We start from the raw sequence: 72,089 nt of genomic DNA, 5'->3' as shown, positions 1-72,089 counted from the left end.
GTAAATCAACACCAGAGTTTTTACAGTGCACCCTCTCTGTTTTCTGTCTTTGTCTCTACCCCTCTTTTTATATCTTCCTTTTTTATATTTGAAGAGCTCATTTGCAAAAGGGGTTAAGTCAATTTTTCATCAAATTTTTTTTTTTTTTTGTCTCAATGTAAAGATTCTTAGGTCAATGTAAAGATTCTTAGCTCTATATGATGATTTCAAAGAAAAGTTGAAATTCCCTCTAAAAAGTGAACGAAAATGGCAAAGAAAAATCATATTTTTTCATAAGAGGTTAGGTCAACAAAAAATATTTTTGGAAAATAATATCTAAAAAATGTGAAAACAGGTAGATTTCTTTTATACCCAATTTTAAGTTCACATGATAGGGTAGTACATCATGACAATTTAGTTTCTCATAAGAATATTGCAATAAGTGAAAATTAAAAAACGTGATTTTTCTCGGAATGGTCCAAAGTGGACCTGACCCCTTTTGCAACCAAACTCTGAATTTTTACACTTTGGATCATTCTGAGGTCGCTTTAGTCTGTATTGATTGAGCATTTTATACACGGAAGTACGATTTTTTTATGAAATGAAATAAACGGGAAACAAATCAGTTATTCATGAGAAAATATGTACATTGTATCCACAACAACAAGGAATATGAGAAAACCGCTTACTTTTATTTCTTCGTATTTTTGTCTAGTTGTAATGCGATGGGAAGCGCATAAGAGGAACTAAAATGAAATCTCTTTTCGATATGAGGAAAAACATGTCCACAAATCTGTAGTGTGATATGCAATAAACATAAATTTATTTTTTTGGGTACTGCTTCAAAGGTTTTGATATTTTACTGTCGGTGTTTATCGGTACATTGCCATTTTGATGGCCATTCTTTTCTTTCATGCGCTGAATCATATTTTTTTTCATACATGAGTGAATGGGAAATGCAGTAACACTGACCTATGAACGCTTTAAAAGTTTAAAGGTCAGACTGTCGTTTTAAAAACCAAACCTCGTTTATATTAAAAGATAAATTAAGGTATTTTATTTGTTTGATTTTTAAACAATAATGCTTAATGTTTAGGCAGTGACGATGGTGAAACTAAAGACAGGTGCATCACAGGGCACAGTAAAAACAAAATTAAACAACAAATATCAGGTTTGTACAATCTGCATTTGAATGTGAATTGCGGTTGTGCCTTAAAAATGTATTTTATGAACAGTTTATACCATACACCCGTTTTATAAACACTTATCACTATTGGTACTTCGCTAATATTGTAAATGTGTTGGATACATTGTTTGTGATTGGCTGCGGAGCCCTGTTACAATGGCAGTTGTCATAGTGGCAAAGTTATTAAAGCTGTAACTCTCTATTAAACGGGTCCGTGTTAACTCAAAGATTATTGCTAAGGCCTAGAATAATGCGTTTCATTATCTTCATTATTTAGTTTGAACAAAAATGTTCATTTTAAGCAATGAATGTCTATATTATTATTTTTGTGTTTTACTCCTGCTGTTTGGGACGGTGGTCATATTCTAGCTTCATTGTATTTGGGGTTTCTCGTTCACCCTATATAGGGTCCGTTTCATGAAACTTGTAATAATAACATTTGGCAATAACGGTTAAAAGCTAATAAAATCATCCAATCTGATTGGCTGATAGTGATTGTGCATTTGTTATTTTAACAACTTTAGTCTTTATGAAAAAGGGACCCTATTGTACTTACAAACCCAAAGCAGACTCAATTGCTTCAGTTGATCTCGGCGGATTCGCATTATATATTCCCCCACCGGCCAGCGAAAGAGACAGTGGTTGGACATAAATAACCCACGTCTAGTCTACAATGGTATATTCGAATATATCTCCTCCTCTCTTCTTCAGCCTCACAGTCCTTTCGCATTTGAACTAATGTTCTTGCTGCAGACAAGGTCCGGCACTGCAATTTGAACGCGCTTGGCCTTGACTTTCAACTGACGCGCTCTGGACAACGCCAAATCGGTCCGGTGGTTGTAAATGAAATACATTTGCGTGTGTGAACGGAGGGCTGTTTGGATTACACTTCGTTGTCGATTTACAGACACATCGTTTAAGCTTAGTCTTTCATCGAGGAAATTGTGATTTGACTTGGCAGCAAGCCGACTTCGAAAGGGAAAATTGTGGGAATCTAAATGGTTAGAGCACTCTCAATATAGGTAGACAACAGTTGTGTGGTTTATTTATGAACATGGGCCATCCAACCGTCTTTTGTCTTGCGTTATGTCTTTTGTCTGTAGTCTCTTAACTCCCTTAGCATGTCTAGAGAATCAATTTTTATGAAATATTTTTAGTCAATGCCTAGAATATTTCATGATGTATGTATATGTTATTGTTTGCGTTTCTTTGCATGTATATATTGTTACGTATTATTTTATGACAGAAATAAAACAAACAAATAAGCAGTTATATTTAGACGAGAAATATAAAACGGGGGTAGGTATAATAACAAAGTAAAATTTAACTGCAATCTTGTCCATTGCAATTTCAACAAATAAACTGATTTATCGATATTTGGCGATTTTATTTAAAACTACACAGCAAAAAATGCGGTGTTAACCGGTGTACATAGAGGACCACACCAGTTATTTTACACCGGTGTTAAATTGACAGTGTTATTTTAGCACCTATAGGTGTTATTGCAACACCTTTGGTTGTTACATGTGCACTCTTTGGTGTTATATTCAATCTCTAGGGTGTAATTTTAACACCAAAGGGTGTAGTCCTCTATTAACACCCACTGGTGTCAGTTTAACACCACAGTTTTTACAGTGTAAGACTATTTGGTAATTGACTTGGCAGTGGGTGGGGAATATGTATTGCATGGTAAAAAAAATTAGTAACAAGTTTCCCAATATTGAGTAGAACTGCAACATGTATGCTTGTTGGATTAGTTCTGGTCCAATATTAGGAAAATGCATGTTTTATTGGTAAATTTCGGCGCAGCTTTGGTAAAGTTCACGCAGGATTTGTACACACTCGTGATAATAAAAAAAAAACTTGTTAAGATTGAACATCATTTTGGTGAAATAATGAAGAGATTCGACAGATTAAATCATGATTGTGACGTTCGGCAGACTGAGAGCAGATTTATGCGTGATTCGGTGGCCTTCATTTAAATTAGGTCTTTGTTTCATTTTCGTGCTTCAATTAAAGTGCCAAAGTACTCATTAAATTCACATTATGCGAATAGTGACTTTTAAGTCGATAACGGATTAATGGTACTGAAATAAGCAATGCAAATATGCCAATTGTCGACGCTAGAAATTGTACATTCTTAAAGGCATACGTTATTGCCCTAAAATCACATTATTACATCATCTTCTTGAAATACACCCTCCTTGCACCAATCGCATGAGGTATGCCCCGTTTTATAGTTTAAAAGGGTCAAAAAAATTTGATCGCTTCGCTCGCACGCAGTATTCTATAGATTTCTTTCCTATTAAGCAACTGCCCCCTCCCTTCCCTAAACTTAAGAAAAAAAATATGGAAACCTGCCTGGTAAAACAACGAGGTTCTGGAAGTGTATTTGATTAATTTCATTAAAAAAATATTATTTAATTTCCTTTTTCCTATAGTTGCGAGGAAGGAACAGTGCAGAAATAGTAAAAATTGACAGCTATAATCGCGATTACATTACAGCTATGTTGGAATTTCTCCATGTGGTCTAGTATCAGGGCACAGTCGCACCAACGATACCGATTGCGAATCGATCAATGGTATGTCATTGGTAATAACGTAATAGCTTTGATTGTTCTAAAGTTGAGTTCGTTGGTGTGAATTTAGGTCAATTACTTAACCTTTTGATTTTCTTTTTATGGAAAAGTGAAATAAGGTAAACGGTTTTTTTTTGTGTGAGAAAGATAGAAAGAGGGAGACAGAGAGAGAGACGGAGAAGAAGAGGAGAAGGAAGTGTGAAATGAGGATACGATAAAAACGTTATATGAATGTGTGTGGGTGGGTGGGTGGGTGGGGGTGTGTGTGTGTGTGGGAAGAGAAGAGAAGAGAAGAGAAGGAAGAAGAGGCATAGAGAGAGGGAGAGAAAGAGAGGGGGGAGTGACAGATCGAAATGTTTGTGCTTTATAGTACCAATTATGTTTGAGTGCTTTGCGTGTGTATGAAGAGAGAGAAAGAGATTGATGAAGAAATGGGATTCAGATTCAGATTTATTTCCAACAGAAATTACATATATATGGATACAAATCATTTTGAAATATTTATAAGAAATATTTACGATACAAATCATTGTCATTATAATTATATCCTACAACATCAATGATAATAAACATATAAAGCTATATATAAAATATAGTACATTTTGTAGACAAATTATAATATATAATTTAAATAGAAAAAAGGGTATCTGTGGAAATGGGAGATTCACTCAAAAGCAGTGCTTGTATAATGTGAACCTCCCTATAGGGAGAGAAAAGAGGAGAGAGAGAGAGACGCAATGGTTGCTATTTGCCAACGGAGACTTACTGAATGTTTTGCCCACAAGATGTAAGCCATATTGACATCCAATTCTTTCTTTTTTTGTGTGTGCAATGTACCGAGATGTACATGCCTTTAAATGACTTGAACAAACGACGTCACAATCAAAACATGTTCCCGTTTTAAGCTCAGTGTTATTATAATGAAAAATCATTTCAATGCAATTAATCTTTATGTTGTTAGTTCGTAGCGGGGTCATTTGGGATGTGGGTGCAAACGAATTCCATACTTAGATATCTAACTTTGAAATCAATATCAATAATTATCAGCTGAGCTGTGGGAGCCGTTCAACTACTGTGCGAATCAGTCCATGAGAGATTGGCTTTTGGAGAGATCAATAATTAAAAGAAGAATGGTTATAATAGAGCTTAATTAGCTGGTATGCATGGCATTGGGAGTACATTACTTATAGTTAATAGATGGTGCATTGTGGTACGTAAAAGTTCAAACATGAGATTCACGTCCGTTGTCATTATTGTTTGCTTATCGAAATATTCAGAGATTCGTATTATCTTTTAGTATGATTATAGTTTTTAGATATTTCTTAAAAATGCTTACATGTTATGATAATTAGATTCAGATTGGTTTTTTGGGGGGTCAATGATACAGAAATGCAGTTTGTTCAAACAAAACAATTTGTAATGTCTCATACACACAAAGATAACATACTTTCAAGGAATTACACACATTTACGAAAAATATTATACAAATCAATTAACAGAGATAAGTGAAATAAAAGCTTTTAGATGAAAGAATTGATATAGGGACAAGGGAAGTAATGAATTTCTGTGGTAAAGTGATCTCAAAGGTTTACTGTGGATGTGTGTATTTATCTTAATGTTTTCTCCATTTCTTTCGTTGTTAATTATACATTCCACAGTATTAATATACACAATATAACATTAAGAATATTCAGAGCAGGAAATAAAATGTTAATATGTGAAGTTAAATGATTATATCTAGTTTTATGTTGATTTCGATATACTCTGGAAGGTTGGGAAGTGTGTGTGCGTGTGTAAGTCAGTGCAAGTGTGGGGGGTTCTGTGGGATTCTTCTTATTGCAGTGGACGAGTGTGAATTCGTTTCACTACATTTGCGTCTCATTGTTCCTTTGTCCTTTACGAATACATTCAATAAAATAATAGATTACATGCCCTCCTCCATCTGTCATTTCCCAAATTACATTCATGCGCGATAAATCACATTCATGCTTGCCAAGCCTAATTATAAGACACACTATAATCTCATCTCTCGCTCAAAATCTAAATATTGCACCAGAGAAGGTCGCCTAAGCATGCAAGCTAAATCAGGCCCAAGGCGTGAACCTTGTCCAAGTCAGCAAGCATTTGATTTGGAAAATTTAAATTAGAATAGAGACTGCCTCGCCTTGCCGTGGCGTACACCAGCTACTGCGAGTACTAATACCGTATACTAGGCATAAACTGCGGCGCTCACGCTTCGATGATTGTCTGCCATTAGCACGGGGCAACGCGGGGAGCGTGGATTTCACATCTCCTTGCCCGTACAGTGGTCTTACATTATGCAAGGATTTTTTTCACCGCTCCCTGCATAAAACGCGCTCCGCCCGCGTGAGGCCAGGAGCGGGGGTTAACGCACATAATTCATGAACTCACCCACACATAGGATATACCATAAGGAGGGACGGTGTGACAAGTCGCTTGCTCGGCGACGCACAAGCAGACTGATTTGCATTAATGGAAATTGTTACTATATTTCTTTGGACATCTTGATGTATGACATTAAAGACTAAAATATATTTATTCACTGACATTAAGGATGAAAAGGAAGAAACTGCATTTTTATTGTGATAATGATATATGAGACCTATTTGAGTAATCACCTCACGAGGTATCGAACTGTTACGACAATAGAATCGAAAATAAAAAGTGGTACTTTAACCTTTTACCGACCTTATTAATATGTTTGGCCTACTTCTGCTAAACATGTTATCTTTTTCATGACGATGACGCCGATGATGGTGATGACAATAATTTAAATATGATAATAATAATAACTATGATGATGATGATTATGGTAATGATAGTAATTGTTATTATTTAACAATTATGATTGTAGTAATAATAGGTCTAATGATGATGTTTATGATGTCAATGCAACAGTACTGTAGTAATAGAGGTATTATTGGCATTATTAGTACTAATAGTAGTATCAGCGGTAATATCAATAGTAGTAGTAGAAGTAGTAGTAGTAGTAGTAGTAGTATAATAAGAAGAAGTAGAAGAAGTAGTAGTAGTAGTAGCAGTAGTAGAAGTAGTAGTAGTAGTAGTAGTAATAGTAGGATTAGAAGTAGTAGTAGTAGTAGAAGTAGTAGTAGTAGTAGTAGTAATAGTAGGAGTAGTAGTAGTAGTAGTAGTAGTAGTAGTAGTAGTAGTAAAAGTAGTAGTAGTAGTAGAAGTAGTAGTAGTAGTAGTAGTAGTAGTAGTAAAAGTAGTAGTAGTAGTAGTAGTAGTAGTAGTAGTAGTAGTAGTAGTAGTAGTAGTAAAAGTAGTAGTAGTAGTAGAAGTAGTAGTAGTAGTAGTAGTAGTAGTAGTAAAAGTAGTAGTAGTAGTAGTAGTAGTAGTAGTAGTATATAGTAGTAGTAGTCGACGTACTACAAGTATTTGTGTAGGCCTATTAGTAATCCCCGTTCGCTGTTATAGCACGCACATTTTCATAATACATGTATTTTCCGTGGTTGTAGTAATATCGTAGTATAAGGCATGTATGGGAACAAGCCAGCTTACTTAGAAAGAAGATCACATGTAGCAGTGTGTAGGCTACCTCTTTATTCTATCATCACCTGGGAAACACGATGCTACTTTGTACAGGCGAGAACTACAAGAATATTTTTAAAACTAGGTCACGAGTATGAAATCCAACCTGCCAAGTCGTTCAGAAATATGTTTTTGAAGGGTGGATAGAGGGGTATAAAGGAACACTTGTAAGACGTGAGGATTGCAATGCTGAGCCGGTATAGTGGCATAATGATAGTAGATTTAGTAGTAATGAAGTAGTAAATGTATTAGTAGTAGTAGTAGGAGGAGGAGGAGGAGGAGTAGTATGAACAGCAGCATTAGTATTGGTAGTACTGATAGTAGTAGGAATTTAGGAAACAGAAGTAGTGGTAATAGTAGTTGTCGAAGTAGTTATATAGGAATTAGTAATAGTAGTATAGTAGTAGTAGTAGTAGTAAGAGGAGTAGTAGTAGTAGTAGTAGTAGTAGTAGTAGTAGTAGTATAGTAGTAGTAGCAGTATTAGTAGTAGTAGTAGTAGTAGTAGTAGTGGTAGTAGTTTTATAGAAGTAGTAGTATAGTGGTAGAAGTTGTAGTACTAGTACTACTACAACTACTAGTACTATTACTACTACTAGTAGTAGTAGTAGTAGTAAAAATCTTTTTATGTCCCACAATCCCCTTCCTTAGTCTCATGTCTGTCTCCCTCTATCCTCGCGCAGACCCACCTACTCACGCAAACACACACACATTTTCTATGTCTCTCGATCTCTCTCATTTATGTTTGTAAGGTCATCAATATATATAGTTTCCTCTTGCCATTTAAAACGGTTTAAAATCGTACAAATTGCGTGTCTCGATGAAACACTGGAATTTCGTGGAAGAAAACCCAGAAGCAGGACCGTGAGCGAGAGAGAGAGAGAAAGGGAGAGAGAGAGAGAGAAGTTGTTTTAATCAAGGCTAAGGTCATGTGACTCATCTTTATGATTCACGTGATCTTTTCTGCCTTTACAGGCATGATGTATTGCATACACACAACACGTAAAAGGCACAGTAATTTGTTGCATGGATAATGAAACTTATTAATCATACTAGAAGAATTTTCATGCAAAATGTTATTTTTACAGGGGCGGGTGTTTTGGATATATGGAGAATTTTCAAACAAGAGAATAAAAAGAAATGCTTTATTTAAAGAGAGGGAGAAGAGTCTCATGCACCCCCCCCCCCCACCTTTACTCATACTCACAAAATATAAGCCACAACAATATGTTCGTAGACCGGTGTGGAACCCCCACCCCACCCCCGTTTGAAGACCTGTTAAAAAAATCATGACCATGTACACCACTGAGTCTATGGAGGTTACCGGGCTGTAGTGCGCCAACTATTTGGAAGGGCACAACGTAGTATATAAAGCAAAATTCTTTTTAAGAAAATCTGTTGCGAGTGAGCGAAGTGGGCGAGCAAACACTTTGTCATGCTTTGGAATGAAAATGTAATTTTGTCATTCATGTTCACATAATATTCAGAAGACAAAACATTAATTCTTTCATTAAATGTACAGCCTGTCTATGTCTGCAATTTTATGTCATTTTCCTATGTAAAAGCCAGTGGAGGACACATTTCATTGTGGATTTCATAGACTAATAAACTGAAAATTAAACAATGGAAACATCGTACCACTTTCCTTTCCTCCGTTTCTAGTTTTTTCTTGTACCTGGAGCTTTTTTGGAAGTGCCCCCCCCCCTCAGTATTTACACTACTGGGAATTGTAGGATTTGAAATGAAATCGGTCAAGTTGCGGGGGTATGTCTAAATCGCCTATGGAAAGTGTCACAAAAGATATTAATTATATGGCAGAGAACTGTAGAAGGGGGTTTGCCATCGACACCGCTAAAGCACATATCCATGTCTTTTGAAACCACATCAAACATGTTAATGATATGTCTAACGGAAGAGACAGGGTGGTATTGAACTATATGAGCTGTATGTTCTTAGAATTGCTACAGTATCAACTTCATTAACCACTAATAGCTATTTCATCGAAAAAGGGTTACCATTCTCGTCTCCTTGCTGAGCTGTCGTTAACCTCTTTGAAACATTAATAGTTTTATTTCATAGCGGCGCAGTCACACTTGAGAAAACAACTCCACAACAATCAAATATATTACGTTGTTTCCAATGGAATATCATCGGTTGATTTGGAGTCAGTTTCGTTGGTGACACTATAGCACTATTACACTGTCACAGTCAAACCGGTGAACCCGGTTCCAAAACCGATCAAATATATAACGATATTTTCAATGACATATCATCGGTCGGTTTGGAGTCGGTTTCGTTGGTATGACTAAAGCACTATATGACACAGTCAATCCGGAGTACCCGGTTCCAAACCCATCAGATATATTACGTTATTTCCAATTGAATATCATCGGTCGGTTTGGAGTCGGTTTCGTTGGTGTCATTGTATTATGACTAATTTCCTGAGTCATTTTCGCATTAACTATTAGTCACATACAAGACTGATGGATTGTTGTTCAGAACAATGGAGGTTTCTTCCGAACCATAATTTACTGAATTTCATGGGCATGACAAGTCTGGTTAATCTGCATTTCATTGGTGTTTTGGAATTACCTGAAAAACCATGTTACAGGAAATGAACCCTAAGAACTTTCAAATAGCCCTTTCTTCAAAAACAATTTAAAGGGTTTGTTTGTTATTTGTTTGTTTTAATGATAATCAATGTTTCATACTAAGTAAAACTCATTTCAATGATTTCCTTACTTGGTTTCACAGAGTTCGGTTATATTAATGTAGATATTAAACATTAAATGCTGGAAAATGGATTGAATCTATGAACTGATTCATCCAAAGATGGATTCAAAACAGGCAAACTGTTTACGGTCAGGTCAAATGGGGCCAGGTTCTGTCTTAGAAGTCAATAAAACGAATAATTTTCAACTTTAAGCATGTCTGCATGTGAAAACCCAACTCAAAATACATCGGTATTCTATCACTTGTAAAATTCAATTCATAACGAAAGGAAAGGGCACCATATCAAAGCTTAAAGTGATTTGCTAACATGGATTTGACTTTGAAAAATCTGAGCTAGAAGGTCACACTTGTCACCTGTGTCTTACAAAAATTAAGCCCAGAAAAAATTGCGTCCGAAAATCATTATTTAGTGCTTCAAAAAGTGAAATATAAAATGACCGGAAACACCATCTTAATTTCATCCCATACACTTATGTGTTCTATTTAAGCGTCTTCAAGACACCTAATTACAAAATTGGGGTTTGCCTTGTATTTTTAGCTTTTCATTCTCAATAATGGTTGTTTTCAGGGTTTTTTTTAGTTCTAATACATGCACTTGTACACATGTTTCATCTTGGTTTGAAATTTTTTTAAATCGGCTGCTCACTAAGTTAAATGATACCTTTAATCAATGCCTTTCTTCTCTCCTTCGTCCTTTTGCAACTACAAGCCAGAATCTGTATGCACCCCTTATTATCACCTTATTGGTAGTGCACTAAGAAGCAATATCATTTAATAATGAAGCCATCGTTACCCAGAGCTTGTCAACAGCCTCAAAAGGCATGATAACATGTTATAGACCGATAGGAGTAAATGACCCGTAAGGTTATAACGTGAGTCACTCTGTATCATGTAGCGTGCGTAGTGCGTAGGCGGTGGCTTAATATCTAAAGAAGATGAGTAAGAGAGGGGTTAGTCGTAAAGGTGAATGGAATATAATCAGGGATCGAATGTTTCTACCAGCGCTGTTTGTATTTTTTACTTTAATTCTGCTTTGTAAAGGTTGCAAATTTATGGGTCATGTAGGTGGTGTTTAGATGAGGAAGGGGGTAATTGTCGGATATGGTGATGATGGTGATGACGATGATGATGATGGTGTGGTATTGGTTATGGAGATTGTGATGATGATGATGATAATGGTGCTGGTGGCGATGATGGTGGTGGTGGTGAGGATGATGATGATGATGATGATGGTGGTGATGATGGTGATGATGGTGTTGGTGGTGATTGTGATGAAGGTGGTGGTGGTGGTGATGCTGATGATGGTGATGGTTGTGGTGGTGTTGATGATGATGATGATGCTGGTGGTGATGATGATGATGATTATGATAATGATGGTGCTGGTAGAGATAACGACGATTATAATGTTGGTGATGATACGAAAAGGGTCAAGACAGGGAGGATTGTGATGATGTTGATGGTGGTGGTGGTGGTCGTGGTGATGGTACTGATGTTGGTTTTAATGACAATTAGTACTACGGGGATTGTCTTTGAGGATTATTTTAGGTTCCATGACATTTGCTCCGGTGACAATTTCTCCGCTCTAAATTCCACACAGTAATCGAATGATCAACTTTAACCCTGGGTGTAATACTATACCATATCCTAAATCCGCATACATTCGTAATTCCGAAGCTTCGTTTTTCCGAAGGTTCGGTTATTCCGAAGGTTCGTATTTCCGAAGGCTCGTAATTCCGAAGGTTCGTAATTCCGAAGGTTCGTTAGTCCGAAAACGAAATGGGGTTCGTAATTCCGAAGGTTCGTTAATCCGAAAACGAAATGAGGTTCGTAATTCCGAAGGTTCGTTAGTCCGAAAACGTAATGATTAACGAACCTTATTTCGTTTTCGGACTAACGAACCTTCGGAACAACGAACCTTATTTCGTTTTCGGATTAACGAGCCTTCGGAACAACGAACCTTATTTCGTTTTCGGAATTACGAACCTTCGGAATAAAGAACCTTCGGAATTACGAAGTGTAACCTCCTAAACCTAACCCTAACTAAATATAAAACCCTATTGCAAACCTAACACTAACCTTATCTTAGATGAAATAAAGCCCGGAGCAATTTTCGCAGGAGCTAATGTCATGTCACCTTCTTTTTCAAGGGCGGAGGCTTGTTTGAGCAAGGGGATGTGCACATCCTGGGGAGATGGAACTAAAGTTTGTGAAATCAGCCGTTGAAAGCAGGAGAAGGGGTACAAATTTCGTTTTGCTTGCCAGTGTCGGAACTCCTCTGCCTCAGCGAGAGGGTGCACGTGCACCCAGTGAACCCCTAACCTGCGCCCTTATTTTAAGATTACGGTGACACGAGATTCGAATATATCTCCCATTGATTAGGATTTTAGTCAGTTCTTTGGCCCGTTTTCAGAAAGAGTTGGAATCAAACGCAATTACAGAAATCTGACGCAACTTGACTTCGAGCCAATGAAATCGGTGTATTGGGGACTTGCGCTTGATATTTGACATGCATGTTTGAGTTTATGCAACTCTCTCTGCAAAGTGCCACTGATATGTCAAACAATATCACCATAAAAACAAGTTATTCCTTGGCAATACAGACATGCAAACTGTTGACTTTTTTCCATGTAGGAGAATCAGTTAAAACATACACGTGTACATTGGGCGGCTTAAATATGTTTCTTAATAAAAAGTGTGTCATGTAAGCTGCAACTAAATGATTTTTCATAGTCATTTATCCTATCAGCAAAATGACAACGAAAGTTTGTGGGCTGTCAATCGATTATAGATCAAGAAAGTTTCACTTTCATTCCTTTTATTGATTTGAGTGAAATAAATAATCTACATAGGTCGGCGAACTTCTGTCTCTTAAAGGAAAGAGTTGATTGGCAAGTTGTTTCTGAATCATCTACACTGTAAAAAAAAAACCTGATTTTACAGAAAAAAAGAAGATTTTGCAGAAAATAATCATTCTGTAAATTCATAAAACATGAATTTTTCTGCAATTTAACAGAACAGGTCTGTTTAAAAAGGGGAAAAGGGTGTTTTATTAAAGGAAATTTGTAAGGTTCCATACACCAAATACCAATTTCCTGTTATTTTACATGATATAATGTAAGATTATGCAATCTGGTAAGATTACAGGTGTTCTCGAGACTCTGCTGCAGGAACTTCTTTTATTTTAAGGATAAATTTTCTAACAGTGTAGGAGAATGTGTTATATGCAGTGGACTCGGAAAAACATACATTTGACTACATGTGACAAACGATCGGCCTAATCGTACAACCTGCTATCTGTAACGATATTGATATGATGGCATTAAAAAATGTATCAATGATATTCTTGCTAAAATATCCTGTAATGATAGTTAAGTGGAATATCGATTCCATATCTCTTTAATCTAGCTGATAGCCTGGTTTGTGGCAAGCAAATTGCAAAGTGGTTCATTGTGAATTATATTATCTGGATGACAAACATATCATCATAGATACGAACCGGATATAAGACAACAGAAAATTATTGGGGTAAAACATATCATTATATCGGATACAAGAAGAGTATATACATGATATATGGTATCTTTAAGAGTAAAGGAAATGAAAACCAAGTGAAATTGAACCCCTTTTCCACTGGACCTATGGGCGTTTCACAAAGTTTTAGTGAAGATAAGCATGGTTTTGATAACAATCGGGGTATGAAGATTTCAAATATGAAGGTAAACTTTCAGCTACCCATATCAAACAGTTTAATTCCATTTTATCATTATTATAAATAATTTCATTGTCTCATTTACATTTTCAGTAAATTGCAATAAAATTCTCCCAAGTACATGTATATCGTTCATATATATATGGACATAATAGTAATCAAATGATGGATTTCAAACAAAGCTTAAGTGATGATAAACGACAATAAACCCCCCCCCCCCTTTGGCTTGCCATAATCCTAGTGGACCATAATGTCGTACATGTATGTAACCATCTGAACGACATTCGGAAACCACCGGGCAACTCATATGGAACCTCTTGTAAATCACATTAAGCGACACATTGCTTGGAGGATTTCTCATAAATCGCATGAGAGTATGTAAGGCGACCGATGTTTTACGAGAGCCTAATGGCTATGTCGGTGGAAAAGATGGAGATATAAAGTAAAAGACAGAGATTATTATTATTCAAGAGGGGAGGGAGAATTGAGTGGAACAGAGAAACGAAAAAAAGGGAAAGAAGGAAAGAAGACACCATAGGCGGATTCAGGTTTTGTTTAATGATGAAGTTTGTCAGTATAGTCATCCTTAAAAAGCAAACAAACAAAAAGTTGCTACAAGGGAATCTATTTGCTTTATTACTATTATCATTATTATTATTATTTGTTTGGCGTCACCTGTGCTTGGGAGGCGAAAAGCGAACTGAATCACTATGACCCGCAGGTCTCTCCTCCCGATATAACTGATTGGGTGGAGTGCAGGTGGACCACTACACCGGGGTTTCCCCCTACTTTTATACGAATATTGCAGTGGGTTCTTATCGTGCAAAGGTGGTGACTCTCCTCCACACGGGGTCTCCATTTAACGTCCTATCCGAGGGACGGAGTGTTTTCCATTGTAACATAGCCTGCATCTATGAAACATGGGAGAGACGTTTACACACAACCCCACACAACGCACTGGCTTCAGTCATCCGCCCGGAGTGGACTCGAACCCACAATCTTTGGTTCGACGATGTCGACGGGCAGACGCGTTACCGACTGAGCCAACAACGCTCTCTTATTTATTTATTCAGCTTTCTTTAAAAAAAACCCTGTCTTTTAAAACCCTTGAGATGTGATATCGAGCTAAGTAGAAAGGGAGAAAGATGAGAATAGAAAAAGATGAGAAGAAAATAAAAGGAAAAGAGAAACTAAGAGCTCGATTAATTTTGATAGCAAGAATTTGAATTTAATCAGGAATGTGATCGAAATAAAATGAAAATATAAACACTCAAATTTAGAGGCAAGGGAGTGGCAAAATGGCGCGGAGATAAATAAAAGATTGACGTCTCAAAAAAACTACAATGTTGAATTTAAAAAAAATTCAAGCAATAATAAAAAATCCCAGACACCTCATTCAAGCCGTGTGTGTTTCGAGTGCCTTTATTTGTCCTATTGTCTAGCTCCTTGCGGTGCATTTCATTTGCATACACACATAATCTCTCACATAAAACACACACACACATATCAATACGTTTAATCAGACGACAATGGGGTGTGTGTCTCTTCTATGTGTATCCACGTGGTAATAACGCGCCAACAGACGACACTCTCCTCACGAGAATAAAATCGGTGTGGAAGCGGTCAGGTGTTACTATGTTTATTTAATAATATTTAATAATAATAGTCAGTTCTTATAAAGAACATACCACATTATGTAGCTTTTTGGCTGGAGTGTACTCTGAATATGAAATACAAGTTTTCAACAAATGATGTCATTGGTGAATACCAATAATAGCATATTTTAGCATCTACTTCGCAGACGTTAAATGCAACTAATAATCTATTGAAAATGTCCGTCATATCACAATGGACAGATTAGTGGTCATTGTCAAAAGTTAGTGGACTGGGTTTGGTGAACGGCTTTTGACACAAATTCTCTGCGTTACTTAAAGCGTCTTGGAAGTGATTGCTAAAATTATCATTTTTGGTGAATGTTGTTGTTATTTCTTTATTATCTAAAAGATACTGTATACATTGTGACTATATACGGTCATGAAAACAGTCAATCTAATTTGATTTGATTGCATCTGCTCGTTTACCTCACGTGGTTCGTTTAATACGATTCGCTTTGTTAATTAGCATTCCCATAGCGAATGATAATCTTTATGACAATCCGTGACAAGCGCCCGCCAGGAGGTCAGTGGTTATTAAAGGGTATGGTATATCACATACAGTCATGCAGGAATAAACGTAGTTTCACACAGTGTGTTCATGGTGTGTTATCAGTGTGTTCACAGTGTGTTCATAGCGTGTTCATAGTGTTTTCACAGTGTGTTCATAGTGGGTTCATAGTGTATTCTAAGTGTGGTCATTTTGATTTCACAGTGTGTTCATAGTGTTTTCACAGTGTGTTTAAAGTGTCTTCACATAGTGTGTTCACAATGTGTCCTCAATGTAATCACTCTTTGTTCACATTGTGTTCTTAGAGTGGCCAGTGTGTTCAAAGTGTGTTGTTATTGTGTCACCCAATGTGTTCTCAGTGCCACACGATGTGTTCTTATAGTATTATTAGTGTCGAACGGTGTGATCTCAGTGTGTTATCAACGTGTTCACATAGGCGACTATGTACAGATGTGAAGATGGACACTGGTAAAATGCTTAAGATTATCTTACACCGTGGACACCTCTGCAGTGTGAGTGTTCACACTGAGTGGACTTCATGAAAAATCGATTCCACACTCTGAAAACCATAAAATTAAATACGGTATCGCATTGTGTTCCACAATGTGGGGCACACTGCGCAACACTGTTGATACCCCAGATCACTTTTGTCATAGACCTATGCTTTTGCAGAGGTTTCTTGTGAATGGCGCGTTGCATTTGTGTCGAATATTTATTTCAGATGGATTGTAAAAAAAAATAGGGATTTGAAATTGAAAAATATCACTCGGAGGAAGATATGTATGTTTGAAATTACCCCCCCCCCCCGGAAAATGTTATTTGGTATGCTTTAAACAACTCGGTCTTTTCTCCAGGGAAGTCTTGCAATTAAAATGTTTACACTCTTAAATGAAAATTGTTATAATTTTGATGTTTATTTTTGTGGGTTTACTTATTTATAATATTTTCATAGCGTACATTATAGGGAAATTTCGTTAACGCAGGTGTTGCACGAAACTTATTTATGATATTTAAAAAAAAATCGATTGCAAATACCAACCGATTGCAAATGGCGGTCTCCTGCATTCATTTGTTAATGTTCCTTTTTATTATTATTAAAATGTGAAGTATATGCCCACACCATTTTTTTTATAATTATGTATTATGTTGATATTGTATACATTATGGATTATTTTGTATATCGCAAACAATGTAAATATTTGAACGCAGAAATTAAAATAAAACAAACAAACCGTTCGTTTTTCATTTAAACTATACATGTATACAATCAATTTACATTATATTTTCTGTAGTACAAGCTGATCATTAGTTTTGTTGCTTTTCACCCAAATTTATGATGTTTGATGATGATCTCTTAATTCATAACATTAACACTAGCCCGGTATCTCTATCGGAAAACACCAGGAAAGTGTTGAAACAACACCAATTAATAATCAAACCGATGTTGTTTTAACACTGATCGGTGTTGCGTAAATGCCTATCTGGTGTTAGCCTAACGCCGGTCTGGTGTTCTTTCAACACTTCTCTGGTGTTTTTCCGATATACATGTAGATACCGGACTGGTGTTAAATCAACACTGGTGTTTTGCAGTGTGGTTAATAATGATGAATTGTCGTATTAATGATCAACCTCTTTTTTTCTCTATTTCTTTCTCTCTCTCTCTCTCTTCCACCCTTTCTCTCCTTTCTCTTGTCTATCTCCTTCTCAATCTTACTATCTCGATCTATCAATCATTCCAGGCCACTATGGACTTGGCAGGGATCCCGGTGGACAAAGGTATGTGCTAATATTTCTTTTAAAAAATATTCCAAAATACTTTACAATTTGCAGATGAACTATATCTTCAGAGTTTGTTTTTTTCATTTGCGTGAATTTCTTTCTATTTTTAAATGATATGATTTCAGGCCATTGATCAAGGGTATAAACGGCTTCAATATGCCTTGGTTATACCTCCGAAAGGCCAGGGGTTATGTTCATAAATCATAGAAAACTCATTGGCCCGTATTCTGAAGTCAGGTTTAAGTTAAACTCAGGTTTAAAGTTGTGGTTTAAGTATGGACAGCCAAAAGTATCAAATTTTTTTATCAAGTTGTACGTTTCTTATGTTTGCTGTGCTCTTTCCTGATTCATCGATGGTGAAGCCAATAATCTTTTTATACTTCCTAGACAACTATGAATGATTTGAGAGCCAAATGAGCTGAAATATGATATCTGTACTGTTAGTGATTTATGTAACAATTGGCTCGCCATACTTAAACCACAACTTTAAACCTGAGTTTAAGTTAAACCCGACTTCAGAATACGGGCCAATGAATCATTCGATCTTGTTTGTGATTGATGTCATTGGACGGATACATGAGGTACGCTTGTTAATATTTTATGGATGCAAGCCAAGGTTTCGATTATAACACTGAAAGTAATGGGCAGGCCTATCTATATGTCAGAGAATTCCAATTAAATTGCAGGGAACCACTTATGAATGTCATGAAGATTGTTCTCTATTCGATAGCAATCAATATTCTGTAACTGCAGTCATGTTGTGGTGGATCGGTTTACTCAAAACAAATTAGCATAGAATAAGATTATATCCATGTATATACAAGATTAATCATTAACTAACCTGATGTGTGCATCATAAGCTGTTTGTAAGTTATGAGCGACTTGACGAACGACTGATGGCCCTATCTCAGTCGTTAAAGGTCAAGTCCACCCAGAAAACTATTGATTTGAATCAAAAGAGAAATATTCAAAAAAGAATAATGCTAAAAAATTTCATCAAAATCGGAGGTCAAATAAGAAAGTTATGACATTTTTAAAGTTTTGCTTATTTTTCACAAAACAATTATATGCACAACTTAGTGATATGCAAATGAGAGATTCGAAGATGTCCATCACTCACTAATTATTTTGTTTTTTTTATTGTTTGAGCAATATTTCAATTTTTACAGATTTGACAAGAATGACCAACTTGGCTGAACCACAAAATGTTAAAACAATGGTAATACCACATTTTCAAGGAGGAATAAAACTTCCTTTCACATCACAAGGAGGAGAAAACTGAAATAGTTCATATATCACGTAATGAAACCCAAAAGAAATAGTGAGTTGATGACGTTATCAGCCCCCTCATTTTCATACCGAGCAGGATGTGCATATAACTGTTTGGTGAAATTAAGTGAAACTTTAAAATAACTTTCTTATTTTACATGCAATTTGGATGAAATTTTCAGTGTTATGCTTGTTGGAGTTTTCTCTTTTTATTCAAGTCCACCTTTTATTGGGGTGGACTTGTCCTTTAATTCTGAATTTATTTTTCTTCCCCCCCCCCCCCCCCATTTTTTCGTTTCGCTTTTTGTGTATAGTACTTGAATTCTTCACCGACCCAGAGCAGAGGCGGAAGTGGAACAAGAAATCGCCGACATTCGAGATCTTGGAAGAGAGGGACGACTTCAAAATTGTCTACACGTAAGTGGCCCCATTCCCCATTCTCTTCTCCACAGCCCCCCCCCCCCCACACACACACACGCACCCATACACCCTCACACACCCACATCTCTCTATACTCGTTACCGTCGATTCTCCCGTTGCCTTTATCATCATCATCATCAAAAATCGAAATATCAAAAAAATATCAACCAAATTAGCATACAGGACTGTCAGACCTTGCCAGTCATTCTACCTGGTTCATCTAGAGAACGTTTCAATTCAATATAGTAGTTTCCTTCGGCAAGAAATTGATCCACAATGTGCTGCACTCAACCCAGGTGAGGTGAATGGGTACCTGGCAGGATTTATGTTTTCCCTTGAAACGCGGCGCGCGTAACAGCTTCTCTGCTAAAGCCAGGGTAACCATGCTGTCTTACTGTAGGGACTACTGCTTATATAAGCAATTAGTAATCACTATTCTTGATATTCAAATGAAAAATATGTATATCATTCAATTGTGTAAAATCTTAAAATTGAGCAATTAACAAGCAACCGTCATGATACTTATACAACACCCTACGATACAAGATAAAAAGAAAACAACATGACAATATTGGAATTGGTCAGTCATAAGAAAATACACTCTTAAAAAAGGTTTACCCAATATTGGGTAAAATGGGAACATGCATTGGGTAGAAATTTGTATGCAATATTGCGTTGAAATAGCCCAATATCATGGGGTAAAACATATACCCAGCAAATAAGTATGTTCGCATTCTACCCAATATTGGGTAAAATTTTACTATGTAGGCCTATGGGGTTGTCATGATGACGGCCTTTGATAAGAATACACGGTCTAGAATTAAATACATTATAAGTGAAATATTTCAGGTTAAAAATATATATGAATAGGTAATGGGTAAGTGATTTTTATACTATAAAAACAAAGCAGAACAACACAAAAAGCATGATAAGTGAATAATGTGGAGCGTTGTGGCCCAGTGGATTAGTCTCCAGACTTTGCAACAGAGGGTCGTGGGTTCGAATCCCAGCCATGGCGTAATTTCCCTCGGCAAGAAATTGATCCACATTGTGCTGCACTCGACACAGGTGAGGTGAATGGGTGCCCGGTAGGATTTATTCCTTGAACGCTTTAGCGCCTATTAATATGGCGGCTCAGCTACAGCCGGGGTCATAATAATGATACCAACTATCAAAGCGTAGTTGAGTATATGCACATATAACTGCGCTATATAAATTGTCATATTATTATTACATTATGAATATTTTTTGTCAGTGATTTTCACCAACAGATGTTCTAAGCTACTTGAAACCGTAGCTTCTCATTGGCTGAGAGCAAATGTGTCGGGGGAAAAACAATGGCAAAACTGTTCATGAAATCTTCCCCTGGCATCAACCATCAGCACAGCGGCGATTTTCATCTGATTCTGACCCTTGCATCCAAAAGACAATGCATATTAGTATATGTGTGTTGGAAATCTATACGTATTAAAATGGCGGGACTGACGCCTTTATTTTCTTTTATCGAAGTTCAAGGTTCACATTCCATGGAGTAGATTTCAGGCGGGTTTTTGAAAGGGAAATCGGTTAGTACTGGAAATATTGATGGAATACGATACAGGCCTGTGGATGCGATTTCCCCTTTCTTTTGTACAACGAATGTTTGGAAAACAAACAGGTTAAAACCAGCTATTGTGAGCAAGTTCGGCAGCTGGAGAGTAGTCTTGTGGTTCAGACTACTCGACAATATTTCACATGCGCATAAATACAGAAGGAAATATCATCGCGAGGAAGTCCCTGTTCAGCTGCAGAGTAGTCTTGTGATTCAGGCTCCTAGACAAATTCCACATGTTATACCGTGCATAAATACAGAATAAACTAATTTATTGTGAACAATTGCAAGCTTGGGAGTAGTCTATTAGCTCAGCCTCCCTTTTACATGTTAGTTTATCGTACCTTTATTTACTCGCTCTGGATTTCACAGGTGTAAAACATCTGAAAAGTGACTACAAGTTTTAGTATGTTCACTCAAAATTCACTCCAAATTGAGAGATCCTGGAGGTTACTTCCAATCAAGGTGGATAGAAGGCGAGCGAAAAGTTTACTACATCATTCTAAAACAATCGAGTTAATAATTCACTCTTTGGAAGGAGTGATTTTTTTCACTAGATGAAGGAAGAGTGACGTTCACTGCTTGTTGAGGGAGTCTCACTCCTTTTAAAGTGAAACTTTGGTGTAAAATTAAAGTATGGTCACTCTTAATTCACTCCAAATTGAGTGATCTTTCGCGTTACTTACAAGGGAAATGAAAAGCGAGTGAAACTTTACTCTTTTTTTAGGAAGTAGTTACAATGGAGAAAACAAGACTTACGGGTAAAATAACGCCACATTTTGTGTGTGGGGGGGGGGGACTTCTATGTTGTGTAAACTTCACACCATTTCATTCTATATTTTACCCAACAAATATTTATGTTTCCCTTTTTACTTATTCGATAATTTCTTACAAAACAGCTTCATATACATACGTGTAATATAGAACATTCTTGTTGTATTAGGAAAAGTTAATGTGTCCCCACATATTGCTTATGATATGCACACATCAGATTATTTGATTGCATAAAATGCTAAGAGCGTCAAACTTCCTGTATGTTGTTTTCAAAACATTCGCCACTTTACTTCAAGTGTTGTTCTGTCAAGATATTAACCATACATTTTTCAAGGACAAAATAGGAGTAGTATATTTTTAATTGACGGTTATGCAGCGAACTATTTGTAAAGCACTTGAACTAATTCCATCTGCGTTCGAATGCGGCGGTTACACTGGCGGAACCGACTCCACACCGATCCAAGTTTTCACGTTATTTGGGATATCATCGGCCGGTTTGGAGTCGGTTTCGTTGGTGTAAATGTTGCATTACGACGTGGTCACGGTCAAACCGGTGAACCCGGTTCCAAACCGATCAAAGCTATTACGTTATTTCGAATGACACACTAGTGATCGATATGGAGTCTGCATGCTTTGCAGGTGTGACTGTAATATAACGCTACTTCCATTTGCAAACAGCTCCGTTGGCCAGAGTCCAATTTGCTAATATTTTCATGTGAGCCTGAATTAAAGAACTTACAAGTGGAATACACGCTTGTCATTTTAAAGGTGATAAAGGCTTGGTTAAAACCTAGATACGAAGGTTCAATGAAGTGATTGGTATCGGACTAGTAAGACTCATAAAGTAATGAATGGGATGTGAGGGAGTATCTAAGCTACTCCATATTTACATTCATTACTGATTTTAACACAAAATAATATCTTCCAATCAACTTTTGAGATTGAAAAAACAACAAACAAAATATCGTTTAACACAAAAAAAAATCACTAAAAGTTCATTTAAAATATAGGCTGTGTGCATTTCATGGTCTTCACTCTTCAAACATTGTATAGTATTTTCAAGGTGGCAAGTGCCCTTGAAAACCATCGTATGGTACAAGAACATTGCATATATATTCACTGTGCATTTATGCAAAGGCAATTGCAAAACATACGTAACAAATATTGTCATATATGGTATAAGTATATTTCATATTCTTCAACCTTTACAGAGTGTTCAAGATGCCAAAAGCTTGTTGATGGTGGTCATATCGTAATAAGCATACAACATGTGTGATCTCAACATAAATGCCTAAATATATAAAAATCATAAAGTGGATCATTTTGTTCATAGACCTTAAGATAGGAAAAAGCATATGTAATCATGTAGTATAAGTGTATATCATGTTCTTGCACCATTGTAGAGTATTCAAAGTGTCAACCGCTTGTTATGGTGTTATCATATCGTAATAAGCATGTGTTTTCTTCACATAATGCATAAATATATCATATAAGTATATAATATATCTATTAATTCACAGGCTTTGGAATTACATATGCGTATGTCATGAATATCATATGTGGTATAAGTGTACAACATGTTCTTAACCCATTGCAGAGTATTCAAGATGCCCACAGCCTGTGATGACCGGGATGTTGTCCAATGCACTGTAGTAAGATCAGATGAAGACCCAATCCGTCATACCATCCTTTACAAGAGCTGCAATCACCCAAGCAAACCACCAAATAACAAAGGCCACATAAGGTTTGTCATATAAGACATTGGATATATTCAATATGATGTTCCGCTAACTGTAGTTGGTACATGGGAATGGTTACGGTGATGTTCCTAAGAATGCCGTTTACATAAGGGCAATGCTGAAAGAACTGGTTTAATTCCACTTGGATGACCCCTTTTTTCAGAATGCAAGATCTTGTTTTGCCAAATATGATATGGTATCCATTTCACCAAAACCAAATGGGAATAAGGTTACCCGAAATAAGAGTATTTTTTATTTAGTTTCTTGCTTTTGTATAATAAGTGCTTAGCTTCGTTTTTAACACGACTGTCTAGAAACATGAACCATCTAAAATCAGTTTTTTAGAGACATTTGAGCGAAGTCCAGAAAACTGAATGTGATTTATCGAAAGAAGCTCAGATCAATCTTGAGTTAAGTTCCTTTATGTGAGAAAAATTCTTGCATCGGTCAATCCTCCTTCGGCAACAGAATATGAACTTCTACATTTAGATGCTGATATGTCTTCCTTTTTTTAATTGTTCTTTCCCCAGAGCTGATGTTGGTGTAATGGGTATTGTGATTAGGCCTAAGGAAGGTGATGACGTAGCAACCCACGTGACCTGGGTAGGTCAGGTCAACCTCAAAGGATGGATGCCCAAGATGATGGTGAATAAGGTCACAGTCGGTTATCCGGTATCGCTATACGATGACATCAACACGGTAAATAATGTCATGAATATCAAATAGACTATCGATTTAAAATATGTGTATAATAAAGGGATTGGTTATATGACCTCTAATAAATTTAAGACTCGTTAGGTTAAGAACAGCCGGTTATTTGATATCGCTATACGATGACAATAGGTTAAATAGTTTCGAGAATATCGAAAAGGCGATCGATTCATAAACTTCGTATAGAAAAACAATGTATATAAAAGGGGCTGATAACATTCCCTCATATATTTAATGACCCCTTTAAAAATAGTCGGTTATCCACTGTCGCTACACGAAAACATCTAGACGGTAAATAGTTTCGAAAAAATCGAAGAGACGATAGATTTATAAAATGCGTAGAAACAAGTCATCAATGGGTATTTAAAATGAATATTTATATTTAAAATGAATATTTAAAAACAAATGATAAAATTTTTAAACGAATTTTCCACTTTAATAAAGCATTTTTTTTTGTAAGTTCAATTTATCCTACTACAAATGTTTTCGTCTTCGTTATCCTCTTTGTGCATCCTTTTTTTAATTTTACGTTTTGTGCCAGTCGTCAGTATCATTTTATATTTTCTGTGTTTCTTCAAATGTACAGTACTGGAAGAAATTGACGGGGCAAGATAAGAAGGACAAGAAAGAAACAAAAGCCGAAGGGGAAGAAGAAAACAAAACAGAGGAAGGAGGCGAAGCAAAGGCCGAAGAAGAAAAACCCGCCGAGAACGGAGATGCAGAGCCGGAGAAAGCCGAAGAAAAGGCCGAAGAGAAAGCCGAAGAGACGAACGCCGAGGAGAAGAAGGAGGAAGCGGCGTCGGAAGAAAAACCAGCCTCGGATGAGAAACCGGCCGAAGAGGGCGCTGCAACAGAATAAGATGACCTTCTTGAAAGCGAGGAGGAAAATCGATTCGAGAGAGAGAGAGAGTTTTATCAAAATGGACATTTTTTCAAACACGTGCCCGATGTTTGATTTCTTTTGTTGGAAGAACGTCTCATGTTTATTGATAATATTTTAAATGATGCGTTCTTGATTTTAAGAGATATAAGCCCTCTGTCACCGCTATTTTGATGTAGAGTTACGTTCCCACGTTGAGATAAGTAGGAAGAGAAATATTACTTGTCTTGGTGTGAACGCAAGTTTCTCCTACTCGTTGTGTGTAAACGCACTTGGTCAGCAATTACCCCCTTCTTTAGTTATACGCCATTTTACAAAAAGAGATAGTTTCTTGACTCGATGCAAACTAGGGTTTAATCATTGTTAGGTTAGGAGAATTAGCAAACTTTGGAAAGGCAAGTTTGCGCTGTTCGTTTTGACATTCACACACACATACACAAACACACTGTGCAAGGCACAACTAGTTGAAGCAGTTTTTGACGGAAGTTTGCGTCAGCATTCTTGCGTTAGCTAAGTGATAATTCGTTCGTATCGAGCATTTAGACTATCATTACTCGAGAGAATAATTTACACATGATAGTAATATCTATCCCAAACACTGGAAGAAGAATAATGGCATTCCATTTTGCTTTTTGTGAGTTTATATAAAAATAATATTGACTGATCTTTCTATTACTAGCAACATATCGAAAATGAGTTAAGTCTTTCTATTCTTAAAGGGTATTTCATTTCATTTTTCTTGGTCTTGTTTTGTCATTTATATACTTATTCGAATACCATACCGGGGGAGCGTTTCATGAAACAAATAGTGATTCCAACTTCTTAATTTACTATTAGCCAATCAGATGCAAGGATTTCGGTAGCTTATAACAGTAGCGAATATCTTGGACTATTCCTTTCATGAAATGCTCCCTAATTTCCCCAACTAGGATCGTACATGCAAACACAAGAGCAAATAGCTTTGCGGATAATTTCGTCACTGTTTGGAGAAAGCGAGATGATAGATTTAGTCATGATTTCAGAGTATTTTACATGAAAATTATCGTGGTAGAAAGTAATCGTTTTTAATGTTATTTTCTTGCATTAAACCAACGAACGTAGAGGGCTTCAACGCTTTGCACTGTTGACGCTCTCTACGTTCGTTGCATTAAACGAACGGAAAGGTGCCTTGCATGCGTTTGGACTTATAATGATAATAATATATCACCAAACTGTGTTTCATTTTGACGGCTTCCGGTGTATATATTCTTTTATTCATTTATTATTTTGTCTACTTTTGACGGCAACTATATTGGAATATTATACAAAAATCATTGAAATTGCGACATTTAGAATGAAGAGGTTTTTCTTTTTTTTGTAAAAATGTTATTGTCAGGATTGTTACACTGGCTCATTCATACGACATAACTACAAATAGGTATAGCCATTACTATCAACCACACCTATTAATCAGTCATCCCACTTTGTATTAGATTCATAACGACTGGTGCTAAGACAATGTCGTCACATTTTTTTTTTACAGGTATTATTATGTAAATATGGTCCTAAAACAAATGAAGCAGATATCTGTTGATCAGGTAATGGCCATTTCACTTGTCGAGTTGGAACGACGATCGTGTCTACTCGAAACGGATTTTACGCGTTTGCAACTATTTCAAATCGACATGGGCTGTCAAAATACAGATGGCTCCGTGCGTTTCAGCTGAACACATGCATAGTTGAAGCAAAACTTACAATATAATATGGAACGCCAGTTGAGACGCACAAATACAGTAAAGTTGCAGCGGCAAACAACAAAATGAGTAATTAACTATTCAAGAGGTTGGGTGTTTAGGCATTAAACGAGTAAACGTATGAATCGTGCATAAGTATTACACGTGTAATCGTTTTACACGTTTAATGAACATGCGTGCATTTCGCCCATGCACTCAAGGGGAGCGTTTTATAAATATTTTCGTCTGCCAAGTTGGCTGAGAAGCAATGTTACTATGGTAACTGCCGGATACGATGGGACTCGTCGGATAAACCGTCCGACAAGTCCTTTCAAGAAACGCACCCTTGGCGAGATGTATCATAAACATCCCGCGCGCATCATGTCGTACGTTTTCCTTCAATATTTAAGCAAGAATTCGATGCCAAATTACAAAGCTTTAAACCCTGATCGATCAATGCGATCTCAGAATCATTTGTGAGGGCCGAACTGCTTGTAAACTGACAAATATTGGCCTACAGATATCCTACCACTAAATTTTCTCTCAGTAATATCACTTTAGACATTTTTTGAACGGACTAATCCTTGGTATAGTTAGCGAATGTAACTTTGAGCAGTAAATAACAAGTATATTTCACGATACTAAGGCATAGGCTAGTATGGAATTGTCTAGTACTAGGGGTATATGGTAAATATAATCATCGTGTAGTTTTTCTTTGGCATTCATACACTACATGTTTTGTGTGATTGGCATTATCGGCGATATAATTGTTCCAAACCATTGCTCTTTTGACCAAAAAGAAATTGTATCAAAAAGGAAACAACGGCTCTGAAAATGACAAATTTTGCCCTCCTGAAAACGGCATACTTCCCGTTTTGCCTTAGAAACTTCAGGGGCCCGTTGCAGAAAGAGTTGCGTTTAAACGCAAGTCAAAAAATCAATCGCAAGTCCAAAATGCGCGCTGTTGATTGGTTGAAAATCAAGTTGCGCGTGATTTTTAGAGTTGCGATTGATTGCAACTCTTTCTGCAACGGGTCCCAGATCGGGATTGACGTGGTGCCAAAATGATCCATATTTTCTACTCCAATGTAATATAACTTGTAAGGTATAACCATCCTACCCACATAATTTACGTTTAATAAATGATGATATATCGTTCCATACGATTGTTATATAACATACATCAGAGAGAAAAAAATACATGTTAATAGTTATAGGGCACACAATATGTTGGGTTGATAAGTGTTTTTCTGAAAGAAATACTCAGTCTGGTGAATATTTTGGGCATTCTGCATGACGATTTTTATGAATTTCATGAGTTGATTCCCGCAAAGCGTTCAAGTAGCAAAGTGGAATTAGTGTTTTGGGGGTTATGAACTACTCACACAGCTATATTTACCTTCAACTGAAGCGAAATTATAATTTAATTATGTCATCACTATATCAGAAACGTTGCTTTGTTTCTTGTACACATTTAATTTTCAAGGTGAGAATAGAAAGCGAGATAGGGGATCTCAAATTTGCTATGCATATGAAAGTACCATTTGGACACACACTTTGCTTCCGTTATTTTTAAGCGTTTCGTTGAGTTTTATGTTGATATTTTACTTTTCTACTTATCCATGTACTTCCGTCTTGTCTATTCGTTCGTTTGTTTGCATGTTTTGAAAAAAAAATTATGAATCAAACACGGGCAAAGGCACTGATTAAAATGCTATCAAAATCACTATCATTTACCACTTGACCGTTATGACGTCACATATCTCAAATTTGGGAATGCAGCGTGTTCCACCGTATAAATGAGACCTAGAGTTTATGTCTGGAAATTATTTTATTGTTGTATGTGAAGTTCTTTAGGGTTTTTTAAGTAAGTGTCTAAAGTAATTACATTAAGACTTTACTCGGAACTATCAACGTGATTCAGTTTAAGTTTTGTAAAAGGGGAGCAAAATATGAATATTAATTGTTATGTAATGTTTTGTAATTTGCTTATTTTCGCATGCAACTCTACTGATATATGTATATACATTTTTTTCCTGACATATTACATATTTATATGATTTTGATGTAACCGTCGGTCTTTTGAATGTGAGTGAAGCTCGTGAGGGATTATGGGAAACGTGAAGGGGCTCATTTGAGCGCGAATGTGGGCGAGAGAGGGTTGACAGTGAGTATGATGTATCGTAATACGATGTTCCTTTAATATTTTACTGATTACATAATTGGGTAAAGCCTGGATTCTGGAGGCTTATGTTAAGAGATTGTCATTTAGGCCTGCACGATATAAAGGAAAACTTGAATTAGCACTAAGTATTTCAATACTGATATTTCTAAGAAACTAAGTTAAGATCGCATTGGGAATGTGATGAAAATTAAATACGTTAGAACTCACAGGAATAACATGTATACACTATCGTCTTGCCAACTTGTAAATGTATCTACAAATTATTTCACTTAAGTTAATTCACAATCGTGCATTGCAAAATGGTGACATATAACTTAATTTGTTGGTAAAGAAGTGATAAGAAATGAGTGAATAGAGGCTGCACGATGAAGATACATGAACTGAATATATTCTTAAATCTACACCATTTTGAATTAATTAAACTTTGAGAAATTCGTTCAATTTATTTTATGTATGATTACCGATTTTTGTTTCAATAGCTCTAGACATATATCTATATATAGAACAAGATGGAGCGTTTGAGAGTCATGTGTTTAAACAAAAATGGAAAAAAGAGAGAATTGAGTTGCAGGAAGACTTTAATGCCATGTGCACATTCACGAGCGCAACTTATCTTTTAAGAGCAAAAAGGAGTTATCTCCATCGTGGTAAGTTTTAGTAAGCTCACTCACGTCATACATTGTGTCTGTTCAATGCATGCATAGTAGTTAATGGCATTAAAATCCTTTTGTAATTGAATTCTTATTTATTGACTTAAACTGTGTACATACGTGTAATATAAAGGCATGCTAAACTGCCATAGAGTGTTACGTGGTAACGTGGTTATGTGTTAGTCTATTGTAGCAGTAACCTAAATAGATGTAGAAATAGCTATTCAAATCTTCCGTTGCCGTTTTAGGGATCTTGCCGAAATCCTTAAACCTACTAACGGCACGGACTGGTTTGAAATAATGATTTCAATTGTAGCTTGCTGGATAAAAGCACATTGCAATATGAACTGTTCATATTATTTGATTTTGATTACAAATTACAGCAGCAGACATGTGATATATGAATATATATATTACACAAAGAAGAAAACAGAATTATGCATTCATGAATTTGTATGTATATTGCTCATGCTTATTTTTTTCCTTTGTCTGCAACACATTTAATTGTTGGATACATAGAGTTCATTTTACCTTCAACTTAAACCGATAAAAGCACACTTTTGATGAAAGAAAAAAAAAGGAAAAAAAAAGTATAGTCGTTAGGTTTGTATGTACGTACTTAGCAGTGATATTAGTGTTAGTTTGTAGCATATACTGTTAAATATATCGATAAGCCGTTTTCTATTGACTGAAAAAAGGGTTAGAACAGAACTGGATTATAAATACTGAATTTATATTATTGTGCAAACACGTAATATTAACTTATAACAAAATGAGACGAAAACAAGTCTGGCTACTCACTCATTGTTACTATGGTTGACCGGGATGGCCAAAAAATGAGGTATTGTGATGTTCGTTTTGAATGGTGAAGCAATGTCAATAAAAAATTCCTATGTTAAAAAAAATTACTTTGTGTGAAGTTATTACATGTATTTGGGCTTAAGGTTTGTCATATCATGGACCTACTACATAGTGATCATATCACACCAATATGCTGTAGTTATCATGGCTCAGGAAAGGGAGGGGGTGCTGGGGGTGCTTCAGCCCCTCCTACCCCCCCCCCAAAAAAAAAAAAAAAAATGGGGAGCGTTGTGGCCCAGTGGATTAGTCTTCTGACTTTGAAACAGAGGGTCGTGGGTTCGAATCCCAGCCATGGCGAAATTTCCTTCAGCAAGAAATTTATCCACATTGTGCTGCACTCAACCCAGGTGAGGTGAATGGGTACCCAGCAGGATTAATTCCTTGAATGCATGAGCGCTGAAAGGCAGCTCGAGCTAAAGCAGGGGTAATAATGATAATAACATAATAACGCTCCTCGGAATAGAATATTTCTAGATAGATGGCGCTATATAAATGCCTATTGTTATTATTATTATAGAATGAAATTTAAAAAAATTAAAAATAAATTAATTAAAATTTGAAAAAGGAAAAAAATGAAAATAATAAATAAGTAAACAAATACATAAGTAAACAACCTTTAATGACACACACACATATAACTCGCGCATAGTACTTCCATACATATTTCACCTTAATTTTTTCTTTTATCTAGTCTATCACAAGATCATTTTTTTTTAAATGAGAGAATATGTAATCCATGCTTTACAACATCATGGTTCAATCAATTGTCTCATTATCAGGATGAGCAAAAAGAGATGTTTTGGAGTAGATTTTCAGTATACAAAGAAGAAAGTTGTTCATGTATGACGTCACACATCTTGTATGCATCGTTAATGGGAGATATCCCTGGCATTAGTGTTCTCGATATTCAAAAGATCATAGCTTTATTTTATCATTGTTAGTCCAATGTTTTGATATTGTAACAGTAATATTTGATTTTTCTGTTTTCACAAAAGCTAACTTTTTTGCAAGGTTTGATCCTGCTTAAAGGACCGGTCTACCCCAATTCCCCAAACAAATAGTTGATTTGAATAAAAGGAGAAAAATCCAACGAGCATACCACTGAAAATTTCATCAAAATCGGATGTAAATGATATTTTAAAGTTTCGCTTAATTTCACAAAACAGTCATATGCACATCCTTGTTGGTATGCAAATGAGCAGACTGATCAATGACATAACTCACAATTTCTTTTGTATTTTATTATATGAAATATAAAAAAATTCTGATTTTCCCCTCATTTTCATGTGAAATTTGTTTTTATTCCTCCCTGAACATGTGGCATTACCATTATTTTAACAGTTTACTGTTAAGCCAAGTTGGTCCTTATAGTCAAAACTGTAAAAATTGAAATATTGTATAATGTAAACAATAAAAAACAAAAGAAATAATGAGTGAGAGACTCTCTCATTTGCATATCACTAAATTGTGCATATAGCTGTTTTGTTAAAAAAAATAACCAAACTTTAAAATGTCATAACTTTCTTATTTTACATCCACTTTAGATGAAATTTTCAGCGTTATGCTCGTTTGATTGTTCTCTATCGATTCAAGTCAACAATTTTTTGGGGGGTGGACTTGACCTTTAACAAAGATTTACTTACATTTTTTCTTACCATAAAGGTGTACTGGTGTGTCATCTACATGTAACTCTACCTAAGTCGAATCTCTTGGGAGCAAAGAAAACTGTTCAACTAAGGGGAAATTTTGACTTAGAAGAGGTATATAACACGTTTTGATTAATCTGGGCCCCAACTTAAGGCGACCGCACACCTTACGATTGGTCTGTGACCCGATTTCGAAATAAAATGTAGTAGACTTTGAAGCTAACATTGAGACTTGGAATATCTTACTGTGTAATGTTCTAAATCATCGTACGAATACCTATGTTCAAATCTGTGACTATGCTATCATCCTTCTCAGAATAAAAGCGAATTTAATATCTCGTCGTAATGACGTCATAGCAGTCGTACGATTGGCTACGATTTGAAACTAATTTGGCCTTTACTCCGAAATAAAGGCTTGCAATCTTTCAAAATGGTTATGTTAGTATTCTTTCAATTAATTTAAACCTCAAATAAAATGATATGTTCCATTCTCATTTTTAGCAAATGAGCAAAATGCGATTTGTTCCAAAATCGGATCGCGAACAGTCGTAAGGTGTGCGGTGGCCTTTACAAAGAGTTACGATTGATTCAATCAATCTCAACTGTATATGGAAACCCATCAACACCATATTTTTTTACAACAAGAAATTTGCACAATCTCCTTTGTAAACAAAGAGAATCACACTGAATCTTCAGAAAATGCTGAATGTATGAATATATACTACATATGGGCATTTTCACGGTAACTGACGTTACACGGCACAATTTTACACACTTTTCGTTGTGTGTATGATTATGTCTAAAACAACAAATGATGGGAGTTTGCTTTTGTGTGTAAAATTGTGCCGTGTAACGTCTGTTACCGTGAAAATGCCCATATGTATAAAATATTTTGAACAAATTTGAATTTTAGATGTTGACATTGCTGACCATCCAAAGTTGTGGTTGATCGGATCAATTGCAACTCTTTGTAAGACGGAGGCCATGGTCTAAAAATTTGCTTTGACTTTTAGGCGATTATTCGACTTATGGAAGATTGACTTAGGCAGAGTTATCTGTACATGTTCTAGATTGTGAAAAATATTCTAAAATGGGCTAAGAACACACAAAGGGGTCAACAATCCCTTTGACAAGCTGAAAAATGATACCAAATTCCTCTAATTTTTGCAATTAAACCACTTTTTTTATTTATTTGTTTTTTTTACTATTTCAAGACAAAGGTATCAAAACTTAATGATATTCAAACAATTTATCTGTTTTCCAGCAACAGATACTAGTATAATATTGTTTAATAATACGTTTTTTGTACATTATTTACATAACATATCCATACAGGTTCACCAGCATTCTAAACAGCAAACATTCTACAGTGAACACCATATTTGTCAGTGGTTTAAAACAATAAGGAGCAATATAGGATAAAAAAATATCTTACAGATTTTGGACTTGTTGGCATTTCAGCATGGATCGGATTTACATTTTGGCATTTTTATATTCCAAGCATTTGTAAAATCATGTGTAACTCTCGAGGAATAAACACCCCCCCCCCCCTTCCCCAGCTCTTTCCACGACTGAAATGGTATACCAAAGCTGACACTGTCAAATAATAAGATTGAATTGTATTTATACAGTGCTTAATACATGGACTCGTATTCCGAACTCGGGTTTAAATTAAACCCTGGTTTAAAGTTGTGGTTTAACTATGGAGAGCCAATTGGAGCACAAATCCCTAACAGTACACATTCAGTATATTATTCATATGACACACAAATTGTTCATAATTGTCTGGGAATGATAACTGAAGTATTTTTCTTCATTGTGAAAGCAAAAGGAAACAAAATAGTAAACATAACAAATATACAATATAAACAGAATTTTTGAACTTTTGGCTCCCCATAATTTTAGCACAGAGTTAAACCGTGGTCTAAGTTAAACCCGACTTCAGAATACGGGCCATGGTGTATAAGAGCACTTGACAAAAACCATTATTTAACACACATTATAGATATAATAGAACATTTAACAATGAAGAAAAGAAATGTACTGTGTGAACTATTATCATATTACAAATTACAAATTAGGTAAACCAGCCTACTTAAGTTGGGAATACAAGAGCGAAATATTGCAAGAAAAATAATTACATCACTACATGGGTTACACTTCGTAATTCCGAAGGTTCTTTATTCCGAAGGTTCGTAATTCCGAAACACGTAAATTGCCTATACCTCGATGTTCGTTAATCCGAAAACATAAAAGGGTTCGTTAATCCGAACATTTGTGGCGTTATTCCGAAGGTTCGTTATTCCGAAGGTTCGATAATGCGAAAACGAAATAAGGTTCGATGTTCCGAAGGCTCGTTAATCCGAAAACGAAATAAGGTACGTTGTTCCGAAGGTTCGTTAATCCGAAAACGAAATAAGGTTCTTGTTCCGAAGGTTCGTTAATCCGAAAACGAAATAAGGTTCGTTATTCCGAAGGTTCGATAATGCGAAAACGAAATAAGGTTCGATGTTCCGAAGGCTCGTTAATCTGAAAACGAAATAAGGTTCGTTAATCATTTCGTTTTCGGAATTACGAACCTCATTTCGTTTTTTCGGAGTAACGAACCTTCGGAATTACATGTACGAACCTCACTTCTTTTTCGGACTAACGAACCTTCGGAATTACGAACCTCATTTCGTTTTCGGACTAACGAACCTTCGGAATTACGAACCTTCGGAAATATGAACCTTCGGGATAACGAACCTTCGGAATATCCGAACCTTCGGAATAACGAAGCTTCGGAATTACGAATGTATGCGCACTACATGACTACGGTTTGTTCTAAATGTATTTTGAATGGTATGACATTCTTTTTGTGTTTTGTATATCTATTCCCCTTAACTTGACTGATAACATATTTGTGTAGCAAACCATGCTTCACTATGGGATAAAAGTAGATGGATTTGAAAGAGGTCATTTTCTATTCTTAATTGGCCATGAACTGAGTGTAATTAAATATCTGAATATTGACATGAATACATTTCATACTCTTTTTACATAATTTCACACATCTCTTTATACTATTCTCAAACCTGATATAAAGTAATTTACAAGGAACAAATAACACGGGCTGGGGGGGGTGCCCCCAAAAATACTTAAAAGAGTCCATTCGTTGCAGTGTAAAAGCTTACTAATGTTGCAGACTCAGGTAGAAAGTTGTGAAAAGTAGCCTCCAAAAATAAAAAAAATTTGTTTGTTTTTGGCCTGTAAGTTACCAAATAAGAGAACCGCAATCAAACATTTCAAACTAGCTTCAAATACAAATGTATCAATAAATATTAATATGGTGTACCATTGAATGACTACGGACGGAATATGGAGTATAAACAGCACATTGAGAAGGCTAATAGCACCATCTTGGCTATTGACAACATCACAAAATTATATTTCAACATCAAGATATTAATTTGTAATATCGAGAAAGAAGATTGAATACAAACAGCATTTCGTACATGTGCGGACATCGGCATACGTAAATTATCGACAATAACCCAAAAATCTTGTATGCAGCGCATGGCATGAATTTGCAATTTTTTAAATCACATCTACTTTCACACCGTTTCCTTAAAGATAAATACCAGTTTTTGTAACCATCTCAAAATGAATTCGAACAGAATCCAATAGAATTACCATCCAAGTGTTTGTATGTATGAATAAAAAATATGTGCGAAAGCGGCTCTGGAAGAAAATGTGTCATTGCTGAGAAATGAGCTAAATAAGCACGGAATTCCATCAAATGTTGGGTATTTTTATGAGCAATATTAATACACTGTCCCACATATGCTTCCTGTGTACCAACACAGGATCATCAGGATTATCGAGTTTCAGCTAAAATTTCACGATTTCACAAAGTTTATTTCAATGTACCAGATCTAGATCTATGATGATACTTTGACAATTAACCTTGATTTTAAAAACTTTCTCATGAAATAATTGTTTGCTTTTACCTTTAATCACTTCTTAAATTTCGAGGAGTCATCATCATATATATCTTGCTGCTTGTTTTTATCCCTCTTGCTGTATGCTATTCTCACCTTCAAGCCACAGGAAATCACTTGGTCACACAGCTACATGTACATCCGGAGCTTTTGTTTACTGATGATAGCGAGAATCATTACAGCATTGTCTACGGCCCTATAGCATAAATGTTATCCTAGAGTTCCTTTGTAATCCATGGTTTCAATGATCAACAGATCACTATTAAAGGGGAAGTTCACCCTGAAGAAAATTTTGTTGCAAAAATAGCTGAAAAAATAATTCAAAAATATTGGTGAAGGTTTAAGGAAAATCCATCAAAGATTAAGGAAGTAATTAGAATTTTTGAGTTTTGAATTTGTGACGGCATAAACAAGCAGCTGCCCCATATGTTATAAAATCCATATATTTCAATTTTTTTAATCGTCGTCATGACATATTTCAGTTTTCTTTTTAAGAATGGGTGTGAAACAATTTGTCTATTGATATACCAAAGTACAGTAAAAGTCATTTTAAATTTTCTGAGAAAACTACATTTCATTGATTTCTTACCATACGATATGAAGGAAAGCTGCTCGCATATGACGTCACAAATAAAAAAAAATCAAAATTCTGATAACTGTTATATTCTTTGATGGATTTTCCTCAAACCTTCAGTGATATTTTTATTACTTTTTTGGCTATTTTTAGAATAAACTTTTTGTCAGGGTGAAATTCCACTTTAAGGTCCGATGCCTTGGTACTGAGTTCCTAGAGCCCTCAAAAGTTCACTATTAAGGCTGCCCATTGCAACCCTGCCAAAGCTTCTTAAGGTCCCATGCCTTAGAGACCTCATAAGTTCCATTTTAAGAATGTCTGTTAACACCAGTCCTGTCATCTGCCATTGCCAAACCTTCTGACCCTTTTAAGAATCTCAAGACTCAACTTACGGTCCCATGCCTAAGTATTTAGCTCCTAGAGTCCTCATAAGTTCCATTTTAGGAATGTCTGTTAATACCAGTCCTGTCATCTGCCATTGCCAAACCTTCTGACCCTTGTAAGGATTTCAAGACTCTTAAGGTCCCATTCCCTGGTATTTAGCTCCAGAGCCCTCATAAGTTCCATGTCTGCTATCATCGGTCCTGCTTCATCTGCCAATCGACAAAAATTGTGACCATTTCAAGGATGACAAGACTCTTCTTAAGGTCCCATGCCTTGGTATTTAGCTCTTAGAGTCCTCATAAGTTCACTATTGAGACTACCAGTTTCCTCCCTGTCAAGCGTCGATCCTGCGTTCGCTGCCAATTCCCAGATCTTCTGTTCAATTTCCTTTTGCCTCTCTGAATTATAGCACAAACAAAATCAAAGCAAAGAATGACTCTTTTCATTTAAGTGAATTTGTTATAATATAGCAGGGGCCGTGGATATGGGGGGCAGGGGGCTTCAGCCCCCACTTTTTTCCAAAACAGTGTACAAAAACCTAAAAATTACCATCTGATTGCGATTTTTTGCATGGTCACCCACCCCCTCCCCACTTTCAAAACCATTTCACAGCCCCTGTAAAGCAATATTTTATCTCGAAGTAGAAATGAAATAAGAATGACATATTCCAGCTGCTTTTGATGTTCTTCTGTATTCAACAAAATGTCGATGGGGAAGGGGAGGTCAGGGACGCCAACTCCACCATAAAAATGTGTAGATACACATCATTATCAACAAATGAGTAAAACTAAGAGAAAACAATAAGTAAGCCAAATAAAATAGAGAAAGATTAGACAGAGTGCCTTGTGGGTCAGGGTTCCCCAAAGGGAAGTCCTTCCTTGTTGCCCATGTTTAAAAGCGATTGGAAAGAGTTTCTTTGTATTCTTGTATTCGTGGACCAATGAAATAATCTCAAATCTTGAAGTAAATATGAACCAATGCATGTCCATAAAATACAAGAATGTTTGGTGAGCTATACTAACCTTGTTCTGCTGTTAGATACTCATGGCCTTTCATCTCATTGATCAGTTCACTTTCCTCGTCAACCTCCTCCCCAGCAATATTTGTTACACCAATGTTTCCACTTGCTGCCTCAACTTCCGTCCCCAGCCAGCCCGTCACTGCATCACTTTCAGGCCCAACCTCTTCAACCAGGCATTTAGTTCGTCCACCTTCAGGGGAATAGGCAACCTCTGCCCCAGGTGGGCCGTTGGTTGCACTGAATTGCTCTTTCAGCTGCCAGCTTCTTGGCAACCTCGTCTCCATGTCGTTGTACTCTGCCTTGAGTTGGTCAAAGCTTTTCACCTCCTGTGAGTGAATAAGGAGTGGATATTTTCTGATTTAATTGATAATAGATAAAACAAATTTATAGACATGATTTATGATGTGCCAAATCTACTCTGCAGAGTGCTCAAAGTGCATTAAAAGAAAGGAGAGAATACATTATTTTCAAAATATATATGATGAATCAAAAAGAAATTGATGACAATTAATAAGAATTGAATTGAATTTATGTTCATACTTATGTTCATAGCAAAATAATAACATAATACAAGAAATACATTTTATTACATACAAAATACAAAAGATAATGGCAGTAAATAAAGTGAAATATGAAGGAGCCTGCGACGTAGGATCGTTGTCATACATGTATGTGCATTAGTGCATTCTCGGATATCAAACAGAGTAAGATCATTTCAAATATCTGGGCCAGCATGTGCAAAACCACCAAAGCCTCTGTAGATTTAGGAATAACTAGGAAAGCAGAGTTGGATGAACATACAGATCTGACAGACTAAATAACACAAAGCTTATAGCAATCAATTGTAGAACACTTTTCTACGATTGATTACATGAACTACAATGTACAATCAATCCTGAAAACTCAAGCTTACAATTAATCACTTTTGTGTTACAGGACCTAGATCAATCTACTTACCTTATTAGCAGAGTTTTCACACAATGAGATATCTTCAATCAAACTCGTTGGGGACACCATACCATCCCCTCTCCCAGATGGTCGGCTGACTTCACTCTCTACTGGACCGACCTCTTCGATTAGAACTCGGCCTGATGTGGAGGACTTGCCGACATCCATTGCTATGGAGCCTGCCGGCTTGGTAGGTGTGATATCTTCAATGAGTGGTTTCTATGGCGAGAGATGCAAATGAAGAATAAAAAATGTAATGAGCGCTAACACTTTAGGAGCAACCATGAATAATAATCATTATAAATTTATGAGGCGCTTAATACAGATATTTCTAAGCGCTCAAGTTTTCTGATTATTAATCAATTACCAGGAATGTAATAACGAAAATGTTATCAATAAAACCAATAAATGAATAAAGTACCAAATATTGTATTAAAAAGAAACAAACAAAAACAAAATGAAACAAAGATGTGCACCTCCATATAGACCAAACCACAACTGATTTACAGATATCTAGATATTAAAAAGGTGGGTCTCTAGCAAGGTCTTAAATTGATCGAGGGAGTTGGCATTATGGATGTATGATGGTAATTTATTCCATTGGATCAGGGCCTAACAACAGTTGATTTTTCAATAATCTGGTTTAAAATATTGCTTTGACGTGGGTGAATATGTGACTTGTTGGTTGACTTTAGACAAATTTTCCTGTGTTTGAATCATGGGAATAACTTTTCTACAGCTATTCAAAGAGCAAGTTTGATACTCATTCCCGAAGCTACCTCACACAATCAGAATAATAAAGTGATTTATTTTCAATTGGTCTAATGCCAATTTGTCCAATTACCAACTCGCCCCCTATCATTCGGTCTGCCATCAGTTTGTTCACTATCCACATGTTCCAACTACCATTTCGTCCACCCATCATTTCGTCTAATAAACAGTTGGTCCAATAGCCATTTCGTCCATATACCATTTGGTCTAATGGACTAAGTGTTAATTGGGCAAAATGAATGAAAATAAAATGGGTATTCGACCAACTGGTTATGAGACGAAACGGTCATAGACGAAATGTTGATTAAACGCAGTGCTGATTGGACAAAATTGTTATTGGACCAAACGGTTTTTAGACGAAATACTGATGGATGGAATGGCATTAGACTACATGAAGGTAGACCATGTGACGAGTGGACAATGGACGAATTGGGAATGACCAATAAGGTTTGTTATACCGAGGTTGTTTTACCTGACTGCTAAGAAAGCACGAATGCCTGTGAGCAAGCAACCAGGGGACCAACGGCTTAAGGTCCTCTCTGAGGGACCTGGTAATGAGGATAAATGCCTTACCAAAGGGCACTAGCGCACCACTTGGGAATCGAACCCGGGTCACCGGATCCGAAACCCCCGCTCTACCGACTGAGCTATTGCACCTCCCTTTTTCACAAACTGTAGAATGTTTAATTTTATAGAGAAAGTTATACACTTACATTCTGGGCCTGCCTGGCCCACGTTATCTCATCTTCATCAATGTCTTCTAGGTCTGGAAGATCCTATTAAAATATAAAAGAGAGAGAGAATGATGAAAGTTTGAAAGAAATTGGATCAAAACAACAAAAGTTATGGCTGCTTTAGAAATGAGATGAGTGAGACTATGCACGTCTGAGAGATAGAAAGGAGAGAGTTTGGAAGAAATGGATAAAGAATGCAAAGAGTTATGACTGCTTTTAAAATGAGACAGGTAAGACTATGCACGTCTGAGAAATAGAAAGGACAGAGTTTGAAAGAAATGAATAAAGAATGCAAAGAGTTATGACTGCTTTTGAAATGAGACAGGTGAGACTATGCACGTCTGAGAAATGGAAAGGATAGAGTTTGAAAGAAATCGATAAAGAATACAAAAAGTTATGACTGCTTTCAAAATGAGACAAGTGAGACTATGCACGTCTGAGAAATAGAAAGGATAGAGTTTGAGAGAAATCGATAAAGAATACAAAAAGTTATGACTGCTTTTAAAATGAGACAGGTGAGACTATGCACGTCTGAGAAATAGAAAGGATAGAGTTTGAAAGAAATCGATAAAGAATACAAAAAGTTATGACTGCTTTCAAAATGAGACAAGTGAGACTATGCACGTCTGAGAAATAGAAAGGATAGAGTTTGAGAGAAATCGATAAAGAATACAAAAAGTTATGACTGCTTTCAAAATGAGACAGGTGAGACTATGCACGTCTGAGAAATAGAAAGGATAGAGTTTGAAAGAAATCGATAAAGAATACAAAAAGTTATGACTGCTTTTGAAATGAGACAAGTGAGACTATGCACGTCTGAGAAATAGAAAGGATAGAGTTTGAAAGAAATCGATAAAGAATACAAAAAGTTATGACTGCTTTCAAAATGAGACAAGTGAGACTATGCACGTCTGAGAAATAGAAAGGATAGAGTTTGAAAGAAATCGATAAAGAATACAAAAAGTTATGACTGCTTTCAAAATGAGACAGGTGAGACTATGCACGTCTGAGAAATAGAAAGGATAGAGTTTGAAAGAAATCGATAAAGAATACAAAAAGTTATGACTGCTTTTGAAATGAGACAAGTGAGACTATGCACGTCTGAGAAATAGAAAGGATAGAGTTTGAAAGAAATCGATAAAGAATACAAAAAGTTATGACTGCTTTCAAAATGAGACAAGTGAGACTATGCACGTCTGAGAAATAGAAAGGATAGAGTTTGAGAGAAATCGATAAAGAATACAAAAAGTTATGACTGCTTTCAAAATGAGACAGGTGAGACTATGCACGTCTGAGAAATAGAAAGGATAGAGTTTGAGAGAAATCGATAAAGAATACAAAAAGTTATGACTGCTTTCAAAATGAGACAGGTGAGACTATGCACGTCTGAGAAATAGAAAGGATAGAGTTTGAAAGAAATCGATCAAGAATACAAAAAGTTATGACTGCTTTCAAAATGAGACAGGTGAGACTATGCACGTCTGAGAAATAGAAAGGATAGAGTTTGAGAGAAATCGATAAAGAATACAAAAGGTTATGGCTGATTTTGAAATGAGACAGGTAAGACTATGCACGTCTGAGAAATAGAAAGGATAGAGTTTGAAAGAAATCGATAAAGAATACAAAAAGTTATGACTGCTTTTAAAATGAGACAAGTGAGACTATGCACGTCTGAGAAATAGAAAGGATAGAGTTTGAAAGAAATCGATAAAGAATACAAAAAGTTATGACTGCTTTCAAAATGAGACAAGTGAGACTATGCACGTCTGAGAAATAGAAAGGATAGAGTTTGAGAGAAATCGATAAAGAATACAAAAGGTTATGGCTGATTTTGAAATGAGACAAGTGAGACTATGCACGTCTGAGAAATAGAAAGGATAGAGTTTGAGAGAAATCGATAAAGAATACAAAAGGTTATGGCTGATTTTGAAATGAGACAGGTAAGACTATGCAAGTCTGAGAAATAGAAAGGATAGAGTTTGAAAGAAATCGATAAAGAATACAAAAAGTTATGACTGCTTTTAAAATGAGACAGGTGAGACTATGCACGTCTGAGAAATAGAAAGGATAGAGTTTGAAAGAAATCGATAAAGAATACAAAGAGTTATGGCTGCTTTTAAAATGAGACAAGTGAGACTATGCACGTCTGAGAAATAGAAAGGATAGAGTTTGAAAGAAATCGATAAAGAATACAAAAAGTTATGACTGCTTTTAAAATGAGACAAGTGAGACTATGCACGTCTGAGAAATAGAAAGGATAGAGTTTGAGAGAAATCGATAAAGAATACAAAAAGTTATGGCTGATTTTGAAATGAGACAGGTGAGACTATGCACGTCTGAGAAATAGAAAGGATAGAGTTTGAAAGAAATCGATAAAGAATACAAAAAGTTATGGCTGATTTTAAAATGAGACAGGTGAGACTATGCACGTCTGAGAAATAGAAAGGATAGAGTTTGAGAGAAATCGATAAAGAATACAAAAAGTTATGGCTGATTTTGAAATGAGACAGGTGAGACTATGCACGTCTGAGAAATAGAAAGGATAGAGTTTGAGAGAAATCGATAAAGAATACAAAAAGTTATGACTGCTTTTAAAATGAGACAGGTGAGACTATGCACGTCTGAGAAATAGAAAGGATAGAGTTTGAAAGAAATCGATAAAGAATACAAAAAGTTATGACTGCTTTTGAAATGAGATCCCTACGACCATGCAAGACTCAAATTGGCAACTCGAAAATTGTGACAAGTTGTCATGCCAGCTTTGCCATGTACAGTACTTTTTAATTTCATGTTTTGTGAATCCCCTTGGCCTCGGGCAGTAATCAAAACATACTACAATAAATAATGATAAAATATTATAAAGGTGGCATTCATATTAAAGGGATGGTCCAGGCTGAACATATACATATCTTTACAAATAAAGTCAAATTTACAGAGCAAAATGCTGAAAAAAATTTCATCAAAATCGGATAACAAATAACAAATTTATTGAGTTTATAAATATTTGGTGAAAGCGGTTATATGCACATCGTCATAAATATTCATTAGGTGGGCTGATGACATCACATCACCACTTTTCCTTTTCTTATGTTATTACATGAAATCATAAATGTTTCATTTTTTTCATACATGTGTAAATGTGTCTCCGTTATGATGAAATAAGTTGCGGCAATAAATAGCTAATGCACTTAATCAGTTGTCAATCCAATTTTTTTAGTTCTTGGTAAATTTTTTTGAATAAACCTAATTTCATATAATAATATACAAAAGAACAAGTGGGATTATGACATCATTAGCCCACCTAATGAATATTCATGACGACATGCCTTGAACTGTTTCACCGGAATAATGCAAATCTTTGAGATTCAATAACTTCGTTATTTCTTATGCGATTTTCATGAAATTTTCAGCATTTTGCACTGTAAATTTTACTCTATTTATTTACATATATTTCCAGCCCGGAGCATCCCTTTAAGGACAGATGTATATTACATCCCATCTGAGCACATGTTATTGCCCTGGTTAAACACCCCAAACTTTTAAACCTACACTGAACACCATAAGCTTTCAAACTTACACCCTAAACTTTCAAACCATACACCCTCAACTTAAAATTTTACACCCTATACTCTCAAATTTACACCCCATAACTGTCAAACTTTCTGCCATAAACTTTCAAAATTTATACCCTAAACTTAAAAACCTTACTCCCTCAACTTTCAAACCTTACACCCTACACTTAAACAGTTTACATCCTAATCTTGCAAACCTTACACCCTAAAATTTTAAACTTTACACCCTCAACTTTCAAACCTTACACCATACACTTAAAAAGTATACATCCGAATTTTGCAAACCTTACTCCCTAAACTTCAAAACTTTACACCCTCAACTTTCAAACCTTACACCCTACACTTAAAAAGTTTACATCCTAATCTTGCAAACCTTACACCCTAAACTTTTAAACTTTACACCCTAAACTTTCAAACTTTACACCCTCAGCTTTCAAAACCTTACACCCTAAATGTGCAAACTTTATACTTCAAAACTTTCAAACACCACTATATCTTCTACAAAGTGATAACTTACATCAATATTAATCTTTCCATCATCGATATCCTCTGACGAAGTTTGTTGATCAGACCATGCTGTACGAGGGCTTGTGACAGAAGCTAAAAACAAGATAACAGATTTAATAAAATATTGAATAACAAACAAGCCAGTGATATTGCTGTTTCTTTCAAGTTTGAAATTGCAGCAATTTTATTCCTTGAAATCTGACGCAATGAAATTATTCTGAGGGGATAACATTTATGATTGCTTCTTTGATACCTATGTTTAAATCTTTGTTTTTCCTCAATGCAATATTGATATCAGCAATTTTCCTACAGATAACATTTATCCATCTGCTGATACTAGATGGCCATCATACAGTATGTTGTTTTTATTAAATATTCATGGGCGTATCCAGCACTAGATCCTACAAAGCATTTCATGGGCCCATACATTTCTTTGGCATAGTTGATGCTAGATGTACTATTGTTATGGACATTTATATACTTACTATTTTGAAAATTCAAAATCTTAACATTGGTTAAGATTTTGATATTGTTAGCACTACAAGGTCAAATTTTATTGACCCTAAATGACCTCTGACCTTGATCATGTGACCTGGGATCATACAAGGGGATCAGGGATACATAATTACTCTTTTATTTCCACTTTTCAAGAACCAGGCCCATGTACATACTTCCTAAGTTATGAAAACATTTCAAAAACTTAACCTTGGCTTCATAAGATTTCAATGTTAGTTGCGTGGCCGTCGGAAAAGCGGCGCTTCTGTTCTATGCAGGCGAGACAAAAATACAAGTCCCATGTATTTACTTTCATGTTATATCTTACCAGGTTTGTGCTGATTCTCTGGTTTTTCTACATTGAAAGTGAAGAGATCTTCATCTTCAGGGGGATGATGGATAAAGGTCTCTGGGTCTGGAATCTCTCTCTTAAAATCCGGTCCATGCTGTTGAAAAAAATGGAAATGAGTGTTCAGGCTTCTCTAGCAAAGCGATATAGACTTGTTCAAATGGAAAATTGTCGGTTTGTCTACACCCGCTTGTCCAGTATTTGTGAAGCATTGAGAGATTCTAAATATTTAGTGTTTTAAATTCCATGTTATCATTACTATACTACTATTATTATTACTATCATCATTATAACATTATTATTACTATTAACATTGTTATTATTATTATTATTATTATAGTTATTGAGAATTGAGAATTGAATTGAGAATTGATTTTATTCTGTCCATTTAGGAAAATATTCTTGTTGGCATTTACATATACACAGAAATATACAAAATCAAAGCGTAAAGATAAATTCTACAGAATATATATACAATCACACATATTTGAAGAAAAATACATAATACAAAATAATTTCAATCAAATCGGTAACATTTTACTCTTAATCATCGTTATTATTAATATAATTATCATTATTATTATTATCAATCTTATTATTATCATTATGATTATTATTATTAATTGTATTATTATTATTATTATTATTGTTATTGTCATTGTTATTATCATTATTATTATTATTCCTCTAAACAGGATCAAGTCCGTATTTTTTTCTTGAATAACTTTGCTCTAACAAAAAGCACCAAGTAATTTCAAGTGCAACTAGGAACTTTACACTACTAATGTCCGAGAGTCTTTCTTATCAATCTGGTTGTACCCAAGATAGCTGCCTTCTGAATGTCGTACATCCGAAGGTGAGGAGAGATCTTGGTTATGCAGGCTTCCATTCCCTTCTTCACCATTCCTGAGTGACCAATGATGACTGGTGTGACCTCTGCTTTCACGTTCCACATCCTCTCGATCTCAATCCTTAGGTCTTGATACTTGAGCCGTTTGTCTCTTTCCTTTACAGCAATGTTGATATCATGGGGAACAGAGACCTCAATGATATTTACTACGTTGTTGTCTCTGACGATGATGTCCGGCTTGTTGCAGTTGATGGTTCTATCCGTTAGTATGCCACAGTTCCAATATATGGTGCTGTTATTGATCTTGGTGATCGTTTGTGGCTGATGTTTCCAAGCGTGATCACAAGTCATTTTACCGCGATCCTTCAGTAGTTGCCAATGGATAACTTTGGCAATATTGTCATGTCTTGTGATGTACTCAGTTCCAGCAAGAGTCGAACATGCTGATACCAAATGCATGATTGTTTCGGCCTCTTTTCCACACATCCTGCAAGTGTCGTCTGTGTCTCTTCTGAGGATAGATTTTTCGTAGGCACGGGTCCTCACCACCTGGTCCTGAATAGCATAGACGAACCCTTCAGTTTCACCTCTTAGTCCCGCCGACTTAAGCCATTGATGTGTGTCTTTCTGGTCTACGAACTCCCGATGCGTCTGTTTTTCATGGTGGCCATGAAGTCGCTTGGATTTAAGTTGCTCTTGAAGTTTCTTGTGAAAGGAGCATTTAAGTCTTGCCTTCTCTTTTTCACCGTAGGGTAGTGTCAGTCGATGTTGTGCCAATAAGATAGATGCTTGCTTGTTAATGGAGTATATTGCTTGGCATTTATCATAATCGAGGGATATACTCGTCAGTATATCAGGTGGATTGGATAGGTAGTTGGCGAGGTTCGTTGCTTCCATATTCCAGACCATCTCAATTTGTTGTAGACCTCTTCCTCCAAGATCACGGGGAAGGTACAACCTTTCGATTGCGGCCTTTGGGTGATGTAATCTGTGCATCGTTAATTGCTTTCTGGTCATAACATCTAGGCCACATATATCAGCTAGTCTCCAGTTAACAATACCAAAACTGTATCTAAGCACAGGAATGGCTAGAGTGTTGATCGCTTCAATCTTATTTTTGGCATTCAGTTCGGATTTGAGGATCAGCCTGAGTCTTCTTTTGTATTCTGATGTTGCCTTCTCCTTCATTGTGTTATGGCTAATGACATCGTTCTCAGCTATGCCTAGATATTTATATGTCGAATCATTAGTCAGTTCCTTGATTGATGTTTCCTCATCTTGCACAAACATGTCGCCTGTATTTACCCTCCTTCCTCGTACAAGTGTAACTTTGGCACACTTGTCTATACCAAACGACATCTTGATGTCATCGCTGAAATGTTTAACTACTGCTATCATCTTGTGAAGTTCATCGTCATTTTTTGCAAAGAGTTTGATATCATCCATATATATCAGATGGTTTATTGTCGTAGATACATCTTGCCCTTTGTATCTGTAGCCATAACTCGTAGCGTGTAAGAGAGAGCATACTGGATTGAGAGCTAAGCAGAATAAAAGAGGAGATAAGGAATCTCCTTGAAATATTCCTCTCTTGATTCGGACCCCCTCCACTGTCATCGAACGGGTGCCTATTGTAAGCGAAAGAGTAGTGCTCCATTGTTTCATACCTGCTGATATGCACTTGACTATTTGTGGATTGATGTGATACATCTCTAGAACTTTGATGATCCAACTATGTGGTACGCTGACAAATGCCTTCCTGTAGTCTATCCAAGCCATGGATAGATTGGTCTGTCTTTGGCGAGCATTACCGATTATTGCTTTGTTTGTCATTAGGTGATCTTTACAACCCTTCTTTCCTTTCCGACAACCTTTCTGAGTGACCTCCATTATGTCATGATCATCGATGTGTCGTTTGATGTGCATGGCAAGCGTTGATGTCAGCAGCTTATACATAGTATTAAGGCAAGTGATTGGACGATAGTTCTTAGGTTGTTTTGGGTCTTTGCCTTTGTACAGTAGATATGTCCTTCCAATTGGCAGCCATTTCTCAATAGTCCTGTTCCCTTTGATAATGTCATTGATGATTTTCAGTAGATTAGTATGGGTGCTACCAAACCTCTTTATCCAGAAGTTTTGTACACCATCTGGTCCAGGGCTTTTCCAGTTCTGAGTGTTCCTTATGATATTGTGTAGTTCAGGTAAGGTCAGGTCTACTAGCTGCTGCGCTGGCACATTGGACCATTTGTCTGCTTCCGACTGAATCCAGGGAGTTTCTTCGTGAGTGATATCATTATCCCAAAGTTCTTTCCAGTAGTTCTTCATATCATCTGCCGATGGAACATCTTTCGTCTCAGTCATCTTTGAGTCCAGCTCACGAAAGAATTTCTTTCGGTTTCCATGGAAGAGTTTATTCTGCCGTTTGAAATTGTTACTCTTTGTGTATCTCTTAACACGGTGTTTGAGAGCATTTATCTTCATTTTGAGCGTTTCTATAACAGTTGTCCTAGTACGGGTCTTATCGTCAATGCGATATTTCTTCTGAAGTCTTTATTATTATTATTATTATTATTATTACTATTATTATTATTATTAATATTGTTTCTATTATTACAATTATCAATAATCAATCATTACTATTATCATTATCATTATTACAGGATATACAGAAAAAAAACATACAAAGAAATACAACAAACTACATACAGTCATACAAATAAGGGGAAAATACATAATATAAAATAATTTCACTCAAAATCGGTACAACTTTGCTCTTAATTATTGTTATTGTTATTTATTTTCAATATCATTATTATCATTGTCATTATCATTATTATTAATATTATTATTACTATTATCATTAATATAATTTTCCTATCATTATTAATTATTATTATTATTATTATTATTATTATTATTATTAATTATCATTATCATCATTATCATTCATCATTATTATCATAATCATCATTATAAATAGACAATTGCTCATTCAATGCTTTCATTTCAGTCGATAGTATCAGGGTAATATTAGTAAATTGTATACATGTGTGAGAATATAGTAGGTGGCTGACGAAGTGGCAAGATTACAGGCTTGATTGAAGTTGTTCGTTGTATTTTCGAATGGAGAGCGGCACAAAAGAATGAATTATTATTATCATTATTATTATTATTATCATTATCATTATTATTATCACTATTATCATTATTATCATTACTATTATCATTACTATTATTATTACATTCACCCGCTTTGTCAGTACTTGTGAAGCATTGAGAGGTAATGAATATTTTGGGCTATATACAGTGTAATTCCATATTATCATTATTACTACCAATGGTTTATCATTATCATCGTTGTCATTAGCCTTATCATTATTATTGTTGATATTATCAACATCATTATCATTACTTCCTATTTCGTCTCAGCCTGGTCTAATCCTACTTCATCTAGTACAATTCAGTCTTTCTACCCTCTACTAGATTCCACACATCAACCCGCATTGATTATAAAAAGCGGGTGAAAAGAATAGCTGGCCCCTATGTGGTGGTAGCTCAGAAGTGCATGATAAACTGAAAATACTTAGTTTCAAATTAAATACTGAATCCGAAATAAGCAAATTTCTTAGCACAAAAAATATTTCATAAAAAATTTGCTTAATTCGAGTTTTGAATAGAATACCAGCCTGTAACAACCTTGGGCCTGTATTACATAAAGCTTAGTATTGATTTGATTTGATTTATTTATTTCCACATTCCAATAACAAAAGCATATACAAGTGTAATCATTTTTTTTTTCTTAGCATAACATAACAATAAGGGGGAAAATTGCCAATTCATCCACTGCCAACTCGTCCACTCACCACATGGTCTACCTTCATTTAGTCTAATGCCATTCCATCCATCAACATTTCGTCTAACAACCATTTGGTCCAATCATCACTTTGTCTAATCACCAGTTCGTCTATGACCATTTCGTCTCATAACCAGATGGTCTAATATTTGTTTTATTTTCATTCCATTCGCCCAATTAACACTTAGTCTAATTAGACCAAATGGTATATGGACTAACTGGCTATTGGACCAACTGGTTTTTGGACGAAATGGTGAGTGGACAAAATGTTGGGTACCCCAGGTCCGGATAAATCCCTTTTCTGGATTGGTGCTGGTCCCAACGTGTCCGTATAGGAGAGGTCGGACAGTATGATCAATCACAAAAATCGGTCCTATGATGAATCGCTATTAAAGCTTTATGTTATAGGGGCCCTGGTACCGTCTTACAAAGAGTTGCGATCAATCCGATCAACCACAACTATGGAAAGCCAGCAACGTCAACATCCAAACAGCATATTTGTTCACAATATTTTCTATATATATATGTCTATGTTTTTTTGAAAGTTCAGTGTGCTTCTCGTTGTTTTCAAAGGACACGGTGCAAAATCCCTGTCGAAAAAAATATGACAATGTGGACTTGCATATATACATGTAGTTGAGGTTGATCGGATCAATCGCAACTCTTTATAAGACGGGGTCCTTGTCTTTCATCAAACCTCTTCTAGTTCTTTGGCTTCTCTCTCCTTCCTCTTCTCCACGTTTCTTCTCCTGATAGCAGCAAGGGCTGAAAAAAAAATGTTTTAATCTTTAATTTCACATTCATACTGTATAAAGCTATACACAAAGGTTAGCAATTAATCGTACGCTTGACTTTTACGATTGTTGGTACATTGTAGTCAATGCAATCAATCGTAGAAAAATGTTCTACGATCATTGCTAAGCTTTGTGTTACGGGCACCAGTAAAGATCTCCACGAAATGTACCAACACACAATACGAAGGTTGAAGGGGCGGAAATCTATGAAAATCTAATTTAAGGAATGACAATGTACGAGGATCTATAGTTACTTCATTACGACTTGATTTTCAATTCGCTTTTATTATATTTTATTTTTATTTTATTTTATTTCCAGGTACACATTACACTCGTAACAATAGTCAAGTTCATTACATTGAAAATAGTCATCATACAATTTCCAATATACAATATCAAATAAAAAATAAAACACTCAAAAAAAGGAAAGAACACCAGCTAATGCCTGGGGATTATCAAAAGAAATCAAGTTTCTGTTAAAAGATTATGGATTGTAGCATAGTCACAGATTTTAATATGTACATGTAAGTATCCTTATGATCATTTAGACAGGGTTTGCACAGAAATTTGAAGACAGAATTCCATGACTTTTCCATGACTAAATTGCTGCTTTCCATGACTTCCCGTGAGTTATGTAGAATTTGGGATGTCACAAAACTGGGAAAAATGGAAATCACGAACACCAATGATAATAGCAGAGTATGATCACAGAGTATGAGAGTTGCAAGACAGGACAAACTGGAAAGCTGGCATAGCCAAGAGGAAGATGCAATTCCATGGCTTTTCACAAATTTCCAAATTCCGTGACCACAATTTTTTCCAGGATTTTCAATGACTGTGGAACCCTGTTTAGATCTTAAAACAGTCAGATAATCAATGTATCAATATTTGCACCATTATTTACAACGTTTATTTCCAAAATATAGTTTTTCAAAGAATCTTTTTACCTTCTACACTGTCCATAATCTTCTGTCTTTCTTTGTTGATCCAGCGATCTCTCTCGGCTTTCTCAGCCTCCCGACCTCCTTCCCACCTAGCAACAAAATCATTGTGAAATCATTATTAGAGGGGAATCCAACCCAAATAAAAAAGTTGTTTTTATCGGAAGAGGAAAAATCAGACAAGTACATGGATGAAAGTCTTGGCAAAATCGGACAAAACTATGAGAAATTTATGAATTTTCTAAAGTTGTAAAAAATGGTAATCGCTATACCCATGGAGACTTAAAATTGGCCACATTGGTGATGTCATAGTTATATAATCTGAACTTTGTAAAATCATGATTACACTAACGAAAATAACACAGAAAAGCATAAATGTGTATTGCATATAGAGAAACACCCAACTTCAAACCTGGTTGGCACACTTATTTCGCTATTTTTCTCAGCAATTACATAATTTCGTATAGAAAATTCTGGCACATATCTTTTTATCTACATGTACACAGATACTTGGGTGGTCACTTTGGTGGATTTGTATAAATTCATTTTGAAATCATTACCACAACTGGCATTTATCATTACAATTGTTTCCATGTAATTATAATAATAATAATTTTTTTATAAAGCTTTAATACATCAGAACAACGTCTCTAAGCACTTTACAGATATATTCAGGGAAAAAATTTCCTGGTATCAAATCGCAATTTGCTCCACATTTTTTTAAAGACTGCTACGCATATAAAAGACTTTTGTATAGCATATTTTCACATAGGACTGTACATAACTTATTTGAGAGCTTATTATCCAAAATGCTATTCAAATTTGTAAAGCAAAATTATTCCCTGATATTATTACCCCGGTCATCAGATCCTGGCATGCCCGACCAAAATGTATGCACTTTCTCCACTCCCTGGGGAGCAATCCAACAAGAGTTCAAAGGCTCAATTGCTAGGCATACTACATACTTACCAGGCCAAGGTACAGGCTTTCTCTTTGGGAAACACAGGTCTATCATCCAAGTATGTCAGGTTTTTCTGCATGGATGAAACCAATGCAAGAAATGTTAACAAATGAAATTGATGTCACATATGAAATTGTGGAGCGTTGTGGCCCAGTGGATTAGTCTTCTGACTTTCAAACAGAGGGCCGTGGGTTTGAATCCCAGCCATGGCATAATTTCCTTCAGCAAGAAACTTATCCACAGTGTGCTGCAATCAACCCAGGTGAGGTGAATGGGGGTACCCGGCAGGATTATTTCCTTGAATGCATGAGCGTTGAAAGGCAGCTCGAGCTTAAGCCGGGGTAATAATAATATTAACATCGCGCCTCGGAATAGAATATTTCTAGATAGATGGCGTTATATAAATGCCTATTATTATTATAATGTTAAGAAATAAATAGAAAGCATCAAGATATGAAAATATAATAAGTTGGAAGCCATTTCACCAAACCTCTGTATAGATTCCACCATGAGATAAAAACGATAGCAAACTTGAGGTTTGTATCTATCAGCAAACTCACAGCTTCAATAGCTATCCAGCTGATGAGCTTTTCGTTTTACAAATGCACGCATTTCATCGTAAACAAAATAATGCAAAATGTGGGGAAGCCGCTTCATAAAAATACAATGCGCCTCTACAGCAGGTGGGCGTTTCATAAAGCTGTTGATACGTTAAGAGCGACTTTAAGAACGACTGGTGATCATTTCTTGTGGTGAATATACCAAAATGTTCATTGGCTATGGTTTAGCGCGTAAGAAAGGATCACCAGTCGTTCTTAACTTACGAACAGCTTTATAAAATGGCCCCCAGGATTCCTGGTGATTTTTTACACGTTGCCATGCTACATTTAAAGAAATAAATAAATCTAATCTAATTAATTTGTAAATAAAGGTATTGCAATCACATAACGGATCAGTGCCCACCTATTGTTCCCGCGTTCGTGCGTACGGTCCTGGGGATTGGTATAAATTGACTACCGTATCAGATAATTTTCGTCACTTGATAAAGAGTTGCAGCGGCACTCGAAAGCTCGTGAACTTGTAAGCTAGTGAACACTTTTTGCGAGAGGGATCACGAATTTCCTAGAAAGCTAGTGAACACTTTTTGCGAGAGTGATCACGAATTTCCTTGTTGACCATAGTAGATTGCGAGACAAATGAATACCCTCTAGCGATTATTTCATTCCGCAATAATGAACCTATTTAGTATTAAAGGTGTTGCACTTACCACATCACGAATCAGAGTCTTGCGATAATTCTTGATCTGTTTAATCACTGGATTGTCCATAAGATTCAAAACCCTCTGTAATGTGAAATAAAACATGTACAGATTCTCAAATTCAAATTCTGTTTCTGTTCAAAACTCAAACTCAAAATCATAATTTCTACCCTTACTAATTAAATTCAATCAATTTCATGTTGTTTGTGATCGGAGAAAAACGTCGCCGACAATTTCTTTTGAAAAAGCAATAAAAAAAAGGATGAAAATCAAAGAATTTATCTGAATAAAAAAAAAAAAAGTACAAAATTAATACCAAAATTTGTTTTATGTACATTTGATCACAACACAACAGAGTCCCTAAACAAAATGATAACACTTCAAGGGCCTTTACAGATTTACAACCAAATCCTAACTTTATGCTTACATATTTTTATGCTAACATTTGCATAATCAAATAAAGATAAAATTGATTAATTTTGGAATAGGATACAATTTTGTGATTTTTTTTAGATAGCTCAACAAACAGCGGAGAGCTTTAGAAAAAGGACCACATCTTTCCATCCAGCAACATACCCCTTATTAAAGGACAAGTCCACCCCAACAAAAAGTTGATTTGAATAAAAAGAGAAAAATCCAACAAGCATAACACTGAAAATTTCATCAAAATCGTTGTAAAATAAGAAAGTTATGACATTTTAAAGTTTTGCTTAATTTCACAAAACAGTTATATGCACATCCTGGCTAGTATGCAACTGAGGAGGCTATGACGTCATCCACTCACTATTTCTTTTGTATTTTATTATATGAAATATTCTCATTTTCTCCTCATTGTCAAGTGATACAACGATTAATTCCTCCCTGAAAATGTGGAGTTTGCATTGTTCAATACTATATGGTTTAGTCAAGTTAGTCCTTATTGTCAAATCTATAAAAAATGAAATATTGTATAATTCAAACAATAAAAAACAAAAGAAATAGTGAGTGATGGACATCATCGACTATTCACCTAGTTGTGCATATCACTGTTTTGTGAAAAATAAGCAAAACTTTAAAATGTCATAACTTTCTTATTTAACATCCGATTTTTGATGAAATTTTCAGCACTATGCTGGTTTGATTTTTCTCTATTTATTCAAGTCAGCATTTTCTTGGGGTGGACTTGACCTTTAAGGTTCATGTGCAAGATGAAACTTTTGAGCATGTCTCTATTTACCTGTAGCACCATTTTGAGATTTTATAATTTACCAAACAGCTTATCACAACTACACATACATTCAGTAACATTTTGAGATCGTTTATAGTATCACTCAGCTTTTTATTTTACTATCATGAAAATAAATCATTTTATCTTACCAGAATTGGCAGTATATTTTATACTTACATTTGCATAATCAACTAAAGATCAAATTGATTAATTTTGGAATAGGATACAATTTTGTGATTTTTTGTTTTAGATAACTCAACAAACAGCCAAGAGCCTTAATAGAAAAAGGACCACATCTCTCCATCCAGCAAAATACCCCTTATTAAGGTTTATACATAATGTGCAAGATGAAACTTTTGAGCATGTCTCTATTTAGCACCATTTTGAGATTTTATAGTTTACCAAACAGCTTAAAACAACTACACGTACATTCAGTAACATTTTGAGATCGTTTATTGTACCACTCAGCTTTTTATTTTACTATCATGAAAATAAATCATTTTATCTTACCAGAATTGGCATGGCAGCAAAGACCTCTAAGACCTTGGGATCGTTGATACGATTATGTGAGACATCCAAAACACTGAGGTTAGGACACCCTTTGAGTTCCATCAGATCTTCAGCCGTTGTCAATCTGTTATGGGTGATCTGAAGAGTGTTCAGCTTTGGTAAGCACGCTGGAAAGGAAAAGAGAAAGAACGATTATGAGAGGGATCCATAATGCTAACGTTTGGACAGCTTTTCAGATCAGATTTATCTGTAGGCCATGATGTCAAGGGTAAAAGAAAAGAGAGAATGGTTATGAGAGAGATCCACAATTTTAAGATTTGGAGAGCCTCTGAGTTCCATCGAATCTTCAGCGATCGTGCTAGGGTTGATTCTGCGTCGCCGTGCGGAAGCTCCCTATTGTTGGTTATGGGGTGGCAGATCACCTATCGACCTACCGTACAATGAAACAGCTGTTGATGCATGTAACCTACGGGAATGTCCACAAATATGAAACATTCTCAGCCGTACTCACCGATATTCTCCCTCTATCCTTGTGATATGATTATTATTTGTATAGCGTCACCTGTGCCTGGGAGGCAAAAAGCGAACTGAATCACTGACCCACAGTTCTCTCCTCCTGGAGAGCGTTTCATGAACATTTTTGTCCGACAAGTTGTCAGAGCCTCGTCGATCTGGCGCTGCTCAGCGGCTGCCGGGCCCATGATCAATTGGGCAAAGCAAATTTTCGGAGTATTTCATTTCATGTCTATTTCGAACACTAAATTATGGATTTATCATTATCATTATCATCATTTAGATTGACTATACTTTCCTTTATTCTGATTGGCTGAGAAGCACTGTAACTCTGGTAACTGTCAGATAAAATGGGATTTGTCGGATAAAACGTCTGACATGTCCTTTCATGAAACGCTCCCCAGATATAATCGATTGGGGGAGTGCAGGTGGACTACTACACCAGGGTTTCCCCTAATCTAATATACAAATTGAGTGTAGCAAAGTTCTGCGTGTTCTGTAGTTTGTCCAAGTTGGTAATGAAATTTTACTGCAAATGTGCAATTCTATTATCAAACCTACATGTACTCATAAATATTCTCTGTCCTTGTGAAGTGACTATGGCAGACATTCAGGGTCCTGGCCAGGGAGGATTCATCCATTGTTCCAAGGAGTGTAGAGGAATGCCAGAGTACCCTCACTGGCAACTGATACCAATCCTCCAAGGCCAGGTTCCTGCAAACACTGAATGTATCAAGGTTCTGCTCACTTCTGCATGTCCTGTAAAATGTTGATATTGCTAATGGTATTCTACTGCAAATATGCAATTTCATTCCAGCCATTACTCACCGATATTCTCTATCCTTGTGATGTGATTATGGCACACATTGAGTGTATCAAGGTTTTGCATGCTCTGTAGGTTGTCGATCCTGGCGATGATGTTCTGCTGCAAGTACAGGCAGCGCAGCTCTCGCTGGTTATCAAGGTTTTCAATCTTGCGGAATCCGTTGCATTCAAGGTAAAGGGCTTTCAGTCCGGTGTACTTGTCCAGCCCCTCGATGCGGGTGTAGCCTACACAAAAGTAATTTGATGAATCAATCAAGTTTTATTTTTTAACTAGACATACACTGAAGGCGATTGATACCTCTGCCACATCGCAAAGGATTTTCCCTGTATCTATTGGCATAAGATGCAGTTACCATGGCAACAGTTTCCAAACTATTTGAAAATGTCTTCCACATTATGACACTGAAATGTACGATAGGGCAAAATTTCATGAGAATTGGTCAAAAACTGAAGAAGTACTTTAATCAGCAAATATTTTTTTATCTAATTTTGTCCCATAATATAAACTGATACCATGGCAACAAAATTTCTTACACATCTTTACTGCAAGACAGATGTGTATGCCAAATTTAATTGACATCAGTCAAAATCTCAGGAAGATAAATGCCACTAACGCACTTACAACTGACATACTATAGCCCATTTTCAACGTCCAAGTTCCAACGCATTGCTAATGTACCCTAGGAATGGGGGAAGGGTGACATACCTTTATAATGGAGGTAAAGTACATCATTAAGTTCAGGTGTCCTGTACAGATCATGTTGCTTGCAAATATCCTTCAATGCTTTCTCTGTCATTCTAAAAGAAAAACAAAAACAAGTGTGAAATTTCCTCACTAAATGTCAAGTCCACCCCAGAAAAAAATTGAATAAATATTGAAAAATCAAACTAGCATAACGCTGAAAATTTCTTCAAAATCGGATGTAAAAATAAGAAAGTTATGACATTTTAAAGTTTTGCTTATTTTTCACAAAACAGTGATATGCACAACTCAGTGACATGCAAATGAGACAGTCGATGATGTCCCTCACTCATTATTACTTTTTTTTATTGTTTGAATTATATAGTATTTCATTTTTTTCAAATTTGACAATAAGGACCAACTTGACTGAAACATATAGTATTATACAATGCCAATTCCACATGCTCATAGTCGTTGTTTCACTTGTTAATGCTCAGGAGAAATGAGAATATTTCATATAATAAAATACAAAAGAAATAGTGAGTGGATGACGTCATCAGTTTCCTCATTTGCATACCCACCAGGATGTGCATATAACTGTTTTGTGAAAGTAAGCGAAACTTTGTGAAATTAAACTTTAAAATGTCATAATATTCTTATTTTACATCCGATTTTGATGAAATTTTCAGTGTTATGCTTGTTGGATTTTTATCTTTTTATTCAAATCAACTTTTTGTTTGGGTGGACTTGTACGTCCTTCAAAGAAGAACAAAAACAAGTGTAAAATTTCCAAGTTAAAGTTGATCAGGGGGCTGTAACAAAAAGCTAATTGATTGATCATGGAACCGATTTGCATGATTGATCGCAGCAGTGACTGATGAATCGTAAAAAAGTGCCAATGATCAATCACTTAAAGCTAAGATAGGGGCCCAGGTGTCTTTAACCCTAATACACCCGGGGGGTGGTATACTGCCCATTGACATTTTTTGCGATAAAACTGCCACGTGAAGTTTAAAAGCCTAGCTAGGCTGCAGTCACTATATTATCTGATTGCTGGGATAAGGAAAAATTGCAGCAAACTTTAATGACTTCAAATGAGAACGTTCATTGGCCTGTATTCTGAAATTCACTTTAACTTTAGTTATAACTCTGTGATTAAACTATGGGAAGCCAAATAATGTCCAATATTTTGTTTACAATGCAGGTTTGTAAATGTTTACTGTTGCATCATTTCTCATGTTTTTTTGGTGTAAAACATTGTTTAAGTTATCCCAGACAATGTCAAATTATAACAGATTAAATGACCCTGCGCTGTTAACTTCAAACACAAACTTTAGACCAGAGTTCACATTATAAAACCAATTTGTTTTCATTTTCTATTGGGGTTCCCCATTCTGGAGCATTTTGGCCCAGTGGATTAGTCTCCTGACTCTGAAACAGACGGTCGTGGGTTCAAATTCCAACCATGTGTACATGTAGTTGCCTTCAGCACGAAACTGATCCACAAGGTGCCACACTCAACCAAGGGGAGGTAGATGGGTAAGAAAGTAATTCCTCAAAAAGCTGTGAGCACCAGAATTGTTAAGACTCAGTGGCAGACCGTGACCCGGAGGAGACAATGATTGGAGGGGGCACTGTATTGTTTGTGAACAATTCTGTGCCCCTTCAATGCTTTGTCTCCTCCGGGTCACGGTCCACCCCTGGGAAGACTAGCTTTAATACCAGGGTAATATAGGAGCACCTTGAGCACCTTAACAAGGTAGATATGTGCGCTATTCAACATATGTGTTGGCTCAGTTGGTAGAGCATCCGTCTCACAACCGGGAGGTCGGGGGTTCAAACCCCGGCCGCGTCAGACCAAAAGACGTTAAAAAATGGGAGTTGCTGCTACCGTTTGGCGTTCAACAATAAGGGATAGAGCTTCGTCGATCTGCCGGGCCCACAATCAATTGGGCAAAGCAAATTTTCAGAGTATTTCATGTCTATTTCGAACAATAAAATATGGATTTTCATCATTTTTTTCATTGGCGTAAATCTGTGACGTAATACTATTCAAGGGGGGGGGGGTGAAACAACAATTCATCCCCCCCTCCCTCGAACAATAGGTTTGCCGCTTTGATTAATGCCAGTGCTATGTTATTATCATTATTCTCAACATTTTATTTTTTTCTACCTTGGATATCTGTCATCATCAGGAACCTGAGAGTCTGTTTCCTTTTCGTCTTCCTCCTTCCTGTTTCTTTCCTTCTTGCTTGGCTCATCTTCAACCTAATTGATGAGAGAGAGGGGGATAGAGGGAGAGAGAAAGAGAAAGAGGGGAGAAAGAGAGGGAGAAAGAGACTACAGTCAAGCTATGAAAAGTCGGAACGAACAGCCCAGAAGTCTTTGTCAAAAATTGGTGACCCCCAAACACCGGGGTCCCGTAACACAAAGGTTAGCAATTAATCGTACGCTTGATTTTCACGATTGATTGTGCATTGCAGTCAGTGCAATCAATCGTAGAAATGTGTTCTACGATCATTGCTAAGCTTTGTGTTATGGGCCCCTGATGGTCCTAAGTTTCAGAGCTGACAAAAAATGGCAAATACGTTATGGGTCCAGGACGAAACTGTAGTTTTGATTCCCCAATTTTCGACAAAGACTTCTTGGTTGTTCATCGTCATGAAGGGCAGTTTACAATACATTTTCTATATTCTTAAAAGCGTTCTGTTTCACGGTATGAAAATTTCTTAATAACACAAGATGGTGGTCATGAAAACCTATTTACATATTTCTTGGCTTGAAACCCCAAACGCAAGTTGATGTTAAAAATCTAGCAAGCCTTCCATATAAATTTATATGCATAATTTGTGACATAAAAATCCTTGTACATGTAGGGACAGTGATTTTCCATTTTACCGGTAAATAAAACGGAAATTTTGTTTGGTTCTTATACTTTTCATGTAAAAATTTATGGAATTCACCATTGCAAAACGGAATTCAGGTTTTTGCGCTGTGTACATTTTCAGTAACAAAACGGAATTACAGATTTTCAGAAACAGAAAATACAATTTTTTAAAATGGAAAATTACTGTCTCTATACATGTTACTTACATATATGGACAAAGCAGAGGACCTACCCTTTCTTACATTTGAAATCTCCATATAGGGATAGCAAATACAACTGGTCAGGGCTACCATACTATAGCCTCGGGTATGTAGCACTTAGAAGTACAGTGTATTGTGCTAGGTCACTGCTATATAATATTGCATATTTTCATATAATTTCATGTTGGAAATCCAAAGCTCCTGACATTCCATTTTACCTTTACTAATTTTGGTCCATCATCTTTTCCTTCACCATCTCCTCCTCCTAACCCTTCACTTGACAGTCCATCAGCATCCACAACCTCAGCCCCAGGAATATCCTCCACTTCCCCTGCATCTAGAGCCTTGGTGGGCTCACAGGAAGCTAGGTTGCTTGATTTTCCCACAGGCTCGATGGGGACAGGTTTGACTTCTGTGACGAAGACCGGTGCCTGATCTACAGACGGGTCTTCATCCACTATCTCAACAATAGTCGGCATGTTGGGTTACCGCTCTGTCTCTGGTTGAAATGCGTGTGTAATCTGTGGGATGCATCAACCAAAATACAGAAACAAGATTGACATGATTTTTCAACAGGTGTAATGCCAATCAAGCTATTAATATTCTGACATATTATATTGTCCTCTTGCATTTCAGAGCTTAGAAAATCACAATGATTTTACCAAACGTGATATGGAGTGAAACTCACAAATGTTTGTGGAGCAAGATCATCTCAGCTGCCATTTGACAGCATTTTTTGACAGTCTCTAATTAGGCTACGTGTACATGTATTCTCACTCAGACATGGCTTCACCTAGCATGCTTGGCTTCACTGTAGTTTTGATATGAAGTGAAGTTAGAGACCAAAAGATCTGCCTGTGGCAGCTCACCTGTTTGTCCTTGAACCTTGAACGAGAACGAAGCTGAAAGACAGCCGTTCCCGATTGCAATATTCAGAAAAGCAGTCAGCATATTGACCTTCAAATGTAATTGAGAGACTTGCTACATGATATTTGCGAACAATTACTGGTGGGGAAATTAGTCAAAGTTGAAACTGCATTAGCACTGTCCTGTGTGTATAATGTATTTGGTGTGTGTTGTAGTGAAATAAGTTCGACATCTCGAATGGCGGCACATGTGGAAGCCCAGACGCTTTACTCTAACGTTAGATCTACTCGCAGAGTTTAACGCTAGAGGCTTTACCGTTAATATTTCTAAAATAATGAGATGTGAATATGAAGCCAAAGTAAAAAAACATACCTTGTCGGTTAAAGCCGCCTTTGTTATATGCAGAGAATTTTCTTTTTTTAAATCAAAGTGACAAGAAATACATCTAGATCTAGTTGATTGGTTGAAAAGTGAATCCCCTCAAAATACTTCAGATACTAAAGTAGTAAAGACAAAAAATGCATCAGATTTGAAGGGGAAGTTCACCCTGAAGAAAAGTGTGTTGTAAAAATTGCAGAAAAAATAGTAAAATATATTGAAGGTTTGAGGAAAATCCATTAAAGATTATACAAGTTAATAGAATTTTAAGTTTTGGATTTGTGACGTCATAAACAAGCAGCTGCCCCTTCTTCTTTTTCTGGAGACAGTACAGGCCACCGTCTGGTGTATTGTCATACTGGTGAAGTGCAGAATAGAAGTGTACATGTACCTACATCATCCGATAAAATAATGCTTACAGCATGGAAGTAAAAACAACCACCGTTAGTAACCGACTCAAGTCTTTATTTAAAGATGTGAATATAGACCTGTACAATGTTATGTAAAATAAAATGCATGAATTTTTAATTTTTAATGGTTTGTGAAGACTTATTTTTGCTTCTTGTTAAAGGAACGGGTGTGAAATGATTTGTCTATTGATACACTGAATGAAGGTCCTACTAGTACTACTAGATCTACACAGTGAAAACCACTTTCAATTATCTGAGGATATAACAGTTCATTATTTTTTTTCCATGTGATATGTAGGAAAGCTGCTTGCATAAGACGTCATAAATCAAATAATTAAAATTCTAATAACTGTTTTGTTCTTGGATCTCTTGTCTTTCTATTAACGCCCGCATTTATCATATTTTTATTATGGCATATGATTGAATGTTGAGATTGACTTGACCCGAGTTTTGCTGGGATCGGCAGGTGCAATACATCGGGTGAACACCCTACTCTTTGACTACTCTTGCAGCTATAGACAGCACATCTATCTCGGCCACCCATATAATTAAGAAGAAAAGTGATTGTTAGACTCTGGAAAAAATATGACGAGGCGTTTACTGGACATGCTGGAAGTTAGCAAAATGTTGACTGTGGGCGTCGATCGTATTTTGATACACTATGGAAATCGTACACTATATTGTCGGCTGCTTGCGTTCGCAAGGTCGCACCTGGACAATAGCGGCACTATTCATGCTATTGCTCCCTTTTGATCCCATGATCCTTTGCATGATTGTATTTGCGATTAAGACAATGTCTATTGAGTATTGAATTGCTTTAGCCTTTACATCTCAACATCCAAGTAAATCCAAGTAAGTAAGTAGAGTCAAAGACAGTCAAGACAAACCTAACCTAACAACAATGTTACCTCCGTGCTCCTGCTTGCCTTTTGTTTTGGTTTTGCCAAAAAATGCCAAGCCAGGCTTTTTAAAATTTTAGTTGGGCTTTCTATAATTCTAATATTATTTTTTGTGCCATTTTTACAAATTTTTTTGTCATGTCAAGCCTCAGTCAGGGTGAACATCCCCTTTACTCCAGGACATATCTACCCATCACCATCCTTGCACTTTATGACGCACCTTTTATTAACCAGAGCTGCAAAAACAACAACAGTCACACTCACACATCCAAGTGGCACTGGCAGTGCCGTTTGCGTAATGTTCAACAGTGACAACACACAAAAATAAGCAGGCGGGACTAGTGACGGAGACAATCGGCAACTTTGAACTTGCATTAGCTTTAGACCTAGATCTATTTCTCATTAAAGAAAACCCAAAACATTTTGGAAATATCAAAGAAATTCGGCAATCATTAAGAAATTCACACGAGTAAAATGTCAGAATGGTTGGAAAACTCACACTTTATCAGTGAAATGAATATCTTGCGAGTAGAATGCAGCGTAGCGGCGTCCGTGGCGTCACTAAGCAACAACAGAACAACACGATCGGCGTACCGGCGAGGGCCGGCGCGGCGCGGCCGGGCGCCGCGGAGCATCACCAATTTTAAAAGCCATAGAAATTCCTACATGTATTTTCCAGTGCCGCTCCACAGCCCCTCAAATTTATGGTTTCTCGTTCCAGTGCTCTAGTTTACGATTATTGCCAGCTTAAAGAAATGGCAGAATGAATTTTAATTGTTATGACATTAACTTTGACATCAAAAGTAAGAATAATGTAGGAGAGATCAAATTGTTTATGCTCATATGGTGGGATTATGAAACAGCCAGAATTGCTGGATAGTATTTCAAACTTAAGTTAATTGGAGGCAAATGGCGTTACATAAAACTTTTGCCACAAAAAAACTCTGGCAAACAAAGTTAAGCCATAGAAAATTAGGCCTACACATTAAAAAATTCTGGAAAAAAAATTGCCAAAGAGTTGGCAAATAAAGTTAAGCCATTGAAATTAGGCCTATATACACATTAAAAAATAGTCTGTCAAAAAAACTGCCAAAGAGTTTTTTTTAAGGCAAAAGTTTTATGCAACGAGCCCCAGTAAGTCATTTCTTTAGAATTCTTTGTACTGGCGTAAATCCGGTTCGAGCAAAAAGGGGGGGGGGTTGGCCGTGACAATAGAATGTCAGAATGAATTTTAATTGTTATGACATTAACTTTGACATCAAAAGTAAGAATAATGTAGGAGAGATCAAATTGTTTATGCTCATATGGAAGGGTGGATATTTTTAGGACGGGTTGTTTTGTCCTTTATCTAACTGTATATTTTTGATAACTTTGTATTTATTTTGTGAGTATTTCCCTCTCAGTTATTGATTTTTTTCTCATTTGATTATCTGTATTTATACTTTGCTATTTTGTTATTTTGTTATTTGTTGTGTTATCTATTTTTTTGAGGGGCCCACATTGTACAAGCATTGCTTTTTAGTGGGTCCCTCCATTTCCATCTTAATTTAATTTCTATTGAAAAATAGTATACTTATTTAAAACCTACAATGTGTTGCCCAAATTGTCTAAGTGTTTGTTTGTTTGTTTGTTTTTTCACAACATATGTATCATTATTTTCTTTTTTTGCAACGTATACAAATATTTATGTTTATATATGGTATACAATTCATGTATGTACAATTGATGGAGGTGAAATAAATAAATTTGAATTTGAATTTGAATAGCAATAGATAGGAAATTTCAAAATATTGGGGACACCCTATAACGCTGTATATACGACCATGTACATAATACTACCATCTAGGCCTGTAATAATTTTTCGATGGTTATAAAGTAATGATTAAGTTAATATCTAGAAGCGAGCAGGGGCGGAAATCTCTCCCAAAAGGTAGGGGGGACACAGGGGCGGATCCAGCCTTCGTCAATAGGGGGGGGGGGGCGGAAATTTGTTTCAGCCATATTTTCCCCGATCGGCAGCTCGAAGATGATTTTTGTTTGTTTCTTTGAAGGGGTAGTCCTCATTAGTCACTTCTTAGCTTTATTCTTATAAATTAATATATAATATCATAATCCTTATTTGTATGATGCGAGTGCGAAGCGCGAGCTAATTTTTTTGGAAATTTTATGTATTTTTTCCTAAAATTTGAACTGATTCTGGTCTTGTTTTTTTAATCCTGAAAAAGATGTGTATGCAACTTAATCATTACTACAAACGCAAAGCGCGAGCAAAAATGTACTGATGGAAAAGATACATCTTAAAGTAGCATTTAACAATCAAATAATGCGAGCGCGAAGCGCGAGCTGAATTTTCTTTGACATTTCACCTAAAGAATGGAAATTCTAAGCACTTTTTGTAACTCAAGCAGAATAGGTATATAAGTAAACAAATAATGCGAGCGCGAAGCGCGAGCGGAAAATTTCGAGATTTAGTCCTATAATATTTACTGAACGAGACACTCTATTCATGTTTTGTAAATCCTGAAAAGGATGAGTATTAATAATGTGAGCGCAAAGTGCGAGCAGAAAACTTTTAAATATGTTTTGAACTGGTACCTGTTAAGGACTGCTTGCACTTAGCCATGAAGGCGTTACATATTTCAACAATCAAAAAATGCGAGCGCGAAGCGCGAGCTGAAAAATGTTGAACTTTCTAAAGAAAGAATCGAATTTTTTAATCAGTTTTTGTAATCGTGAACAGGATAGCTATATAATTTAACGATTGATGCGAACGCGAAGCGCGAGCAGAAAAAAAATCGAGATTTATAGACCTAAAAATGGCCCACTCTGTTCATGTTTTGTAAATCATCAAAAGGATGAGTAATATGGGGTCTTCCTACATTAATAATGCGAGCACAAAGCGCGAGCAGAAAATTTTTGATATTGTGATCTGAAACTGGGTAATGATTTAAATTAGAGAACAATTAAGTTGAGTATCTGAATAAACATGCGTGAGCGTGATGTTGTTTGAAGGTTTGAATGGTGGCATGTACAATCGCTGATGTGGTTTACGGTACACCATGTGGAGTGTTATAGAAACAGTGGAAAGAGGAAGAAAAGGAATTGGATAGGCGAGAAAGTGGAGATTTGAGAGTAGAGTATTCCTTTCTTGAAAGTATTCCTGAAAAGGACTGTAAACCAGAAGAGTTTGATGAGTTGAAGAAACAGCTTGAGTAGTAGGATGGATGAGGAGTTGCTGGCTTGAGTCGGCGAGTGGAGATGATGAGTAGAAGCAGTAGAGAGACTCGACGTTTCGGGCAGGTTGACTGTCCGTCTTCACTCCTGAAGACGGACAGTCAACCTGCCCGAAACGTCGAGTCTTTATGGAATACATGAAAATAATAGGTACCTGATAAATCAAAATTTGCGAGCGCGCAGCGCAAGCAGCAAATGTTAACATTCAGACCATAAAACTGACATTTTTACAGAGCACTTTTTAAAAACCAATTTGTAAATTACACAAAATAATGAAAGTTCGATTACCGAGGTGAAATATGTTTTGTATATTGACTTCCAAACTTGATATTCGAACTCCATATTGAACAAGATATGTAAATCACCCTAGATCCGCCTAAGGGGACCAGGGGCGGGAAAATTTGACAAGCAAAAAAAATGGTTATCATCGTCAAAGTAAGTTCATCTCGTCCCAAAATACATGTGTTATTTTGATTTATAATGATGTATTTCTTACCATCATAAAAGACCAAAAATAGTAGGGGGGACATTTGATATTGTGTCCCCCCTACTATTTTGAGTAGGGGGGACACGTCCCCCCTGTCCCCCCTGGGATTTCCGCCCATGGAAGCGAGGAAACAAATTTTCATTAGTTGGAAGACAATGAATGGCATAGCTTTCGAGTGGTGTGTAATTATCACATTACAGGCAATATACTGTAAATGTATACATTATATACTACTATCTTTCAGTTAAATGCCTATAGGCCTATCGTAATTTTGTATTACTTTCAAAACAATTCAGGAAAGCATTTATGTCAATTGTATATTATGTTCCACACGGCCCCAATGGAAATCAGTCTGTGAACTGTTTGGGCTTTTAACCGTGTATAAATAAAATCAATCTTATCTTATCCTGGGCGGGTTGCAGGGGGGCGATCGCCCCACCGATCATATTGGGGGGCAAACATATCGTTTTGCCCCCCCCCCCCCAATAATTCCGGATGTGTAAAAATGAAATAAGATTGGAATATTACGCAGAAATCCGCAAGCGAGATTGAAATACACACCTCGTTCTTTATTTTAAATCGTGCTCAAAATGTCCGCTTTCCAGATTGGAATATAAAAAAATTCTGCTCGCGCTTCGCGCTAGCATCATTTCTTTATCAAAACCAATATTTTTCATGATTAAATAGGTGAATCGAATGTTCCGTTTTAAGTTCTAAACCTCAAAAGAACTCCTGCTTCGATTTGCAATAATCGTTTATTGGATATATATCTTGTTCTTTTTAAAACGTCCTCCAAACTGAATTTTGAAATACCAAAATTTTCAGCTCGTGCGCTTCACGCTCGCATCTATTGTACTTTTTTAAATAATAATTAGACTTATATCGCGCCAAACCCACTCCGTAGAGTGCTCAAGGCGCTTTTTAGGAAATTATAAAAGAAATTAAGAAGAATTGAAGAGAAATGGTATAAGGTATATTGTTTGAAAGTTTTAGAGAGGATTAGTGAACAAGTGATCTTTTCCCCAGGTTTTGGAAACTTTGGGGGTAACATAAAGAGAGAAAATCTATTTCCAGGACAAGTCGACCTAAACAAAAAACTGATTTGAATAAAAAGAGAAAAATCAAACAAGCACGACACAGAAAATGTCATCAAAATCGGATGTAAAATAAGAAAGTTATGACATTTTTTATTTTTGCTTAATTTCACAAAATATACATCTCATTCGGTATGCAAATGAGGGAACTGATGATATCACTCACTCACTTTTTCCTTTGCACTTTATTTTATGAAATATTCTAATTTTCTCCCCAATGTCCTGTGAAACAAAGTTTTATTTCTCCGTGAACGTGTGGAATTACCATTGTTTAACATTTATGGATCCGTCAAGTTGGTCCTTATTGTCAAATCTGTAAAAACTGAAATATTGTAGAATTCAAACAATAAAAAACAAAAGAAATAGTGAGTGAGGGACATCATCGATTCTCTCATTTGCATGTAAATAAATTGTGCATATAACTATTTTGTGGAAAAAAGGCGAACCTTTAAAATGTCATAACTTTCTTATTTTACATCCGATTTTGATGAAATTTTCAGCATTGTGCTTGCCTGATTTTTCTCTATTGATTCAAATCAACATTTTTCTGAGGTGGACTTGACATTTAAGCTTTACGTTCAATCACTGGCATATAGGCGCGGGGGTCTTGGTTCCAAATCCAAGAGAAAAATAATTAGAGGAGACAATGTATATATAATGAAATGTGTTATTTGCTGAATATAATGGAAAAATCTATAATATAATTATAATTTAATTTCAATCGGCACTTTTTTGCAGCTCGCTTTGCTCGCTGATGGCGACTTGTTACAAATTTTCCCACATTGCTTTGTTTTGCCCCCTCAAAATATTTGGTCAGTTACGCAACTGGGTTGATTAAATGTGTTGTGTAAAAGCTATATTCTGTATATACCCGCGATTTGATTAAAAATAGCGGCAATCCGCGAGGTTTAAATGGCTTTGATATCAAGACCCCAATCGCATTGCACTGCCGTACATGAGTATGGAAGGGTTGGATCATGGCCCCAAAAGTTCTACAACCAAGAGCAAAAAAAAAGGAGGAAAGAAAAGCAAAGGAAAAGTGAAGGATATGATTTTATTTACTGAATATAATGTCAAAAAATATCTCAAAATTAGATTCTCATGAAAAGGGCTTTTTTTTCTCGCTCGGGACTTATATTAAGCAGCTGTTTAGCACATGTGCCATACTGTGCCCCCTCGTTTTTTTTTTGGTACTCTTCACGCTACTGCCGCAAAGAATCCTGTTCACAGTGGGGTACAGACCACAAAAAAGGAATGGAAAGAGAGAAGAATTAATTATATAATTCTCTGGATATCATGTAAAAATCTATCACAAAATTTGAATTTTGTATTAAAAATGTCAAAATTTTTGCTCGCTAATTGCTTCGCTCGCTCGCAACTTTATTTTAAAGATAAATTCTGCCCGATACGCAATATCTGGACCTCTCAAAATCGTCGCCTCATTACACCATTACGCCTGTTCATACCATGATATGACCGGGAAAATTTTTGTTCTCCCCCCCCCCCCCCCCCCGGCCTGGCCACCGACCCCTTTTACGCCGCTGACCATCACCTAAGCTAGAATAGACCACAGATGTTAGTATAGGCAGTCGAAGTTAAAACTGAGGGACCATGTCGGTGACGAGATAACGACCCCAGCTGCCGCCGGTTCTCCACCGACATGATTCGTCAAAATTCATGTCATCATTGGGGGCTCGATCTCGTCCACTTTTTCGTTGAAGCCACATCTCTCTGATCTGGGGGCTACTCATCAAGGGGCAACACTGTCTGCGGAGGCCGAGTGGAAGAGACATCGCAAGCTGCAGAGGCCAGGAACTGGACCGAACACCAGGGCCGAGTGGTGCATGTCAAGCCAGAAGAGATCAAAGTGATGGGGGCTCTAGTCAACTATTATTGTTAAGTTAAGTTATATTTCGTTATCAATATTCATGTATATTTTCATGTACAATTATTGTAAAACAAATCAAAAGGAAACAACATAATGATTTAAGAGATTTGATTAAATCTTTAATAACTGTATTTATCAGTTTTACGTATTACGTATTTGTTGTCAAGCAGCAGTATATTTATAGGTAAATAATTTTAAAAAGTCACTCCCACTTGACAAATATATATATACACTATACTTTATACATTTTCATTAAATTCTTGCTTTATTTTTTATTTTTGAAAGGAACTAACTGATTCTTAATATATTAAAACGAAATCGTAATCGTTTTTTTTTATTCATATGAGGTGCCGTGGCCGAGTGGTCTAAGGCACTGACTAGCATAGGCGGCGGAAGCGGGGGGACGGGGGGGGGGGACCTGCCCCCCCCCCTAAATTTGAGGTGGGGGGACGGCCCCCCCTAATTTTTTTGTTGATAACTTTTTTTTTTTTTTTTTTTTTGCTTGTCAAAAATTTTCGCGATCCCCTCCTAAAAGTTAGGTTTAGGTTTTCCCTGTGTCCATCAAAAAATTTCAGGTGCCCCCCCTAAATTGTTTGGCTCCCGCCGCCAATGCTGAAATGTTGAAAGTCCGGGGTTCCGGCCACGGCACCTATATGCCCATGAGTAATGCATTTAATCGACATTGCTCTTTTATCCTGCATTCAAATAAATGGAAATGCTATATGCATTCTTGGAAACTAGGTGTGGACTTATTTCTTCTTGTTTAATGAAAATAGGGGTTCAGTGTTATGAACTGCTCGATTTGTTTTCATTAATGGGCATGATATTTTGATCCAATTCTTGTATGGAATCCAAGCCAAGCAAGATCCCATATATTCTTTGTAAGTTTATGAAAATAATATTATGTGATAAAAAAATAATTGATATATTACTGTTAAAGATAATATACTGTTGTATTTTTATGTTAATGTTCATGCGAATTGAATGAAATTTATTAATAAATTCGAATTCAATCAGACAGATCTCATTTTAACTGGAAGAAAAATATGCGATGAGGCCTCAACCGTCGAAATTAAAATTTCATTGGGCCAATTTTCTCAGAATATTTCAAAGGTTTTCCAGTAATATTAAAAGTGTTACAATCAGACAATTTTTTGAAAGGTTTCTCTGACTTAAAAGAAAATGTTTGCTTGATTGTGTGTGTGGTTTTTTTTTGGCGATACTTTTTACATATTATAATTTGTCAATCATTAATGTGTATTTTTGTTCGTTCGTATATTGATAGGCCTGCATGCGTGATCATGTGGTTGATAAAAACACTTGATAAACAAACAAAAAGTTGTGACCCGCCTACTGGCTGCGCAGTGACCATTGTATTCCCAACTCATAGCCTCCCCCCACTCTTCTCTCATTTTCTGTCATGAATGTATAAATTATATTATAAATTATGCATACATATACCATAGAGACATAATTTATACACAGCATTGTGATGCTAACTTTCCTATTTGTGCCGTCAGATGGCAGCAAATAACCTTCTGGCAAACTGCGTTGAACTCTACTCTAATTTTGCCGCATTTGAATGACGGAATCCCTGGGGGGGGGGGGGGGTGTGGGGAGCAGCTCAGAGCTTTACAATAATAAACTTTTACCCATTCAGGGAAGATACATCAGGGGCTCGTTTTACAAAGAGTTGCGATTAATCCGATCAATCGCAACTATGGAAAGCCAGCTAAGTCAACATATAAAATGCATGTTTGTTCAAAAGATTTTCTAGATATGAATGTATATCCATGCATGAATCCATTGATTTCTTGACAATTTGGCGTGTTCTCTTTTGTTTACAAAAAACATTTTGCAAATTTCGTGTAGAAAAAAAT

General features: G+C 36.2%; 2 protein-coding genes across 2 annotated transcripts; one reads left to right on the top strand and one right to left on the bottom strand.

Moving 5' to 3' along the window:
• Positions 1 to 17,652: 17,652 nt before the first annotated feature.
• LOC129263911 (steroidogenic acute regulatory protein, mitochondrial-like) lies at positions 17,653 to 26,426 on the top strand. The gene is made up of 5 exons (XM_054901827.2): positions 17,653 to 17,695; positions 19,282 to 19,384; positions 23,350 to 23,496; positions 24,022 to 24,190; positions 24,789 to 26,426. Exons 1-5 carry the CDS (start codon positions 17,665 to 17,667, stop codon positions 25,059 to 25,061), a joined length of 723 nt encoding a protein of 240 aa, XP_054757802.1. The 5' UTR covers positions 17,653 to 17,664; the 3' UTR covers positions 25,062 to 26,426.
• Positions 26,427 to 33,740: 7,314 nt separating this feature from the next.
• LOC129263914 (dynein axonemal assembly factor 1-like) lies at positions 33,741 to 64,194 on the bottom strand. Its single transcript, XM_064100702.1, has 16 exons — positions 64,006 to 64,194; positions 61,171 to 61,473; positions 60,039 to 60,133; positions 57,890 to 57,981; positions 57,187 to 57,408; positions 55,846 to 56,012; positions 54,138 to 54,212; positions 52,879 to 52,943; positions 51,916 to 52,001; positions 50,872 to 50,939; positions 45,451 to 45,568; positions 44,638 to 44,720; positions 40,528 to 40,590; positions 39,053 to 39,262; positions 38,097 to 38,421; positions 33,741 to 37,472 (listed from the first exon to the last, which is right to left on the bottom strand). Exons 2-16 carry the CDS (start codon positions 61,429 to 61,431, stop codon positions 37,333 to 37,335), a joined length of 2,070 nt encoding a protein of 689 aa, XP_063956772.1. The 5' UTR covers positions 61,432 to 61,473; positions 64,006 to 64,194; the 3' UTR covers positions 33,741 to 37,332.
• Between the last annotated feature and the right edge of the window lie 7,895 nt (positions 64,195 to 72,089).

The sequence above is a fragment of the Lytechinus pictus genome, chromosome 6, assembly GCF_037042905.1.
Source record: "Lytechinus pictus isolate F3 Inbred chromosome 6, Lp3.0, whole genome shotgun sequence".
Classification (NCBI taxonomy): Eukaryota; Metazoa; Echinodermata; class Echinoidea; order Temnopleuroida; family Toxopneustidae; genus Lytechinus; species Lytechinus pictus.
This window is presented reverse-complemented; position numbering and strand designations above follow the sequence as displayed.

Excerpts from the sequence above, each read along its gene's own strand:
- LOC129263911 (XM_054901827.2), top strand. The coding sequence starts at position 17,665 with ATGGACTTGGCAGGGATCCCGGTGGACAAAG. Across the intron at positions 17,696-19,281 it reads AGGGATCCCGGTGGACAAAG|TACTTGAATTCTTCACCGAC; the intron begins GTATGTGCTAAT and ends TTTTGTGTATAG. Across the intron at positions 23,497-24,021 it reads AATAACAAAGGCCACATAAG|AGCTGATGTTGGTGTAATGG; the intron begins GTTTGTCATATA and ends TTCTTTCCCCAG.
- LOC129263914 (XM_064100702.1), bottom strand. The coding sequence starts at position 61,431 with ATGCCGACTATTGTTGAGATAGTGGATGAAGACCCGTCTGTAGATCAG. Across the intron at positions 60,134-61,170 it reads ATGGACCAAAATTAGTAAAG|GTTGAAGATGAGCCAAGCAA; the intron begins GTAAAATGGAAT and ends CTCATCAATTAG. Across the intron at positions 57,982-60,038 it reads GATGATGACAGATATCCAAG|AATGACAGAGAAAGCATTGA; the intron begins GTAGAAAAAAAT and ends TTTTTCTTTTAG.